General features: G+C 35.4%; 1 long non-coding RNA gene and 1 pseudogene across 1 annotated transcript; one reads left to right on the forward strand and one right to left on the reverse strand.

The window, feature by feature from the left end:
- Positions 1 to 1,002: 1,002 nt before the first annotated feature.
- On the reverse strand, positions 1,003 to 7,758 carry LOC142524589 (uncharacterized). The gene is made up of 2 exons (XR_012814914.1): positions 5,650 to 7,758; positions 1,003 to 1,092 (listed from the first exon to the last, which is right to left on the reverse strand). It is a non-coding gene; the product is annotated as an uncharacterized LOC142524589 (long non-coding RNA).
- Positions 7,759 to 7,812: 54 nt separating this feature from the next.
- LOC142524588 (dual specificity protein kinase YAK1 homolog) lies at positions 7,813 to 29,134 on the forward strand (annotated as a pseudogene).
- The last annotated feature ends 42,955 nt before the right edge of the window (positions 29,135 to 72,089 follow it).

A 72,089-nucleotide genomic window follows, 5' to 3' on the forward strand; every position in this document is an offset into this window, starting at 1 on the left:
TATAATTATTTTGTTCTTCCTTGTCACTGATAGTGTATTATTTACTGATTAATATAATAAAAATTATAGTAATTACCAAAGTCTTTTTTTACGTTTAATAATTAATTTCATGTTAAAGTTTGAAGTTGTTTGATGATTTTTTGATTATTATTTTATGTGCACTATGATTAATAAATAATAATTAATTTTTGAATTTACAAACACAAATAATAGAGAAGAATTATTAATTTCTAAACTTCTTTGGGTTATTTATGTTAATATGATTTCTAAGGGTAGCTTAGTAAAATTTTAAAATTCCAAATTCGAATCTTTTTTTTTCCAAACAAGAAATGTATTTGTAAATACTATTTTTAAATTTTAAATCAAACACCAAATGGAATTTTCAAATATTTGAATTTCTAAATCCAATTCCAAATCCCATGAAATCCTCCCAAATCTTGATTGCCAAACACACTTTAAGCACCAGTACACCGATGCACGCGTTGTGTGTTTGTATAATATTTTTTATAATTCATTTGAATTATATTTAAATGATGATAAAAATATAATTATAAGAAATAATGAGAGACTACACTGTAATTTTAATATATAAATTAAAAATAAATTAAAAAAATAAAAAAAAATCTCAATAAGAATTGATTCTATAACTTAAATCCTAAAAAACAATATCTCTATTCGCTAAACTACATATGATCTGCATTCAAATTTTAATATTTTATTAATATATATAATTATTAAAACACAAGTTAGTTAGACAAGTGTCTCAAACTATTAACAGTATAGATATCCGAAGAAATTGAATTCAATCCTCATGTTTTCAATTTCAATCGCGATTAACAATTGAGGAATCCGCTATCTGAATTTCTCCTCTTGTTGCAGCAGTGAGCTCGATCGATCGATTTTATACTCATTCGATCTGGTTATCTTTTGCATCGCCTGGTATTTTTCTTGTTTGATGGATCCTGTTTCGTGATTTTAGGCGAGGGAGACGATTGGTGAATGAGAAATGGGGTTACATTCTTCTGGGTGTTCGCCGATCGTTAAACTTTCTCACTGGTTGCAATCCAATTTCTGAGTTTTTCCAGTGCTAATCTTAAGTCAATTAAAGGGGGTGTATTCAACCTTTGAAATTTAATTACTTTTATTGATTTTTGTAGAGTTTAAAAGTCTAGAGGTATTGAACATAGATTTTTATAAACTCTATAAAAGTTTTGTGGTATCCAAATTAGATTTTTCTAAAGTTATGAAAAGTATAGTGGTATTCAAACTTGACTTTTTAAAAATCTATAAAGTCTATAAGTATCCAATATTTCCATAGATTTACAATGATTCTAATATAATTCTCTATGTACAAACCTTAAAACTCTAGGTACAACTATAAAAACTCAAAAATTGTCTTCTACTCACCCTAGAGATTTTGGTAGACTTTTAATAGAATAAAAAGACGGCATTTTCTCATTCTCACCCATATATCTCTCTTTCTCACTCAAAAGACGGTGTTTTCTCCTCTCTAAAGACAAATCGAGGGTTTCTCCAAATTTCAAAGGTATGAATCTTTTCTTGAATCGTTATTGATTTGATAAAAAAATATATTATGATTTCTATATATTCAAATCATGGTGAGTTGATGGATTTTCCACGATTCTGAGAGAAAAAAAGATGGCGCCATTTGAAAGAACACTTGAGAAGCTTTCTGGTCATTGGTATCTGTCATGGTAATTCATATGTTACAGTTCTTTTCATAAAATACTTACATACATCTAATCTAGGGGTGTTCAACTAATGTTTTGTTAGTTTTAGATACAAATTCAAACCAAATCATATCGTATCAATTATATTGCTAGATAAATTAAAATTAAGCTACCATTTTTAATTCAATAATTTTAACGATATTTCAACAATTTCATAAGGAAAAGAATAGCTTTCGTCAAAATTAGTTATAATTGAGAAAGTAGTACAATTATTTTGAATAGCATTGAAATAATATATTTATTTGCCAAACACAGTGTGCTTAGCGCAAAGCGACAGTATAAAGATTTCATATTTTCATCTTATAGGTTAGGATCACCAAAAGGCCAAATAAATAAAAATAAGTAAAATTACCTTAAGAAAAAAGAAAAGAAAAAAAAAAGAAAGCTATTTTTACTGTAAATAGACCAATTCACGAGCCTACTAATTTTTTTTGGTAAATTCTTTCATTTAGGCTTTTTGTATTTTTTTTGTTTTTGTTAAATTTTTGTTGTGAGTATATAAAAACTTGAACTTGAAAGCGTTTCTTTATTCTTTTTCTTTTATTTTTTTTATGAAATAGAATTCCATTGAACTTGTTAGTCCTTATTGTTTGATTGTTTGTATCACACTTTATCATTGTCTCTATATCTTTTTACTTATTTTGGTTAATATCTAGTAAAATGTATGTGCTTGTTTGCTTCTTATCACCGTATATTTTATATCTTATGCATACTCAAGTAATACTTACAATGGGAGATTCACAAGCAAAATATAATGTGTGGACGACTGAAGAGAGTAATGAATTGCTAAAAATAATGGTTGATGCCGCAATGCGAGGATGGCGTGATAAGAATGGAGTATTTAACAAGAAAACTGTGGAGAAAAAAATACTTCCTGCTCTAAACGAAAAACTTGGATGTGAAAAGACTATTACTCAATATCAAAGTCGTTTAAAGTGGTTCAAACAACGATACAACAATTATTGTAAGCTTATACGTCATAACTCTGGTTTTGGATGGGATTCCGTGACAAAGAAATTCACTGCTAAAGATGAAGTATGTGATGATTATTTCAAGGTAAAAGTCTTTGAGTTAAAATAATAAATTTATATTTATAATTAGAATTATAACTAGTTTTAACAATTGTTGTTTTTTGCTCTTTACCAGTCTCATCCTAAACATGAACATTATCGGACAGACACTTTTGAGGATTATGAAGATTTGAGAATTGCGGTCGGGACTGGAACTGCTACTGGAAAATACTCAATTGGACTAGGAGATGATACTGATGCAAGAACATTTGATATAGAAAAAAATAGGGAAACTAATTTATTAGATGATTATGTCTTTGATTATGATAGTGGTGAATTCGTGCAAAGTGACAAACAAGAATCTTCACACCAGCTTCCATTTTTTGATGACTCTGCTTTACCATTATCCCCTCAGCCCAGAAGTTCAGAGGTTCCACCAACTACAAAAAAACGAGATAGGACTGAGTTTGAAGCAAAATCAAGCACATTCAAGAATACAGACCCAAATTATATTTGTGAAATATCTCACACTCTTGAGAAGGTAGTTTCTAAGATAGAATTAATAGGGAATGCAGGTGATACTTGTTGGGATGCTATCAAAGAGGTCCCAAATTTGGATAATCGTACTCGATACAAAGTGCTTGATTTACTTAACACCAGATCAAAGAAGATGGATTTCTTGAAAATGACAATTGAAGAGCGTTCGGGATGGATAGACTATAAATTAAATGAATGAGTATTTTTAGGGACATGATCAATAATGAGTTATATTGTGATTTAATTTCTGGACATATTCATTTTATTTGTTTTCTGATCGTTGATTTTTGGATTATTTATATAAATTTTGAGTTTTACATGGAATGATGTTCAATAAATTCATAGACTTATTTTATTCTAATTCCTTGTCTGATTTCAGGTGGTTCATTAAAATGTCATATATCAACGTACATGATGTAGAAGATCAAATGGAAGAAGAGGAATTCGAAGAAAAATTACATGAAACTTTTAGGTATTTGTTGAGGGAAATTCTTGGGATTCTCTATGTGCTAACTAAGCATATAACTACCATGAATGACGAACGTGTCCATCGTCCCTTAAATAGACGACCAATAACTTCAAGTGGATACGATTATATCCATAAAATATTAAAAGAGGATCCAACAAACTTTCGAGAAATTTATAGAATGTACCCTGACGTATTTTTAAAATTGTGCAACATCCTTAGAGAAAAAACACCATTGCAAGATACAAGATATATTTGTATTGAAGAAATGCTTGCCATGTTTTTACTTGTTGTTGGTCAAAATACTCGATATTGCTTGATTCGTAAAATATTCGGTCGATCACAATACAATACTAGCCAAAACTTCAATAAAGTGTTGAGAGCATTGAATAGAATTGCAGCAGATATGATGGTCAAACCTGTATCTGGAGTTCCAGAAAAAATAAGAGAGAGTACAAGATTTTATCCTTATTTTAAAGTACGTGATTAAATTCTTTTTAGTTGTTATTATTATAAGTACTACAATTTTTATTATGTTTTTCTTATTGTAGGATTGCATTGGGGCTATTGATGACACTCATATTCCAACAATAGTGTTTGGGCATGATAATAATAGTTATCGTAATCGTCACGGGACAATTTCTCAAAATGTTTTAGCAGCTTGTAACTTTGATTTAGAATTTATTTATGTGTTCAGTGGGTGGGAGGGATCTACCGATGATTCAAACATATTGGCAGATGCTTTATCAAGAAATAACGGGCTTAAAGTGCCACAAGGTATGTTTTTTGTTCTATATGCTATACATCTAAAATTTTGTAATTTTTCAAGATTATATATGTTATTCATTGGTTACTTGATTCTACAAATAATGTTCGATAGGTAAATTTTTTTAGTGGATTGTGGATATGCAAATAGACGTCAATTCTTGGTTCCTTTTAGAGGTGTTCGTTATCATCTTCAAGAATTCACTGGCCAAGGTCGTCACCCTGAAGATGCAAAAGAGTTGTTCAATCTTCGTCATGTCTCTTTGAGAAACGTCATTGAAAGGATATTCGGTATATTTAAATCGCGGTTCAAAATATTCAAAACTGCTCCTCCATTTCCATATACAACACAGGCGGAGCTTGTATTGGCTTGTGCCGGATTGCACAATTTTCTTCGAAAGGAGTGTCGGTCTGATGAATTTCCAGTTGGACAAGAGAATGAAGTTCTACAACCTTCATCAGAACAAATTTACGAGGATAACAACTTTGATCAAATATTTGGCACTGAAGAACAACAACGAGCAAATGCAAATGCATGGAGAGATACTATAGCAAACAGAATGTGGAGTGACGTTGATCATATTCACAATAACGAACCTTAGATTTTTTTCATAAAAAACTGCTTATAATTTATCAAATTTCATAATGTTTTGATTAGCTATTTATCTATATTGATTAAATTTATTTATATATGCTTATAAAATAAAATTTTATTGATTAATTATTTATGTATGTTGAATAGACACGATGATTGAAATTTTAATTTTGTTAAATTGAATTGTGATTTTTTTCATATATTAAATATATTTACTTTTTAAATAAGTAAATTTATTTCAAAGTGAAGATGTTATTTATGTTAAATAATTACTAGTTCGAAGAAATAATATATATTGAAATTTTGATTTTGTTAAATTGAATTGTAATTTTTTTACAAAAAGTCTACAAAAGTCTATAAATATCTATCAAAATCTTGCAAAAAGTCTACAAAAGTCCATGAAATTCTGTTTACAAATCTGTGAGATTCTACAAAAGTCAATAAAAATCTACCAAATCCATGAAAATTTATCATTTAAAAAAAATCATTGAAAGTCATTAAATCTCTACATTGAATACACCCCACTAAATGTATTTATATTGCAATAGATAGATAAACTCGCAAACCGAGTAGAAGGGAGGGAGGGAGGGGGGGAGGGGTGAGTGTTATGGATGGGGTCTGTAATGAGACAACCGTAGGGGAATCGCAGCCCTCGGAATTGGAAGGGGATGAAAGTACTACTTCATCTTCATCCACATCCAAGCTGATATCATGGCGTCCGTTGCCGCTTTCCTTCCTTCATTATTATCCAGCTTTGGGTGTTAAGTTAAAGCACCAACCTTTGCGAGTCATTGTTAGAAAGCCTGTAAGTGATCCCTGACTGTCATTTTACTTGAATTTTGCTTGTTTTTGTGATACCATCTCGTGAGTGGACCTCCATGCAGGGAATCCTTGATTCTTAGTGTAATTATGGGATTTATATACGATCAATCCTATCCGCTCATGGGTTTAATCATTTATTCATGATCACAAGTTTATGTTGATATCACCTGATGTAGTGACCAGAAACTATTACGTATGTATGTATTGTACCATGTCGTTCATAAATAACTGCTGATTCTATCTAAGCATTCGATCTTATCATATCACGATTTATTTCCCTGTGAATTTAAATGATAGAAACGATAATGACATAAAACACAGAGGGCAGGGAAATAGAAAAGGTTGTCTGTTAAGTGTGGGTGTTTCAGAAGAACCTAACAATTGTAGAGATAATCCTGAATTAATTTAATTTTCTTTTTGAAAAAAAGTACTATTTACATAGATAAAATTATGTATGCTAGCATTTAGGCTCCACAGGCTGTGTGCAAATTGCTAATTTTAATTAATTTACCAGGAGATGGGGAAAAATCAATTTTGACTGGGATATAGATAGTTGTTTAAGACCATCAAAGCAATTGCTTGTGCAAATGACCATAGGTATGTGGAAAGAAGAGTGGTTATAGATAATTGGGAATCCTTTAGAAAAATCTGCTGTGGGTCATTAGCCAGATCGTTACCTCTCTGATGACAAAATTATGCTAATAATTTTCGTCTTCATCATAATGTAATTGGTTTCATATTATTGTGTGTAAGTGCCTATATATATATATATATATATATTGTTTGTGTAAAAGAAATTTCTTACACATTAGATAGAATGGCAATTGTCACGGCTTTGGTAAATGGATGAGAATTCAGTAATCTATTCATTGGTAGAATTCATGCTAGCATAACGGTAGTACTCTAATGCTAAATCCAAGGATCCAAAATTGATTTGGACATGTGGGGTCCATAAATTTATATAGACCCCACATAGCCAAATTAAAATTAAACTCTTAGATGTAGTGTGAAGGTACTACCGTTATGCTAGCATCTATCATCCTTGTTTATTGGGCTTTTGAGTTGAACTCCTCTCTACCTTGAAATCCTGATCCTTCTTTGGCCTCAAACTTTTGAAAATAATAAATCTTTGTTTATTTTACATTTTTTTCAGCTAAGAGTTTTGGATATTTAATTATTTTGACTTTACTTTTTTTTTTTGCCGAAGGAAATCTCATCAAACTAGCACTTTTATTTTATTTACCTTTTTATGTAACACCATTATATACAATCATTTCATTGCATGCATTTCATCGAGGTTCAAAACACATTATTTAAATCATTTCGTTGCATGTATCCCATTTAGTTTTACTATGCTTTATTGGATTACTATTATTTATTACCGTAAGATATTGTCCTAGTCGAATTGAAGGTGGCCAAAAGCTAAATCAATGCCACCTTATAATATTCTCTGTGGACGATGTATCACCAGTTCTTATCAGAAACAGAGTGGGAGAGGACATAATGGAGCTCATGTTGGAATAAGTTGAGGACAGTGATAAGCACTTTCACGAAATGACTTTGACAATGATTTTTTGGGGAAATAAAATTTTACTGAATTTTAAAGTTGTTTTAAGTCAAAAAGTAACTATAAATCAAAGGCCTAGAGATCAGGATTTATTGACTGTATATTGAGGATTGGTTTGCCAATTGAACTAGAAAGATATGGGTAAGATTTGCAATCGGGATTGAGATTGTACCCATTGTCAGCACACTTCTTATAAGAGACAGCTCAGGCAACGATGATAGAAAAATAAATAAGGAAATTCAAAGGGACTTGAATATGGTCTAGAGAACACTCTATCTCTATAAGGAAATCCATTTACCTTAATATCTATGAGAACACTCTATCTCCTTGCTCCCCTCCCATATCCGCTGTCAGATAAAAATTATCGTGAAACAGCTCACAAGTGGAAAATGGAACATGGTCTAGAGAGAGATGTTGCTCTCATTGCTTATTTATATTTCAGTTATCTGTTACAAAATTCAATGTTTAATGATACTATTATACGAGCATGAGAAAGAAAAAAAATCAGCTACAAGTTCCTAATGGTAGCTGTTTAGATCCTAATGGTAACCGTTTGCGGATTCTGAACAGATTCCGCTACTAATTAAGACTATGCACAAGAAAACAAATTAACATCTGTCCTACAAACCACTTAGTATTTTGTATTGCATCTTCTCCTTTAATTTTGGAACATTCACCATTCTTCTTCATTATCAATCAATCTGCATTCTTATACTAAGAGGTTTTCTGCATCTTCTTTCTTTAAAAACTAGAACATTCGTGATCATGCATTTGTGAAGAACTTTTAGATTCCCATTTCATTCCTTTAATATCTGCCCAGACTAAAGTGTTTTTGGTCGTATCAACTGATGCCTGAGGCCCATATGCTATTTGTAACATAGTAAATTATTTGTTATTTGTTCGGTCATCTGCTCTTATTCAAGTTCTTTATGCATTTATCATTGCAATTTGTATGATATGTTCTGCATATACTAATAGGAGTTCGGACAACACAGTCGCCTGCTGTAACCAAACGAACTTGCTCCTTGTTGCTCTTGTTTGATTTCTCTACTGTTTTTTTTATATTTTTGCTTTGCCATATATATTGATACTTCTCTGGATTTAGAGGGACTCGAAAAAGCCATCAATTGGGAAGGAGTACTTTAATCACATGAATCTTGATGCAATTGTAACAAAGTATCCTTATAGAAAGAATTTGGCAGAGGAAGACATTGTTAAAGGTCATTATTCATATTCTCTCAGGAAAATGGGCTGTGCTTGTTTCAATGTATTTTGTTTAGTGAAAGTGATTCTGTTCTAGCAGAAAATGGAATGCGGTTAGCACTAATTGATTTCCTGAAGGGGCTTGTTGAGTTTGATCCCGAAAAACGATGGTCGCCTTTGCAGGTGATTGAAACTTCTCTTCCCGTATTTCAAGCACCTCCTTTTGTGATCCACCTGTTGGTTCTTATTTCATGACCTTGTTGGGTTTGTATATTATTGTTATAGATTATGTTCTTGCTGGAATTGACTGAAAACATAAAATATTGATTGAATATAGATAGCAATATGTTGATGATTCCTTCTTTCCTTAGTATATTTCATTATAATATAGGTATTTTTTTGCATGGTATTTGTGTATAACTAGTAACAACTAGGATAAAATGAAATGATCTTGTTCTTGCCGAACTCTTGAATAGACATAGACAATGTTCTTTTGAGAAAAAAGACAGAAGAGGAAGAGAGAGGGAAAAGACTGTAAATTCCTAAGATCTTTCATATTTCCTTTTATTTCTCCTTGAATATCTGTTTATATATTGAATGAGTTATAAAATATGTAGAAAATCGACTCTCATTTTCTGTTGGATTATCTTTCAACCATACTCTCAGAAAACATGTTTTCATAGCAGTGATGATTATGTGGACTGTGGGATAAGAGAGAAAATGTTGGTTAAATTTCTGGTGAAACGTAACTTTGGCAGAACCAAGTGATGTCCTGCGAAGTAGCATGTGAACGAACTCTAACTTCATATATGTCTGAGAACCTAATAGGGAGGGGGCAGATTTATTTCGTGTCTCAATCTGAATTGGATATGCAAACTTGTCATCCGACCTTAGATCGAGTTGCATCATGAAGCTCAAGTCAACAAAGAATTTTTTGTAGTTCTAAAATCTCTTATCAGGAAATTGTCCTTGTTTATAAATTTTTGAGAAATTGTAAACCTGGCAATTTCCCTGCCATCCTGCAGGTATCTCAAAATTTTGGTAATGATTTGACATAAAAACTCAACACGAACTATTCCATAAACTTGTGTCTATGGGATTGGATTGGGAATGTGATTGAACGGTGTGTCACTCCGAAACTTGTGTTGTCCAACGTCATACTATTACTTTATTTTTACATTAAGTTTTGATGAATATTTTAAGGTCCACATGCGCACACCTATGAGTCATACCCATCCACATGGGACATAATATGTTGGGTTAAGGGTGTATAAATGAGAGTAGGACTAGGATAAATGATCACCTTGGAAACGGTGTGCCACTCCGAAACTTGTGTTGTCCAACATCATACTATTACTTTATTTTTACATTAAGTTTTGATGAATATTTTAAGGTCCACATGCGCACACCTATGAGTCATACCCATCCACATGGGACATAATATGTTGGATTAAGGGTGTATAAATGAGAGTAGGACTAGGATAAATGATCACCTTGGAAACGGTGTGCCACTCCGAAACTTGTGTTGTCCAACATCATACTATTACTTTATTTTTACATTAAGTTTTGATGAATATTTTAAGGTCCACATGCGCACACCTATGAGTCATACCCATCCACATGGGACATAATATGTTGGGTTAAGGGTGTATAAATGAGAATAGGACTAGGATAAATGATTACCTTGGAAGTTCTCGTGTATCAAGCTGCTGGCGTTGTGCTGCTTGTTCTGGTTGGTTAGGTGGGTCATAAAAGAGTGACGTCAGATCATAACGGAAAGTAGTCTTTGCTAGGGATAGGGCCGGCGGTAGAGAGAGAGTAAGACCGACTCTAAAGGATTTGAGACCACACTTGTAGATACACGCATCTCTCCGGACTCATGGGTCTAACAACCCGACCCATTAACATCTAATCTAAGTAGGTGTACTTTACGTCTTCACAAGTATAAGAAAATAAAGTTATGCCTTGACTAACAACTATAGCTTTTGGTCTAGTGGTAAACGCTTGATCTTAATATAATAATACATATCTTTTTATGACAATATCCATTTGCAAATATGGTTGTGTGTGTGTGTTGCTTCTTGCTTCTTCTTTTGTGAATGTGTTTTGGAATATTTAATCTTTATTACCTACTCACAGACATAATACCCCACTACCAATTTTTAAATAAGATTATTATTTTTATATATTATAAACAAAATTTATATTAGCAATTTTTCTTTTTATTTATTTTATTCTCATATCAGTTAGAGACATAATTGATGAAATCATATTTCATTTCCATTTATTTTTACTGGGGCACATCCAACATGGAATATATTGTGCTAGTATCCATTAATTTCACATCCTGATTACATTATTGAACACTGTACTTTAATATCTGAACTCACCTATGTTATGCTTTCTTGATGATATTGTTGTTTGAGTTTCCCACTCGCTAGAGAATTTATTCCTGAGTTTATTGTGATTGTAGCATGAGAATAAAGTTACTTGATGTGCTGAAAAGGGCTTGTCTAAATGTTTGGATCATATATCGCCGTTATTTTATTTAAGTGTATATCTCCACAAAAACATTAGCCCATCTCGTTGGCTCCTGGAAAATAATGTCCTTTATTGTTATCCATGAGTACTTGCAATTTCCTTGGAAATTTGAAATTAACATAGGATTATTCAATCTTCATCTAAGTCGAAATTATCAGTCTCTCAGTTCCCTCATCCCAAACTTTTTGATGAAGTTGTGGCAATTGAAAGAGAATATGATAGGAAATTATTGGTGCTATATAGTGATTGTTTTTTTAAAAATAGCTATTTATCCTTTTCGTTGCCCACTTCTATAGCTGGCTGGGCTAGAGTGAAAAGACCAATTGAGGAAGACACTGGACATTTTTAAAAAGACGGTGAAGCGAAGGATGCGATGGCCACGACAGAATACCAACAGATTATAAGTGACGGGGAAGCTGCCCAACAAAAAATCCATGGCAAAGAGACGGTATCGGGAGGAGAGTTCCCTTCAAAATACCAAGAACGGAAATATAGCAATACTCGGATCATTCAAGGGGTGGAAGTGTTTGTTGGTAAACAACAGGAAGGTGTTTACAAAAGGCCAATTTAAAAAATAGGAGTGAGACAGAAAGTATTTAAAAAACTAGGACTCTGACCTTTTTTTTTAAGAAACAAGGAGTTGACTCCTGATTGTTATATTAACCGTAATTAAACTTTTAACTTAATCAATTAATTGTCCTCTTCTTTTTCTTTTCGGTCGACACACGTATTCTCCAATTAAAATTCACAAAAAAATTGATCGATCAAAATTAAGGTAGTCGACCAAGAAGAAATTTCATCTGGTGTTGGTCGACCAAGAAGAAATTTCTTCTTGGTGACCAAGAAGAAATTTCTTCTTGGTCGATCCAAAATTTTATTGGTCGACCAAGAAGAATTCTTCTTGGTCGACCAATAAAATTTTGGGTCGACCAAAAGACTGGAATTTTGGGTCTACTTAAAAGACTGAAACTTTGGGTCGACCCAATTTGATACATAAATGTTACTTTGTCGACCCAAGTTAAATATGTATTTCATATGTTAAATCATGTAATATTATGTAATGAAATTGTGATTCATATGTTAAAACATGTAATATAGTTGTGAAATTATGATCCATATGTTAAAAAATATAATTGTGATTTTTATGTTAAAACATGTAATTCAATTGAAATTGTGATTCATATGTTAAAACATGTAACATAGTTGTGAAATTGTGATTTATATGTCAAAACATGTAACATAATAAGTTAAAACATATAACATTATAGAACATACTTGTGATTATGTAATTGTGATTTATATATTCAAACATGTGACATAATTGTGAAATTGTGATTCATATGTTAAAACATGTAATTCATATGTTAAAACATGTAACATACTTGTGAAATTGCGATTCATATGTTAAAACATGTAACATTATAAAACATACATGTGAAATTATGTGATTTATATGTCAAAACTATAACATAATAAGTTAAAACATATAACATTATAGAACATACTTGTGATTATGTAATTGTGATTTACATATTCAAAGATGTAACATAATTGTGAAATTGTGATTCATATGTTAAAACATGTAACATACTTGTGAAATTGTGATTCATATGTCAAAACATGTAACATGGTATGTTAAAACATGTAACATTATAAAACATACATGTGAAATTATGTGATTTATATGTCAAAACATGTAACATAATAAGTTAAAACATATAATATTATATAACATACTTGTGATTATTTAATTGTGATTTATATATTCAAACATGCAACATAATTGTGAAATTGTGATTAATATGTTAAAACAACATGTAACATAGTTGGTTGTGAAATTGTGATTCATATGTTAAAACATGTAGCATAGTTGTGAAATTGTGATTCATATATTAAAACATATAACATAATTGTGAAATTATGATTCGTATGTTAAAACATATAACATAATCGTGAAATTGTGATTCATATGTAAAAAAATGTAACATAGTTATGAAATTGTGATTCATACGTTAAAACATATAACATAATTGTGAAATTGTTGCTCATATGTCAAAACACATGTACATAGTTGTGAAATTGTGACTCATATGTCATAACATGTAACATTATAGAACATACTTGTGAAATTATGTGATTCATATGTTAAAAACATGCAACATTGGTCAAAATTATGTAATTATCCTTCAAAATTAAGTAATCATCGGTCCTATTTTTCAAATATATGGATTCATATGTTAGAAAAATGGTCGACCCAAAAGCAACCTTGATCGACCCAAAATCAACGTGGGTCGACCCAGAGATCAACATGATCGACTCAAATATCAACAAGGTCCACCCAGAAATAACCTGGTCGACCCAAAATCACCATACAAAAACAAGCACTGGATTAATCTAAGCTGCCAAACAAAAATTTTGGTCGACCAAACTTTGATCTACTTATTTTGAGTAGACCAAAGCTTGCTTTGGTCTACCCATTTTGGGTAGACCATACAGACCAAAGCTCTTGGTCGACCCAAGTTTTGGGTAGACCATAAATTAAATGAGTAGACCAAAATTTGGTCGACTAAGTCCAAAGCTTGCTTGGATCGACCAAGAGCTTTTGGTCTACTCATTTTGGGTAGACCAAAGCTTGGTCGACCAAGCCTTGTTTGGGTCGACCAAGTCCAAAGCTTGGTCAAGCAAGACCAATAGTTGGTCGACAAAGAGCCCAAGCTCTTGATCGACCAAGTCCAAAGCTTGGTCGACCAAGCTTTGGTCGACCCAACATTTTGATCGACCAAGATCAAATTTTGGTCGACTCAAGTAAAATGTTGGGTAGATCAAAATTTTGGTCTACGGTTTGTAGGTCGACTTTTCTTCTTCAAGTGAGTCGAAGAAACAGAAGTAATAAACGTTAATATTATCAGATTTTTGTCAGCCATTGGTCGACCATCAACAATAGTCGACCATTGTTTTGGTCGACCACCAAAGCTTTGGTCTTTGACCAAATCAATGGTCGACCAAATAATGGTCGACCATTGTTTGGTCTATCCAAGCTTTGGTCGATTTTGGACTTTAGATAGATCAAGTATGGGTAGACTATGTAATCAAATTTAAAAATATATTTACACTTAAAACACAAGGACATTTAAGTAAATTGACTTATGAATCTTTTTTTTTTAATACTCCATGATCCACTCCTTTTTCCCTAAATTTCCCGTTTACAAAGCAAAAAAGACAGGGATTACTGGTCTAAAGTGTCTGGGTCAGAACCAGTGCGCGGGGGCAAACAAATTAAGATTCTCAAAAGGGTTAGTCCGAAAGGAGTGGATGATTTCAACAAGGGGATAGTTCAATCGATGAGCAAAGTAGAGAATGAGCATCCACAGCGATACAGCCGTCCAGAGGATACAAGTAAACAAGAACAGAAATTTGAGGTCGTTTATACAAGAAGGAAATCAAGGACAAATAATGTTTGGTTTAATACACAAGATGAGGATGCGACAAAGACAAAGAGACAGTGGCTGGTAAAGGATCAGTGCACAGGGAACAGGCCGGCACATGGGAGGACAGGGATTTTACAAAGGATTAGGGTCTTGGTTCTGAAGAGGATAGCGATTATAGCGACATGGAGACTCATATGTCTGTCAGCTCGGACACGACGACACACACCAGCTTGGGATTGGAGGACATAGGGGATCTCTTCGCATCATCTTCGGATAAGGTACACAACAAAAATATTTATTCACATAATCATTCTTCCAATCCTTCATTTACTTCTTCGGTCGTTTCCTATAAACAAATTTCGGAGGAGGGGAGGAATTTAGAGCTTGAGGGTGAGATCTAGTGGTTGGTGATTAGTCGGGGATCAAAATCCACGAGGGTGTTATGGATAGTGGGGGGATGATGATATTGTCTGAATATGACAGCGGAAATGGATGTTTGGAGATGATGGGAGTACAAAGGGTGGAACTGGGGGTCAAATTGAATAATGATGGAATACGTGAAAGGGGAGACAAGGTGTTTCGATGAAGATTTTCTCTTGGAATATAAGAGGCGGAGGGTTGGCAACGAGGAGGGGATTCATTCGAGATATGCTACGCAAGGAGAAACCTGACTTAGTTATTCTACAAGAAACTAAAATAGAAGTGTTTGGCAGAAGTTTTATATCCAGGGTGTGGAAATCAAAGTTCGTTGAATGGGTTCATTTACCCTCAATTGGCAGATCCAGGGGTATTTTGGTTATGTGGGATCCAAGAGTGGTCTCCATCACGGAGAATATGACTGGGGAATTTACGGTTTCTGTATGTATAGAAAATGATAAAGAACTAGATAGCTGGTGGTTTACTGCAGTATATGGCCCATGCAAAGCACGATTGAGACATAAGTTCTGGGATAAATTGGCGGGTTTGCGAGTTTTGTGTGGGAATAGGTGGTGTTTGGGAGGGGATTTTAATGTTGTGAGATATTTGACCGAGAAAATAAATAGTCATTCACAAACAACAAGTATGGCTTGTTTTGATATGCTGATACAGAAATTGGAATTGTGTGACCCCCCATTATTGAATGCGAAATTTACATGGTCAAATTTGAGGGCGATACCCATTTGTAGCAGATTAGATAGATTCTTGTTTTTGGGAGGGTGTGTGGAGTTATTTCCATATCATAGTCAATCTGTTTTGCCGCGCATTACATCGGATCATTTTCCAATTGTTTTGGAGACACAGAAACTTAAATGGGGGCCTTGTCCATTCAGATTCGAGAACATGTGGCTGAAACATAAGAGTTTTATGGAGAAATTTTCGACATGGTGGAATAGCCCACAATTTCAAGACTGGGATGGATATAAATTCATGAGAAAACTTAAGTCTATTAAGGATGAGATCAAATTATGGAGCGATGAGGAGTTTGGGAAGATTGAGATGAGGGAGGCAGAACTGCGAAACAGAATTGTTAGATTGGATGAAATGGAGAGCGAGGGGAGGGAGAATGCAGAAGGGGTGGTTGAAAAAAAGAAATAAAATGGGAGTTGGAAGAATTGGTGTGTCGACGAAACAGAATGGTATATCAAAAAGCAAAGATAAAATGGTTTAAAGAAGGAGATCACAATACCAAATTCTTCCATTCTTTACTAAATCACCAAAAAAGCAAGGCAATAATTAGTAAATTGGAAACGGATGATGGAGGGGTTATAGAGGATGAAGGTCAAATAGTTAAAATCATTGTCGATTACTTCCAACAATTGTACAGTAACAGAGATGTGAGGGGATTTGGGATTGAAGGAGTGGAATGGAGGCCTATCGATGATGATATGCGAGTTGAGCTTGAACAACCATTCTTGGAAGAAGAGGTTAAGAAGACGGTATTTGAGTGTGAAAGATGTAAAGCACCGGGGCCCGATGGTTATACTTTGGCACTTTATCAGGATTGTTGGGATATAGTCAAAGGCGAGTTAATGAAGCTTTTGCAGAATTTTACGAAGGGGGGATCATAAACAAGATGACTAATGAATCGTATATATGTTTGATACCAAAGAAACATGACTCATTAAAGGTTAAAGACTTCAGACCCATTAGCCTCACAACCAGCTTATACAGGATAATAGCAAAAGTGCTGTCTACAAGGATGAAAAAAGTGTTGTCACATACATTGTCAGAATCTCAAAATGCATTTATTGAGGGAAAACAAATATTGGATTGTTGTTTGATTGCGAATGAGTTGGTGGAAGAAGGGAAGAAGAAAAATAAAAAAGGGTGGGTATTGAAAATTGATTTTGAAAACGCGTATGACAATGTTGAATGGTATTTCTTGGATTTCGTATTACGGAAAAAGGGTTTCGGGGAGAGATGGAGAGGATGGATAAGAGGATGCGTATCTAATGTCTCGTTTTCCATCATGATTAATGGGAGACAGAGGGGGAAATTTAAAGCATATAAAGGGCTTAGACAGGGAGATCCTTTCTCACCATTTTTGTTCAATATGGTAGTGGACGTTTTGGGAAGCTTGATTGAAAAAGCAAAAGAGGCGAACTTAAACCAAGGGTTTGAAGTCGGCCGAGAAAAGGTGCAAGTATCGCATATCCAGTTTGCGGATGATACATTGTTTTTTGTCAAGAGGGAGGAACACATAAGCTTTTTGGTACAAGTCGTGAAGTCATTTTGTGATATGTCAGGATTCAGGATCAATTGGGACAAGAGTGCTATATTGGGTTTAAATTAAGAAGAAGTAGAAGAGGAAGAGATAGCTCAGAGGATTGGTTGTCGTAGGAATCAATGACCAATAAAATACTTGGGAGTCCTTCTAGTAAGATAACTAGAAAATTGGCAACTTGGAAAAAGGCTTTTTTGTCCAAAGAGGGAAGGGTAACATTGATTGCTGCTGTATTGAATGCTTTGCCTATATACTTCTTGACCTTTTTCAAGGTATTAAAAGGAGTAGCAGGGGCGATGGAGAAAATAATGAGAGAGTTTCTGTGGGACGGAAATGAGGGTGAAACACATTGTCATATGGTTGGGTGGGAACAAGTTTGTAGACCGAAAAAGAGAAAGGTGGCTTAGATATCGGGAATATTTGTTTGAGAAATAAAGCTTTATTGGTGGTGGAGGTTTAACGTTGAAAATGAGCCGTTGTGGAAAAGAGTAATAAAGAGTAAGGATGGGTTACAAGAAAATGAATGGGATGCGGGGTTGACCATGAATGTGACGTTCAGATGTTCGTGGAAGTTCATCTCTATATCTACCTGACTTATCACCGACTACTGAGATTAGTGGTTCAAGGGGGTACAAAAATCAGGTTTTGGGAGAATATTTGGTGGGGGGATTTACCTTTCGGGGACTTGTTTCCTTCTTTATTTCAGATTTATTCGGTTCGTAATTTGCCAATATTTTATTTTGTTGCATTTGATACTTCGTCACATAATTTTTCTTGGGATTTGCATTTCCGAAGATCTTTCCGAGAGGAGGAGATCATTCAATTGTCTTCGTTTTTAGGCATTTTGGAGAGGGTTAGATTGGTGGAAGGGGTCGATGATATTCGAGAGTGGGAGGGGGTGATCCGTCCGGGAAGTTCACAGTCAAATATTTTTTCCAATCATTCTTTTCTGCAAATAATCATGCCCAAGATTTCAAATTTTTCCATATCATTTGGAAAACTCCTATTCCGACAAAGATTCAGATATTCTCGTGGACGGCAATCCTAGGAAAATTACCGACATCCGAGATGATGCAAAAGAGATGACCTAAATGTGCTCTTTGCCCCAAATGGTGCGTGTTGTGTCGTAAGGATTCGGAAACACAAGATCATATGCTCATTCATTGTAATTTCACTAATGAATTGTGGGCTAGGGCTTTGGAAGAAATGAGAATGGTTTGGGTCGTGCCGAAAACAACACAAGATTTGTTTAATACGGATCTTGGACAAATGCTCGGCAAAAGAGGTAAAAAATTTTGGAGAGTGGTGATTCGTGGAATTTGTTGGGTAAAGAGATAAATAGAAGAATTTTTGAAGAATTGGAAGTCAGCATAGAAGAATGTTGGGAAAAAATCAAGATCAAAATATCAAACTGGATTGGATCTAATAAAGAGTTTCAGAACTTATCGATACTTGATCTTCTACGAGATTGGACTTGTGTGTATTGTTAATTGAATGCTTTTCTCTTTCTTGATAGTGGACCACTAGTCCACTTCATGTAATGGAAACAATCACATATTAATAATAATATTATTATGTTTCTTATAAAAAAAACTATCTTTCAACTTTTACTCTTTTAGTTGTTTGCCAACTATTGGTTCTTGAACTTCATTGCTTCATAGCATTTGATTACTAAAGTTTTTTTGTAGGCTATAAAGCATCCTTTCGTGACCGGAGAACCTTTCACAGGCCCTTATAAACTTGCACCAGAAACGCCACACATGGTTAGTAATTTTTTATTGAATTTCCTTCTCAATTTTTTATATCTGTGTACCAATATTCTGTTTTTCTCTTGTTGGATTCTGATCTGACATTTGTTCACCAGAAAATTTCTAGTTTCTTCTGATTGTGAGAATCAAGCATTGGTTGTTGTTCCGCTTGTCCTTTTACAATTTTGTTTGTGAGAATAATTTGTAATTTCTGATACCACTATTACAAGTGCATTTAAGGCTTTTTACAATAAACAACCTTAAAAAAGGTTCAAAATTAATCTTGATCTTCAAATCTTCTAGCTTTAAGCAGCAAGTTGTGAACCCTGCTTCTCGTATGCCTTTAAGGTCAGTTTAGATCTTTCTAAATGTGGATGTATAAACCATTGTTTGTAAATAGGATTGATTTCTGGACCTTTTAATCGATTTTCAAGACTCTCAATTTGAGTTTTTATTAATTTAATTTTCTTTTTTAATATTAAAAGATAATTAGCAGATGACATAATATAATCAAAGGGTGGATCATAAATATAATCGTAAGACATATACTTACATAATTCTTGATGCTGTAGAGCAAATAGAGAGAAAACTTCGGAAACTTTTATTAATATGAAAGAAGTAGTATGATTTTCAGTGTGTTTCACAAAGAGAGACCACTTCTTTAAATAGACTAAAAATATAAACAGTAGTTCCACTTACTACCTCTAAAAACATGACACGTAAAAGATTAAAGATAAGATAAACACGTACACACGATAAGATTACAGACTCAATAATTCAATCTAAGGACTTTTTAGTCGTTGGATCCAGCTCATACTCCACTGAACTTATGCATTCAACAATGCGAAAATATCATCCCCATCATAAGGGTCTTGTGCATCTTGATCTTGATCATCATGTTCCTGTTCCTTCATCGGAGTGTCTTCTTCAGTCTTTTCTTTTCCTTTTGAAGAGGTTGAGGTAGATGCTTGAGTTGATAAATTTGATTTTTCACCAAATACTTCAGAAAACATAGAAGTAATGGTATTTTTATCCAAATGTTGGAAAAGTTCTTTACGTAATGTAGTCTGATTTGGGATGTCATGATTTAAATTTTTCATGGTCTCTTTGGCTGGTCCAAGAGCGATTTCCCCTTGCCGATTATAGACTTTTCCTTCTGCAAAAAAGTCCTCTTTTCCCCACCATTTTATTAAAATTTTTCTGATTAAGATTGTAGGGGCGAATTTGATTTCGAACTTTTCTTTAACCATTTCTTGGAGCCCTTATTCCCATCGTATAATCCAGGAAACATTATAATTTATGGAAAATTAGATCATGGCTGTCAGCCCGTCAAATTGTATATTTGCTTGTTGAAATTTAATTCATATGTTTTTAACATTTTTAGGAAGAATAGAGGGCATTACCCCCCATGAAAAGAAGAAAGTTTTAAACCAAGTAGGGATAAACTGATGAATATCATCTAATTGGAATTTTATCCACCAAGAATATTTACATTGAGAATTCTCGTATATAAGAGTTGTATCCCAGGCCATGATATAATCATAATAATTAAACATATTTGGCAATGCCTGAAAAGTGTTTAATTGCCTAGCTTGACCAAGAGGTAAGCCCCAATTAGCTGTTGGGATAATTTTCTTTATAATCATTTTAGAAAAGGCAAAATCTCTGTTGCGATCCATATGTTGTATTTCAACTGAACCAGTTTCTACTAGGATTGTCTCAAAATAATCTCTAGTTTTCCTTCCCAATATGGGTTGTAAATCTTTAATTAAATAGCTTTGAGCTATATAGATTGGTGATAGACCTTTTAGGTCTTTATCAACAGGACAACAACTAAGACATCCTGAAATTAAATAATGATATTTTAATTCTTCATATGCAGTAGGATCATCTGAGAATTCTTTAATAGGGTCAAATCTCTCTTCCTCTGTAGTAGCCATATTAGGCTGGGAAACTGTTGCTCCTCTTTTAAAAGGTGGTTTATTCATGGGCTTTTTTCCCGTTGCTGGCCTTTTTAGGATTGTCTTCCAAGGTGGATCCCTGCAAAAATTCTCTGGTTAGAAAATCTGGCAAAGAATTAGATTTTCCAGAGATATGTTCTATATCAAAATCAAAACATGCTAATATAGCTTGCCATCTAGCAAATATTTGTTTTGATGCTATTACTTTAACATTTTTTAAAAGAATATCTTTGGCAGATTTGCAATCAACTCTTAATAAAAATTTCTTATTTAAGAGATCACTTTCAAATTTTGTAATACATTTAACAATCGAAAGAATTTCTTTCTTTATTGTAGAATAATTCTTTTGAATATTATTCCAAGTTCCAGAAGTACATCTGATAAGAATTTCTTTAGATGTATTATCTGTTTTTTGTTTAAGTATTCCTCCATATCCAATATCAGAGGCGTCTGTCTCAACTATTTTAAATGCTTCATGATTAATTATAGATAAATAAGGGAGTTCTTTAACTTGTTCTTTTATTTTTTGTATTGCTAAAGTATGACTATTAGTTCATGATTGGAATTTTTCTTCAACCTTTGAAATAATAATTTACAATCTTGAGCGAGATCTTTATAAAAATCTCCTATACAATTAAGACTACCTAAAAATCTTTGTAATTGATTTACATCAGTGATTTTATCTGGAAATTTATCATCAAAAACAATTGCTCTTTCTATAGGAATCATTATTCCATTTTCAATATAATGTCCTAAAAATTTTATCTTAGTTTGAAAAAGTTTTACCTTTTTCTGATTTACTGCCAATCCAGCTTTTTTAGTAGCTTGAATAAACATATTTAGATGTTTAAAATGTTGATCAATATTATCATAATATATAAGAACATCATCTATATAGACTATGATATAATCTATATATGAATTTTAAATTTCATTAATTATATTTTGAAATTCCATAGGAGCATTTTTTAATCCAAATGACATTTCATTCCATTCATAATGTCCAAATGGAACAGTAAAAGTTGTTTTATATTTATCTTATTCCTTTAGAAGGATTTGATAAAATCAAGAAAATACTTTTCCTTTAAACAATCTATTTAATAGATCACTTTTATTTGGTAATGGATGCTTTATCCATTTTAATGCTTTATTAAGCGGTTTATAATTAATAACAAGTCTAAGAGCTCCTCTTTCTATTTCAGCTGCATTTTCTACATAGAAAGCTGGACAACTCCAAGGGCTATTACTTGGTCTAATTAAATCCTTTTTAAGAAGATTATTTATTTCTTCTTTGCAATAATTTAAAAGTCTAGGCCCCATAGCAATAGGTCTTGCTTTTGTGGGAATTTTATCCTCATTAAAATCATCTGTATAAGGAAGACTAACTTGATGTTTTTTCCTATTCCAAAAGGCATTAGGAACATCAGCACAAATTTCTTTTGATATAGTATCTGAAATAATTTTTATTTTTTCATGAATTTTTTCAGAATTTATTTTTTCCTTAATATTTTTGTAAAGAATTTAATCTTTTAATGAAGTAACAAAATTTTCTTTATTAGTTACTATTTTTGTAAAATATTAATAGATTTTGATATTGGTATTGTGGTAAAAGGAAAAAATAAATCATTTCCTTTAATATTGGTATATAAACCCTTTTCATTAATTTTATTAATAGGAAACAACATTTGAAAAAATGGTGTTCCTAAAATAACATGAGTAGAGATATTTTTTATAAGAATAAAAGTAGTATTAAGACAAACTCCAGAATTACATATTGCCACATTAGACAATTTGTAATTAACTATAAGTGGTTGCTTATTTGCAGCTGTTATAAATTGAGTAGTTTTTGTATAATCTTTAGAAGGAACAATTCCTTCACTGATACAATTTACATCAGCTCCTGTATCTAATAGTGCTTCAATTGTAATTTTGAATTTTTTATTAATAATTAATGTTACTTTTGAGTACAATTTTTTAGAAATAATCTGATCAATTTTATTGATCCAAACCATTTGATTTATTTCATTATCATCTTTAGAAGAAATTTCTTCTTCTTCTTCTTCTTCATCCGAAGTAGAATCATTTTCCCAAATATGATCGTTATTAATACTAAGAGTATTTACTCTTTCTTTTAAATATTTAATCTCAGATTTTATCTGATCTATTTCTCCTTTTAATTCGGAGATAGTAGGTTCTCTCTCCTTTTGTTTTGCTTTTTCTAATATTTTGTTATATGAATATAATTCATGTTCTTGTACCGTATTTTGTACAAGCTTAGTAGGCTTGTGATTTGCCATATTTAAATAATGTTCTATAACTTTTTTTTTTCTATAGGATCTTTTATTTGATCTATAAGATCTAAAATGAAAGTTTCTTCATTTGATATTACATAAATTTCTAGTCCCATAAAATTTATGAGACATGCATCGCAATTACAATTTGGATCACATATTTTATTTTCTGATATTTCAGAATCATTATCTGAACTGCTATTAGAATATTCAGATAATTCATCAATAATATTAATATAAAATTCTTTTTGTTTTAAATCTTTTTCTTTATTAAGGAGAATATTTATTAATGATTATTTTAAATCATTATTTATATTGAGATTATTAATCTTTTTCTTGACATAACACTTATTAGCCTTATGTCCTATTTTTCCACATTTCCAGCATACTGGAACTTTTTTTTGATCGTTAGTGTTTATAGTATGTTTAGACCTTTTCTTAAAATATTTTTTTGGTTTATTTTTATCTTTTATATAATGTTTTCTCTTTTTAAAAGGAAATCTTTTTCTTTTCTTATTCCTTTTAGGATATTGTATTGGTTGAAACCCAATTTGTTCACAAAAATCACCAATAATATTTCGATTTTCTTCTTTTTGCATATCAAGTTGTCTTTTTAACTTGATATCATTGCAAAGAGTAATTCCTTCGGCAGTTATTTCTGCAGATAAATCTCCATAAGTAAGACTACTCCAATCTATAGAGTTTGTTGGAAATTTAGATTTTAATCTGTTTTTAACTCTTTATGCAAAAAGAACCGGAAGTCCAGAAATAAATTTTTCTTTCCAGAAATTTGCTTGGCAATCATTTCTGTTAAAACTTTTGTCATAAACACATCTTTATACCATCTGAATTCAGGTAATGTTGGACATCTTAAGTTCATTAATTGTTCTTGAGATCTGTCTAATTGGAGTACATTATTATCATGATTATATCATGGACTGAGATACAACTCTTATATACGAGAATTCTCAACGTAAACATTCTTGGTGGATAAAATTCCAATTAGATGATATTCATCAGTTTATCTCTACTTGGTTTAAAACTTTCTTCTTTTTATGGAGGATAATGCCCTCTATTCTTCCTAAAAATGTTAAAAACATATGAATTAAATTTCAACAAGCAAATATACAATTTGACGGACTGACAGCCATGATCCACTTTGCCATAAATTATAATGTTCCCTTGATCATACGATGGGAATATGTACTCCAAGAAATGGTTAAAGAAAAGTTCGAAATCAAATTCGTCCCTACTATCTTAATCAGAAAATTTTAATAAAATGGTGGGGAAAAGAAGACTTTTTTGCAGAAGGAAAAGTCTATGATCGGCAAAGGGTAATTGCTCTTGGACCAGCCAGAGAGACCATGAAAAATTTAAATCATGACATCCCAAATCAGACTACATTATTTAAAGAACTTTTCCAATATTTGGATAAAAATACCATTACTTCTATGTTTTTTGAAGTATTTGGTGAAAAATCAAATTTATCAACTCAAGCATCTACCTCAACCTCTTCAAAAGGAAAAGAAAAGACTGAAGAAGACACTCCGATGACGGAACTGGAACATGATGATCAAGATCAAGATGCACAAGACCCTTATGATGGGGATGATATTTTCGCATTATTGAATGCATAAGTTCAGTGGAGTATGAGCTGGATCCAACAACTAAAAGGTCCTTAGATTGAATTATTGAATATTATTGAGTCTGTAATCTTATCGTGTGTACGTGTCTATCTTATCTTTTATCTTTTACGTGTCATGTTTTTAGAGGTAGTAAGTGGAACTACTGTTTATGTTTTTAGTCTATTTAAAGAAGTGGTCTCTCTTTGTGAAACACACTAAAAATCATACTACTTCTTTCATATTAATAAAAGTTTCCGAAGTTTTCTCTCTATTTGCTCTACAGCATCAAGAATTATGTAAGTATATGTCTTACGATTATATTTATGATCCACCCTTTGATTATATTATGTCATCTGCTAATTATTTTTTAATATGAAAAAAGAAAATTAAATTAATAAAAACTTAAATTGAGAGTCTTGAAAATCGATTAAAAGATCCAGAAATCAATCCTATTTACAAACAGTGGTTTATACATCCACATTTAGAAAGATCTAAACTGACCTTAAAGGCATACGAGAAGCAGGATTCACAACTCGCTGCTTAAAGCTAGAAGATTTGAAGATCAAGATTAATTTTGAACCTTTATTAAGGTTGTTTGTTGTAAAAAGCCTTAAAGGCACTTGTAATAGTGTGGTTTACCATCATCCAGCTGGGGGCCATTGGTTTGCTGCTGGCCTCTCCCCAAATGGGAGCAAGTTCAATCTTAATATGCAGTTGTTTTATTTATTAGAATGCTGTGGAAATGGAGAAACATCCAGGTAGACCTTTCTCATGCAGATTTCCGGTAGGAAGCAAGCGGCAATGCCAAACAGCCCATATCACCAAATAATGCCATTTATGCATCCTGGTAGTTATGGTAGTTTGGGAAGCCATGGTAGCTGCACGGCTGGCTTGGGGCTTGGAAGCTGCTATGGAAGTTATGGTGATGGTGGCAACTTGCATGCATTTAATTCCTTGGCAGGTCCTTCTGGATTGAATATCTATGCGCAAAGTGGTATGTCAATCCCCGGTAATTCTCCTGATACAAGGCGCATAATGCAATTATCACAGGGAAATGGGATTGGTTTTAGCCCAGCAAACTTTTTACCAATGTCTCTTGGCTCTAGTCCTTCACAATTTACACCTCCTAGTTCATATGGTCATATTTCAGCTGGCTCACCTGTACACTATGGTCCTCCGTCCCCTGTGAGAATCAATTGTCATGGTTATCCTCTTGGGAAAGTGGCACCTGGAAGCCATTATAACAGAAGAAATAACTGGGCATATCCTGGAAATGCGCCACACCAAGAAAGCATATCCTCTTCTCTCTGCCAAGGGCAAGTGAATGATCTCAACGCCGGTAGTCAGTCTGAAGAGAACTCTTCATTTGTTGGCTCTCCATCGCTTCAACAGCCTAACTTAAGTGCATCAACATTGAGACTCCCACAAGTAGTGCGAAGTATGTCCTCTGGTTATTCTTCTCATAGCAAATCATATTCATCAACTCTTAGGACTCATTTGCCACCTTTCCAAGCGGTGGAATTGATGAGTCAGAGTCTCTGAATTTGCTGCCTGAGCCTGGAGATTGGGATCCCAATTACAGGTGAGCACACAACTGCAGCAATGCTTCCATTCGATGGGATAACCAACCTAAGTGAACAAGATGTATAGTGCATAAGTATCGGCTCTGCTCGGTTGTTGCTTACTTTCCATGCATCTGTCTGTATATTATATATTTATACCTTTTACCCATCAATAATTTTTGAACGTTCTGCCAAATATTTGATGAATTAACATTGTTTTTTTGTCAACATCTTCTAAACTATAATCATGTGATTATTTTGTATTCAGTTTAAACATTTTGCCGTTTTGCGTTATACTTATAAAATGGTTGGAATCATGTAAGAGTTCCCATATACTAATAATTATTGGATTTTTTTTTTTTTCAGTGAAGAACTACTTTTGCAAGAGGATAGTTCAGATATGAGCAGAATGACAACTGAATTTATGGCGGGGATGCATTTAAATCAACCTTTTGTTTCTGCTGAACCATCGAGTGGGGTTGAAAGATTCAAACTCACATCAGATGCAAGTGTGTCTGTACAAAGGTAAGATTACATTCTTGAAATTTCTTTTGGTGTTTCAAAACAACCTTCCCTTGTCCATCATGTATACTAGTCCAATCATTACTTCACGGGGCATCTGTTGGTAAAGTAGGCTTGGAACTGTTATTGCAGTAAATGGACTATTTTTTTATGTTTGCTGTTTTTGGATTTTGTATTTGGGTTTAGAGCACAGTTCGTTTGCAGTTATTTGATTATTCATTTGTTATTCACTGTATTATGGGACCTGAGAAGATGCAAACTCAACTGTCTAGTCAACAGAATTAATTTACAAAAATTTGTGTTATGTTTATTATTTTTCTATTGTTTTGTTTATTATTTATTTATTGTTGTTGATGTTGTCGTGCAATGAGCATGGACAGTAATTTTGGTCGAATCATCACTGATTATTGTCAATCAGATTCAGTTTAGTACTGACTCTTTGAATGAAGTCTGCGGTATTTAAGTTTTACGCATATTGTTGTATGATTTCAGTCAATGGCTCAATCCCTGAATCTCTAAATGAAGTTCAGAATACTCTTGCGTAGTTCTCATTTAAAATGGTTGATTACTATAATATTAGGGAATAATATTATATAACCAATAATAGGTATAAATATGTGTGTAGTTTGCTATATTTCTAGGCAAGGGGTATCAGATTATGGTATCATGATATGTTGTTTATATGGAGTAATGGACAGAATTAATATTCTTCATAACCAAATAGTAAATATAACACTTGATTGTTGTCAATTTGATTCGGTCTAGTGCCTAATCATTGAATGAAGTCTGTTTTATTTAAGTTTTAGACAGATTGTTGTCTGATTTCAGACAATGGCTCAATCCCTAAATCTCTAAATGAAGTTTGGAATACTCTTGCGTGGTTCTCATTTAAATGGTCGATTGCTATATTATTAGGCAATAATATTATATAACCAATAATATATATAAATGTGTGTGTGGGTAGTTTGCAATATTATTAGGCAAGAGGGTGTAGATTTTGGTATCATAATATATTGTTTATGTGGACATAATTAATCTTCTTCATAAGTAATAGTAAATATAACACTAGATGTTAAAAACTTTATCACGGTACAATCACCAAGACATAAAACTCCCTCAGTCTTGTCTAAATTCGAATGCTACCTTTTCTAAATTTAATTTCAATGAAGTTTGTTCCTCCGTCTGTAACGTCCCAGATTCGACGACTGTCCTCACTGTATCAAGACGAGTCTTTCCACCGTGCTTATGTGCGTCCCAGATTCGACGACTGTCCTCACTGTATCAAGACGAGTCTTTCCACCGTGCTTATGTGCTCACTCACACGCACCCTGGGAAACTTCCCAGGAGGTCACCCATCCCAAAATTGCCCCAAGTCAAGCACGGTTAACTTTGGAGTTCTTATTTGATGAGCTACCGAAAAAAAGATGCACCTTCGTGATATGAGTAGTACAAATCAAATTTTTTAAGCCCTCTTCAACTGTACAGTACATTACATAGAACAGTCTCGGAATCCCTCTCATTCCCGTGTGGGTCGGTTCATTCATGTTCCCTCCACCTAGAAGCCTGCCAGGAGCCGCTCATTGTCCGTGCAACTGATGGCACTGACGATCACCCCCCGCCCTCTTCGGCCCTGGGCCTCACACAGTCAACTGTATAAAAACTATTTTTGAGTCTTTAACCATCGGATCCAAATTTCTTCCATTTCAGAAACCTCATAGTCCTACATCATGTCAGATTATTCACATATTTACAAGGTTTTAATTTTAATTGATGATTAATTTGCTTTATTGTTGATACACCGCATAGTGCGTGTCCCGATCATCAGGATAATACTTTTTGATATCTTATTTCTCGATATCATTTAGCTTGACGCATTTGACATTAAATTTCCGTCATGGTCTTTTGATCTCACTCTATTATTGAAGCTTGGCTTAACTTACCTTTCAGTGGTTACATGGTTCAGGAGTGATGGACCCTTTCAGCCCTTTCCTACTGGAGAAACAGGCAACAATCCCTCAATCCACCGTCATGCTCACTTACCGACGATTTCGGTTGGGAATAAATCTAGCAAGCGGACTATGTCAAGTGATAGTATTTGGAGATGAGTCCAGGTATCGTACCCACAGAGATCGACGTTTAATTACTAGAATATGAATTATTTTTCCTAATTTAGGCTAATAAAGTCAATTGAGGGGAGATAAATTAATTAAAACTAAATAACACGATTTAAATAAATTAACTAAAGCAAAACTAATCCAAACTATTAATTTAGACGAAAATTCAAATTATTTAAAAACGACTAAGGCGCACAACGGTACCGAGACAATTTATAATCTACGTGTCAAATTCATATTCATTAAATTAATTATTTAATTCACGACGGAATTCCCAAAATTATTTATTAAACGATTCCTCGAATTAATAAACCTAATTAAATCTAACAGTCCAATTATTCATAACTGAATTTAATTAGATTTAACCGCATTAGATCGCTGTGAAATTCCAGTTTTTCAACCTAAAGCCGCACACTGAAATCGAATATTATTTCTAGTCAATTTAACCATGTGTTGATTGATGTGTGAAGCAAATATTAATCTATCGCCTTTTGGTTTTAGATTAACCAACAAATATTCTATTTAATTGGCCAGATTAAAAGAACACGTGATAAACGACATCAATCAATGAATAAAATAAATAATCTAATTGAATCAAACTCAAAACATCAAAAAAATAATATGTCTCGGCCCTATCATGGCCTTAGTCTATAAAAATCTACTCCATAAACTTAAAATAAAATTGCAATTCACTGTTTAAATTCAATGCAGAAAACATGATTAAGAAGGAATGGAAAGAGATTCTCTGTAATTTGTAGCGAGTGAGGAATTCCTCGCTGGTTTTGCCTTCCTTCTTCCTCCCCTTTTTTCTTCTTCCGCGCCGTTCTCCTATTCCGTCTCCTTCTGTGCTTCTGTTCTCGGCTGCCTTTCTTCTCTTGTACGCTTCTGCCCTTTTATTCTCCTCAATGGGCCTCTCCTTTTTTTCTTTTTAAGCCCATATCAAGTAAAGAAAGTGTAGATAAGATATTTGTCAAGATTTACATAGATTTCTCCAAAAATTCAATATCATCAAGGAATAAGAATATTTTATTTCCTTTGAAATCTAGCAAATTTATTTTATCTCCTAATTTAAACATTTTTCACTTTTTATTCAAATCTACAATTATTAATTAAATTAAGCACATAATTAGGATAAAAAGTCTAGATAAGGGCAAATATTATCAAATCAAATCCCTAAAATCTTTGTAAGATTTGGCCTTATCAATCCCCCCACACTTAAGCCTTTGTTCGTCTTCGAGCAAATTAGAGAATAAAAATATAACCGAGGAATATTAAATGATTCACCACAACAAATGACACAATCAACACTTTTCAACCTACCAAACTCCGTCAAACTCAATCAAAAGATCACACTTCGAAAATCGTAAAATTCACTTTCGTTGCAACTTTAAAACTCAAGCATTCACTAGAAAAGATCAAGATAATGAGACGTGTGTAGTGTGGAAGTCAAAACTCATATTCCTCAAAAGTGTTTTAGTTCAAGGAATGCTCATATTTTCTGTATTTTTTTTTTTAAATAAAGAAACTCTCCATAAGCTTATCTTTCATATCTTTCTCCACTAAATGTTGGAAGAATATGACCCGGTCAATATGTCTTTTTAAGCTTATAACGTTAGGCCATGGCTCACGGCTACAATAAAGGTAGGGAGATTCAAAATGAGAGAAAATAAACAATTTAATCATACACCGCACTCCTTCATCTCTTATCTTCCTTTCCTTATGGAATTTCACCATTTATCCACCTAACTTTTTTATCTTCCTTGTACTTTCATTTATATTTCCCCATATTTTTTTCGATATTCAACAACATTCCCTTTTAGGTTTTTTCAATCACCACATCAATATTCCTCCTTCCTTTCTTTTTCATTATGTATCTTTTCATCAATCCCTTTCTCATTCTTCATGATTTTTTTTCAAACTCCTCCAATTTTTCTTATCAATTATCAACACATGAGAGTTATTGAAAATTTTAAAGCGCTAAAAAGTTTATTTCTCTCAAAATTAAGGTAGAGGAATAGTGTATGAGCTAAAATTGGGTAGTTGATGTGGGCTTTTGAAGGAATACGAATGGTGGCTAATTGTATGTCTTTGACACACTCCATTCGATTTATTAGGCTCAAAAGGGAATACTAGGGATTTGAATGATGGATTAGGTAGGCTCGAAAGGCTCAAACGGTCCAAAGATCGCCTAAATCATCCCTAAGTCATTCTCCTCCGTATTTTCGCCTCGAAAGATAATCAGACAAGTTCTAGATTGTTTCTTTTCTTTCTATTTTTTTTTTCATTTTTTTTTTCATGAGCTCGCCTCTTGCTAATTCACTATTAATTCATATAAGTATGACTCAAAGTGCATAGATGATGTCTCAAAACATGATACAAAACTAGTTTGTGCTCAAATCCTTCGGCTACAACTACAGCTCATCTCAATCAATTCTAGGTGTGATTCAATCTCTCGAGTGATAAAAAATCTAGGAAGTCAATTAGTGTGTCATGTAATCACAAGTGCAGTTTCTCAAAGAATAACCAAAAAAAAAATTTCTTGCTCGAGGATTAAACATTGAAGCACATGCTAAGTGTGGTGACGTGAAACAAACACAAATCAAATCCCCCCCCCCCCACACTTTAGATTTACACTGCCCTCAGTGTCATGTCATTCAAAAAGAATATAAAAGTTGGATGCAGAATAGCAAGAGAACACTTCCCTGACAGTGTTGCTTTAAATTCCATGGACTGTTACATGGGGATGGTAGAATTCCTCAGTGCTGGAAATTTTTTATTTCAACAGTTTAGCTTTTCCAGAATCTAAATCATATTCCTTCATTCCAATATTCCCTAAACACACCAAAATCACAGAAAATTAACCTAATAGAATGAAAAAGTAAAAAAATAAAAAAATAAAATGAAACAATATAAAATAAATCACTGGGTTGCCTCCCAGCAAGCGCTAAATTTCTTGTCTATAGCTAGACAACTCCCTTTATAGATTAGGTTGGATCGTGCAAAGGAGTACTCGGCTCCTCTTGCTCCACAATTCCTTCATGAAAAATTTTCAGTCGACGTCCATTCACCTTAAAGGGATTTCAAGAATCTCCACGGATTTCTACAACACCAAAGGGAAAAACTTCAGTAACAGTAAAAGGCCCGGACCATTTGGAGCGAAGTTTACCTGGCATGAGTTTCAAACGAGAGTTATAAAGAAGAACTTTTTGTCCAGACTCAAATTCCCTGTGCACGATCCTTGCATCATGCCACTTCTTTGTCTTTTCCTTGTAGATTTTCGCATTCTCATATGCATCAAGACGAAATTCCTCCAGCTCATTGAGTTGTAGAAGACGATGATAACCTGTAGCTTGCACATCAAAGTTCAAAAATTTGGTAGCCCATAATGCCCTATGCTCTAGTTCAACAGGGAGGTGACAAGCTTTTCCATAGACCAAACGAAAAGGGGAAGTTCCTATAGGGGTTTTAAATGCTGTTCTATATGCCCACAACACATCATCCAATTTACTAGCCCATTCTTTCCTCGAAGATCCAACGGTCTTCTCAAGAATTTTCTTAATCTCCCTATTTGACACTTCTACTTGACCACTAGTTTGAGGATGATAAGGTGTTTCCACCTTGTGCGTGACCCCATATTTAGCCAAAAGAGATTCAAAATTGCGATTACAAAAATGTGTTCTCCCATCGCTAATAATGGCTCTAGGTGTGCCAAATCTTGCAAAAATATTTTTCTTTAAAAATTGGATTACAACCTTAGAGTCATTGGTTCTACAACCACTTGCTTCCACCCACTTGGATACGTAATCCACAGCCACCAAAATATATTTATTTCCTAAGCAATCTGGAAATGGCCCCATAAAATCAATTCCTCACACATCAAACAATTCACAGACTAAAATATTATTCAATGGCATTTCGTGTCTCCTTGAAATATTACCAACACGTTGGCATTCATTGCAATTCAAAACATAAGTGTGTGCATCCTTGAACAGTGTAGGCCAGTAGAATCCAGCTTGAAAGATTTTTGTGGCCGTTTTACTTGCCCCAAAATGTCCTCCAGTTGGACCACTATGACAATGAGAAAGTATAGAACTTACCTCTTCCGCTGGAATACACCTACGAATAATGCCATCTGCACAAATTCTAAACAAAAGAGGATCTTCCCAAAGATAATATTTTAAATCTGAAAAGAACTTCTTTTTCTGCTGATATGTAAGATGAGAAGGAATAAATTTGCATGACAAATAATTGACAAAATCAGCATACCATGGTAAATTAGAGATGCCATAAAGTTTCTCGTCAGAGAATTCATATCTAATTACATAATTACCTTCCTTGGGCTTCTCCAATCTCGATAGATGATCAGCAACTTGGTTTTCAGTCCCCTTGCGATTCACGATCTCTATGTCAAATTCTTGCAGTAGAAGGATCCATCTTATCAATCTTGGCTTGGCATCCTTCTTGTTTAAGAGATACTTCAAAGCTGAATGATCCGTGTGGACTATCACTTTACTCCCTACAAGGTATGGCCGAAACTTGTCCAAAGAAAAAACAACAGCCAACAACTCTTTTTCTGTGGTGGAGTAGTTCAATTGAGCTCCTGAAAGTTTCATGCTTGCATAGTAGATTACATGCAAGAATTTGTCTCTCTTTTGCCCCAAAACAGCCCCTAAAGCAATATCACTTGCGTCACACATGAGTTCAAAAGGTAGATTCCAATCTGGTGCGACAATGATTGGCGTGGTGGTCAACTTTTGCTTTAATACCTGAAAAGCTTGTAAACAATCCTCAGAAAAAACAAAAGGAACATCTTTCATTAGCAAATTAGTTAAAGGCTTAGTAATACTCGATAAATCCTTGATAAATCGCCTATAAAAACCTGCATGCCCAATAAAGCTACGAATTCCTTTGACATTAGTGGGAGGAGGAAGCTTTTCTATGATCTCTACCTTAGCTCTATCCACTTCAATACCTTTTTCAGAAATTTTGTGACCAAGGACAATTCCTTCCTTTACCATGAAATGACATTTCTCCCAGTTAAGTACAAGATTCGTTTCTTCACATCTCTTTAGCACTTTTGACAAATTAATCAAACAAGAGTCGAAGGAAGAACCAAAAACAGAAAAGTCATCCATGAAGACCTCAATATACTTTTCAACCATATCATGAAAAATCGACATCATACAACGTTGAAAAGTAGCGGGAGCATTACACAAACCAAATGACATTCTTTTATAAGCAAATGTACCATAGGGACAAGTAAAAGTGGTCTTATCTTGATCTTCGGGGTCTATGGGGATTTGCATATATCAAGAATAACCATCTAAAAAACAATAGAAAGCATGACCTGCCAAACGCTCTAACATTTGATCAACAAAAGGTAAGGGGAAGTGATCTTTTCTTGTGGCATCATTCAATTTGCGATAATCAATACAAACACGCCACCCAGTCACAGTTCTAGTGGGGATTAATTCGTTATTTTCATTTTCAACAACAGTGATTCCCCCTTTCTTAGGAACAACATGCACAGGACTTACCCACTTGCTATCGGATATAGGAAAGATCATACCTGCATCAAGGAGTTTGATTACCTCCTTTTTGACGACCTCTTGCATAGCTGGATTCAATCTCCTTTGAGGTTGAGTGGTGGGAGAGTGCTTCTTCTCCATTAAAATTTTGTGCATGCACATGGATGAATTTATTCCCTTGATGTCAGCTATGCTTCATCCAATGGCATATATGTGATCCTTCAGCACTCTCAAGAGCTTACCTTCCTCATCACCTGTCAAGGAAGAAGAAACAATTACTGCTGTTTATCTTCTTCCTTCAAAAATAAATATTTTAAATGAGGAGGAAGTGGTTTGAGTTCGAGGAATGGGGCTTCTTCTATGGAAGGTTTAAGTGATTTTGGAATATGTCCAAGCTCCCCAATCTTCGAATTCACCGATCTTGGCAAATGCTTTGATCCCTCCAAGTAGTTCATACATTCCTCCACTTCTTCTCTGCTGGATTCCGTGGACTTTGAGCTAACCAAAAGCTTTTCCAGTGGGTCTTCAATCAAAGTATCCTGCACACTACACTCAACAATATCATCAATAGCATCTATTCTATAACAATCAGAAGATCCAGGATATTTCATACTATGAAAAACATTAAAAGTTACCTTCTCATCATTCAACCTCAAAACTAACTCACCTTTTTGCACATCTATGAGAGCTCTTCCAGTAGCTAAGAAAGGACGACCTAAAATTAGGGGGATCTCACGATCCTCCTCCATGTCTAGCACAACAAAGTCAACTGGAAATATAAATTTATCAACCTTAACCAAAACATCCTCTATTACCCCTCTAGGATATTTAATAGATCTATCAGCAAGTTGAAGGAAAATAGTGGTTGGTTTAACTTCTCCAATCCCCAATTTCTCAAAGCAGGAATAAGGCATAAGATTTATGCTAGCACCAAGATCACACAATGCTTTGTTAAAATTAGAATTACCTATAGTGCAAGGAATGGAGAAAATACCTGGATCCTTAAGCTTTGGAGGTAATTTATTTTGCAAAATAGCTGAACATTCCTCAGAAAGCTTAACAGTTTCAAAATCAACAAGTTTCCTCTTTTTAGTCAAAATATCTTTCAAGAATTTAGCATAAGAAGGCATTTGAGCCAAAGCCTCTACAAAAGGAATATTTATGTGCAATTTCTTAAAAACTTCAAGAAATTTTGAAAATTGTTGATCCAATTGTAGTTGCCTTGCTCTTTGAGGGAAAGGAAGTGTATTAATATCAATATTATCATTAGAATCAAACTCCTTACCTTTCTTACCTGTCTTCCGTGTAGTCTGAGTGTTCTGTTCCTTAGCATCTTCCATTTTTGGTTTCATTCCTCCATCATTCTTTGCCTCCATATCTGTAGAATTCTGCCTCTTTGGTTCCTCTTCCTCGGCCTTGATCACTGTACTCACTGCATTCACTCCTTTCGGATTTTTCTCAGTATCACTTGGTAGTGTTCCAAGGGGTCGATTTGCTAATTGATTGGCTATTTGACCCATTTGAGCATCCAACCTTCGTAAGATAGCATCATGATTCTGCAGTCTCGTCTCCATTCCCACAATATGTTTCATCATAAAATCCTCATAAATTGGTCGTTGATCTTATTGCTTGAATCCTGGAGGTGCTGCAGGTACCAATAATCCTTGTTGTCTCACTTGTTGAGGAATGGGCAGTGGAGGAATATGTGTTGGATTAAGGGAATTCTCCGTATTCTTCCAAGACAAATTAGGGTGATGCTTCCATCCTGGATTGTATGTGGAACTGTATGGATTGGATTGCTGTCTCCATTGATTCCCCACAAAGCTCACTGCTTCTTCATCAAAAATGGGTTGTTCCTCGATGACTATTCCTTGGACCTGATTTGCTTGATTTGATTTCAGCTGAGAGAATTGATGGGCCAACCCATCAATCTTAGCAGTAAGTGCATTCAACACATCCATTTCAAGAACTACAGCCTTCTTTTCTCGTTTAATATCTGTCCAACCCGCACTATTTTCAGCCATATTTGAAATTATTTCAAGTGCAACTCGTAGAGTCTTCCTGTATAAGCTACCATTGGCTGCCGCATCTAGCATGGAACGCACAGAAGGATCTACTCCATTATAGAAAATTTGAACTTGTTCAGATGAAGAGAAACCATGTTGAGGACACCTTCTCAACATCTTTCTAAATCTTCCCCAACCTGTATGTAATGTCTCCCCATCCTTCTGGCAAAAAGATGATATATCCATACGCAGTTGTGCTAGCTTGGTGGGTGAAAAATATTGATTCATGAACATTTCCACCAAACCATTCCATGTAGTAATAGAACCAGCTGGTAGATCTCTAAGCCATTCTGCAGCTTCACCATGCAAAGAGAAGGGGAATAGTCTTAATCTTATGGCATCCGTGCTCACTCCATTGAACTTGATTGTGTCACAGATAGATAGAAATCCCTCCAGATGTGCATTAGGATCCTCGGTCTGCGATCCTCCAAATCTCACTTGATATTATATCATTTGAATGATGGATGGCTTCAACTCAAAATTATTTGCTTCCACAGTAGGGCGAGTGATGCTAGAACCATAACCTCCAGTGGTTTGTCTAGTGAGATCATAGACAGTGCGATCATCTTCCTCGTTGTCCATTACTTCCATCCCTGCTATTTCAACCTCGTCCTCTGGTTTTAACTGTTCTTCCACGTCAAAGTCTGAGGATTTCTCCCTTTGTGCTCTACGTCTCCGTCGAAAAGTATTCTCAATCTCTGGATCAAATGGCTCCAATTCTGTCCTTCCTTTAGCACGGCTCATGCACAGTAAGATAATCCCTGAAAATAAATAACAAACTTCAAACGTACTAATATGCGTATAATCGACAAAATAAAATAAAAACCTAATCTCAAGAAAATAATAAATCCTAATATTAAACAATTCAATCCCCGGCAACGGCGCCAAAAACTTGACCGACGATTTCGGTTGGGAATAAATCTAGCAAGCGGACTAGGTCAAGTGATAGTATTTGGAGATGAGTCCAGGTATCGTACCCACAGAGATCAACGTTTAATTACTAGAATATGAATTATTTTTCCTAATTTAGGCTAATAAAGTCATAAATTAACTAAAGCAAAACTAATCCAAACTATTAATTTAGACGAAAATTCAAATTATTTAAAAACGACTAAGGCGCACAACGGTACCGAGACAATTTATAATCTACGTGTCAAATTCATATTCATTAAATTAATTATTTAATTCACGACGGAATTCCCAAAATTATTTATTAAACGATTTCTCGAATTAATAAACCTAATTAAATCTAACAGTCCAATTATTCCTAACTGAATTTAATTAGATTTAACCGCATTAGATCGCTGTGAAATTCCAATTTTTCAACCTAAAGTCGCACACTGAAATCGAATACTATTTCTAGTCAATTTAACCATGTGTTGATTGATGTGTGAAGCAAATATTAATCTATCGCCTTTTGGTTTTAGATTAACCAACAAATATTCTATTTAATTGGCCAGATTAAAAGAACACGTGATAAACGACATCAATCAATGAATAAAATAAATAATCTAATTGAATCAAACTCAAAACATCAAAAAAATAATATGTCTCGGCCCTATCATGGCCTTAGTCTATAAAAATCTACTCCATAAACTTAAAATAAAATTGCAATTCACTGTTTAAATTCAATGCAGAAAACATGATTAAGAAGGAATGGAAAGAGATTCTCTGTAATTTGTAGCGAGTGAGGAATTCCTCGCTGGTTTTGCCTTCCTTCTTCCTCCCCTTTTTTCTTCTTCCGCGCCATTCTCCTATTCCGTCTCCTTCTGTGCTTCTGTTCTCGGCTGCCTTTCTTCTCTTGTACGCTTCTGCCCTTTTATTCTCCTCAATGGGCCTCTCCTTTTTTTCTTTTTAAGCCCATATCAAGTAAAGAAAGTGTAGCTAAGATATTTGTCAAGATTTACATAGATTTCTCCTAAAATTCAATATCATCAAGGAATAAGAATATTTTATTTCCTTTGAAATCTAGCAAATTTATTTTATCTCCTAATTTAAACACTTTTCACTTTTTATTCAAATCTACAATTATTAATTAAATTAAGCACATAATTAGGATAAAAAGTCTAGATAAGGGCAAATATTATCAAATCAAATCCCTAAAATCTTTGTAAGATTTGGCCTTATCACTCACGCAACAAAGCAGTCATATTTTATGCCTCCTTTGGCACAAAATGCTCTTAGCCGTTTTGGGCCGCTGCCAATTCAGCGGCATAACCAACCGTGCCTTTTCGTGGCAACGAGTGGGGTCATTTAAATGTTCAAACTCCTCAATCCAGCTATCATTCTGGGGGTCCATATTCTCCTGGAAGAAGAAAGGACATAGAATGGGGTAATTGAGTGCATTGAACACTAACCCCCTCTCCAAGGGCATGTAGCTCAAGGTTTGTTCTGAGCTACATGGTAAACACTCCCAATGAGGCATACATTGTTGGATACACCAAGATATATACAGACATCTAGTCATTCAACTATGTATGCTATTTGAGGGTATTTCTTTTGCGTAGCATAGACTAGATCTGGTCTCAATTCCCTTTCTTTTTAACATCTCCCGCTGGGCCATATTGATTCTGATTAAAGTTTTCGACTTTGTAGGACATGAAGGCCATTAGTGAGTATCTCGGTGATGCTCCTGCTCCCTCGGGATGAGAGGGCTCGTAGCTTGTTATCGACTGCAAAAGAGTATTGTAATGAGGCTTGGTAACTCAAATCCAGCCATTCATTTAATTTCCCAAAAAAAAAAAATTATTTGCACGTGCTTATATTTCTTATATGCTTGCGTGCGCAGTTATGTATTCCTCCTTTCTTTTACCATGTCTTTTTTCAGGACAATATTCAGTGTAGGTCTTCATTTTAAATTTTAAATGTGGTTTTAAAGCGAATCATATTTGGTTGTTGGGTTGCTAGTTGCTGAAACATGTTATCGAATGAAGCCTCTGGGTCATGGAGAGCTCTTATATCTATTCAAATGAATATTTTTAAAAATTTTATTTTATATTTTGGAAAGACTAATGATATTTGAACTCTATTTTGTATTATTTATGCGACACTCACTGTATAAGATTTAATCACAAATTATTGTAGATTAGATTCATTGGTCCGGTTGAAATTCAATCTGCACGTGTTCAATCCACATATTTTGCAAGATGTGTAGTTTGTAAAAAATCCTGAAACATCGAAATTTTAATCTCTGCTTTTGTTGTCCGTGGAGATAATACCCAAGTTCCTCAAGTTAAATACAAATTTGCCCTTGTCTTTGTTTGCTATGAATAGATGTAATTATATTTGAGAAGGTAATATGGTTTCCAAAATGACGAGGTACTTTCAACTTAGGCGGGAGATACAACAGTATGTTTTAAATATGTTCTGAATTTATATTTAATTCATCAAGTCTAAAAGATATGGATTTTAAATTCATTACCTTATTTTTCATGGAGGAGGTGGATTTGATTTTGAACTTCAAAGTCAACTCATATGTGTATACACACACATTTATACATATATAATGATATATTTAATTTAATTGTGGTGATGATAGTCAAAACCAGTAGATCGCGTTAATAAAATCAGAAGATAGTATAAAAGCAGAAGTTCTCGTATCGTCTTAACAAAGCAGTACTTTTCAAGTACTTTCAGTTTAGAAAAACAGAAGCAGAACTTGACTTTTGTTAAATCAGAACCTATCGTTCTTATATTAAATGTTACCGTTAATTTATCAAGTGCGAGTATTTAATGCATCATTAATGCTGAACTAAGTCATTTAATACGTTTTACCAAATATGGTATGAAACAAGACTGATTGTTCTGAAGCTTTTTGCAGGAACCGTTTTAGGAAATAAAGCTGATCCTATCAGAAGTCAAAGAAGCCGTTTTGTTTACAGACGTTGGATTCAAGACTTGTATAAATACACAAGATCAACGACGTTTATAGTTTACCAAAAACAACGATTACATTCTCTAACATACGAACGTAGATTTGAGCACTCCGAACTTCTTATCATCTTCAAGCTCAATATACAGAAAAGCAGCACACGCTTCATAATAGTTATCTGATCTTTTGAGATCATATTGTGCTGACTGTTTCTTACTCTCTCTACAAACATATTCACGTTACTATATCTTTGAAAAGAGTTTGTAATCTGGAAAAGAGTATTTTCCAGAACTTTGCTGTATTCGTTTTATTGTGTTGAGAAACTAAGAGTTTCAGTAGGCAAATGATAAGTTCTGTTGATATTATAAAAACCAAAGTCTTTTAGTGATACTTTCTAGAAACAGAAGAAGGGGAGACGTAGAAGATTTCATCTTCGAACTTTCATAAACAACCATTGTTTTACTACCTACTGTTTTATTGTGTTTCACCGTACTCCATCGGATCGTTTCTGCACTTTTTATTGTGATCTGCTGGATTTACTCTTGAACAAGATTAGCTATAATCTCTAACAGGATTCTGGCACCCTTTGCAAAAACGACCGTCAAAGGAACGAGTTTATTCACCCCCTCTAAACTCTATATCGATCCCCAACAAGTGGTATCAGAGCAGATTTTTCTTGTTTTATATTTACAACAGATATGGCACACTTCAGCAAGGTTCTCATGTTTTCAAAAGAAAGACTTTGATGACTGGAAGATCCGGCTGCAAGCTCATCTTGCAGCTCAAGACGATTACATGTGGTTTGTCATAATAGATGGTCCTTTAAAGATCTTAAAATCTAACACTGTTGTTGCTGTTACTGAGGGAGCACCCCAGATGATTGAGAAGCACAGAAGTGAATGGACTGGAGAAGATAGAAAGAAAGCCAATCTTGATAATTTGCGAAGGACATTTTTTACAAAACCCTCGACAAAAATACCTTCAGCAAGATCAAAATGTGTTCTACTGCTAAAGAGATTTGGGAAAAACTCATCCAAATCTGTGAATAAAATGAGCAGACGAAGGAGAATAAACTGTCTGTAGCAATGCAGAAATTTGAGAATCTCAAAATGAAAGCTGGAGAAACTCTAAATAAGTTTGATGAACGTTTCAGTAGCCTGGTTAATGAACTAGCAGCTCTTGGGAAATAGTATGGAAACAGAAAAATAACACTCAAAGTGATGAGAGCTTTACCCAAAGAATGAGACGTTAAAATAATGGCTATGAGAGTCTCTAAAGATCTAAACAAGTTGGAGCTACATGACTTGTTTGCTGACTTAAAAGCCTATGTGTTCGAACTGGAAGTGAGAAGCGGAGAAGAGCCCTCAACAAATCTACCGACCAAGGCTCTTGTTGCTACTACTCCTACTGCTGCTGCAGCTGCTGCCGTAGTTGTTCCACAAGCATTACCTGCTACCATCATTGATAGCACTTCTGAAAAGACTGCTGAAAATATCAGCAATGATGCTACGTCCTTTTTTGTGAAGAAATTCTCCAGATTCATGAAGAAGAATCACCAAGCTTACCAAAACCCTAACCGGAACTTCAAGAAAGATTCACCACCTGGCGACATGGCGTGTTTTAACTGTGGAAAGATCGGTCACTTTATTGCTGATTGTCCAAAGCCCAAGAAGGATGACCAGAAGAAAAAAGAATACAAGAGGAATGACAAGAAATTCAGAAGAGACCACAAAGCGATGATTGCTGAGGAAAGAAAATCTAAATGGGCGGATTCTAGTTCTGAGTCTTCCGACTCAGAAAGTCATTCTAGCGAAAGTGATGCAGAAGAGATCAAATGTCTCATGGCAGATATTGAACCAACCTCGACATCTGGAGAGTTACTTGACTTTGACTCTGACGAATTTACACGAACTGATTTGATTAAAGCACTGCATGACATGGTGGAAGAGTACTCAAGACTTCTCAATCATTCGAGGAAGTTAAGCTTGAAAATCAAGACTTAAAACATCAAGTCAGTAAGTTCACTTGCTTGCAAGAGAACATCTACAATGATTTAAAAGTTGAGATGAGTAAATTAAGAACTGAGAATGAAAGAGTGAATGTAGAGTACGAAACAATGAGGTCTGAAAACCAGAAGCTATCTGTTTTGGTAAATGCATGGAACAAGTTATCTGTTTCTTTAGAGAAGATGAAAGAGTTGCAGAAGCAATCCGGTGACAGGAGTGGTCTCGGATTCAGCACTAATGAAAGAACTTCTGAAACAAGAACTAAGCCAGAACTAGATAAAGGCAAAGGGAAATTCATTCACTTTGTCAAATCCAGTGTGGTATATGAACCTGAAATACCAATTGTTCGAGTTGAAAGGACTGTAGATCAGACGAACAGAAGGAAGCATTATGGTCTGGGTTATGTTGAGCCTAAGGGAAGAGTTCACCAGAGTTCTGGATCCAGTAGAGGATTCAACTCAGGAGAACAACCCTCTGTGAATGTTAAAAACTACTAGTACTATAATTCTAGACCTGTTCAGAAGAGATACTGTTGGAAACTAAATTTCAGTGATTTGACAAACTAAGCATCGAATTTATTGGACTAACTGATCAAGTTACCAGGCTTCGCAAATCGACTATCACTTGCCTAACTAATGATTTATGTGCTTAATATTAAAGGAAACTGATACCATCGCAACTGATTTATCGCAACTGATTTACGCAACTGAATGAGCAGTCAACCAACTGATCAGTCGTAAACCTATATATTCAACCGAGAACACTCAAGCTAGTATCTTTCAGCAAATCTCTCAGTTGTACACGTCGCCAGTTGAGAACGAAAACCGACAAATAGTACAACAGACTGCAACTAGTAGTGGAACGCCGCATTCCAGAGATTACAGTGTACGAATGTCAGAGAATAATGACGTGGCAATCAACGGATATATGGATTCAAATGTTATTTAATATTACCGTTGAGAGGGAAGCCTATAAATAGGTGAAGAAAGCAGCTGAGAAGACAACACGAACTATCATTATATTCAAGCTTGCTGTTACTCTGCTAAAATCACAACTCGTATTCAAATATCAAAAAGCTCAATTTCATCAGATATATCAGTAGCAATCAAGGCTACATTTACGAGCTTGCTAGCACTTTGAAATCGTTGTTAGATTCATTCAGTCGTGTTTAAATCTCAGTCACGCACTGTAAAAGTTTTTTGCGTACTAAGAGTTTCAGTTTTGGCAGTGTTAAATTCAAACTAAAGTGGGTCAATACAACTCTTGTATTCGATCAAAGTCTTTTAGTGGAAATCCTATCTTTGTGATAGAAGGGATGACGTAGGAGTTATTCTATTCTCCGAACATCCAGAAACAAACTGTGTGCATTTTCATTTCAGTTATTACTTTCAGTTAGCTATTCTATCTCTGAGTCAGTTTACTTCCGCAACTATTTTTCTCAGTTAAACTGATTGTTATCGACTGACGAGATACCGAGAATCAGTTTGTCACTAAACTGAACTCAACATTCGAAAATAATACAAAAATACGTGATTGTTTATTCAACCCCCCCTTCTAAACACTTATCACCTCTTAACCGATCCTTTCAAGTGGTATCAGAGAGGTTGTATCTCGTCTCAGAATATTTCTACTCAAACTGATTATCATGGAATCCTTCAACAAGATCCCAATGTTTTCCAGAGAAGACTTCGATGATTGGAAAATCAGGATGCAGGCTCACTTAGCTGTACAAGACGATGATATGTGGTACGTCATCACTGACGGACCAATGAAGATTCTGAAAGCCAACACAGCAGTTGCAATCACCGATGGGGCACCTCACAGAATTGAAAAGCCAAGAGATGAATGGACTGCCGAGGACAAAAGAAAAGCAAATTTGGATAATGTGGCAAAGGATATACTGTACAAAACGCTGGATAAAATAACTTTCAGCAAGATCAAAATGTGTGAGACAGCTAAAGAGATTTGGGAAAAATTGATCCAGCTTTGTGAAGGAAATGAACAAACCAAAGAGAATAAACTTTCTGTTGCTGTTCAGAAGTTTGACAACATAAAGATGAAAGCTGGAGAATCGATGCATGAGTATGATGAAAGAGTCAGCTGTATCATCAATGAACTTAATGCACTTGGAAAAGTGTATACCAACAAAGAAGTTGCCTTAAAAGTGATCAGAGTTCTTCCCAAGGAGTGGGACGTAAAGACCATGGCAATGAGGGAATCCAAGGATCTAAACAAGGTTGAGCTTCATGATCTATTTGCTGATCTGAAGGCCTATGAGTTTGAGCTGCAAACTCGAGAAGGAGAACCATCTACTCCAGCAGCCACAACTGCCTTAGCTGCTGTAAGAACAGAACCAACTGGTTCAGTCGAGAAGGTTGCTGATCAACTTAGCAATGATGCTATGTCATTGGTCATCAAGAAATTTGGAAGGTCCATGAGGAAGAATCAAGGGAACTACCAGAAGTATTATCAGAGAAACAATTCTAAAGAGGAATCAAATGCTTGCTACAACTGTGGAAAACCTGGTCACTTCATTACTGACTGTACCAAACCCAAGAAGGACAGTCAAGGCTCGACTGAAAGAAAGAAGAAGTCATATGAGCACAAGAGGAGATCCAAGGATGATAAAAAAATTTTCAGGAAGAAGCATGAGGTACTTTTAGCTGAAGAGAGTAAATCTAAATGGGCAGAAACTGACAGCGAAGAGTCAGAGCCAGAAACCTCATGCAGTTCCGGTGATGGTGAAGAGGAAGTGAAGTGTCTAATGGCTGGTGATACAGAAGTAGAATCAAGCAGTCAACAGGTATTTGACTTCACCTCAACTGATTTCACTAGAGAAGAACTTATTTCAACTCTTCATGACATGGTTAATGAGTACCAAAAGCTTGCCTTATCTTTTGAAAAGGCCAGAGCAAAGCTAACTGATCCCATAGACAATAAAACTAAAACTGATGAATCAGTTGATGAGTTGAGTCTAAGAAGGGAGATTGCTGAGCTCAATGCTGAAAGAAGCAGGAATCAATCAATGATTCAGAAGTTGATGCTTGAAAATTCAAAGCAAACTGAGCTTATTCAGGCTTGGAACAAATCATCTGCTGCATTAACTGATATACAGAACTCTCAGAAATCAGTTACTGATAAAACTGGTTTAGGGTTCAGTAACCAAGATGAAATGCCTTCCAGTGATACTCAACCAAAACTGAATATGGTCAAAGGTAAATACATTCACTTTGTCAAATCACTTATGGTACAAGAACAACCTGAGCCAAGTAAACTGGTTGAACAGCCTACTGAAAGTACAAACAAGGCTAGAAGATATGGTATTGGTTATAGCCCAAAGGTTTTAACTGACTCACGCAGTCAGTCGTCAAAAAAATTCAGCAGGAATTATTCAAATGGCTACTCCAATTACTATTACAACAAGCCAGTTCAGAAAAGATATCGACTGAACAATCAGTTGAACAAAGCTAAATCACATGTTGTCTCATCTGCACACTACACACCTACCACACACAAATCAAGAAAGACCATCTGGAATATAGCAACTAGACAGTCAGTTAGACTGATCCAAGTCTGGATTCCTAAAGAACTAATCAATGTAGGACCAAAATAACTAAGGGTACCAAAATTATATCTTGTGTGTGATTGCAAGTAACATGTACAAGCAAGGAATCAATCTGGTATTTGGATAGTGGATGCTCACGACACATGACGGGAGATGCAAACTTGTTATCTCAACTGATCAAGTACACTGGACCAAACATCAGTTTCGGAGATAATTCCAAAGGTGAAATTGTGGGTAAGGATAAGCTTATCCATGGTAATTTTTTCATTAATGATGTTTTATTAGTTGAGAATCTCAAGTATAATCTGATTAGCATTAGTCAGTAATGCGATAATGGATTCTCAGTTCAGTTTGACAAACATTCGTGTTTAGTCAAAGACTCAACTGATGAGGTCATCTTAACTGGCAAACGGTGTGGAAACACTTACAAAGGCAGTTGGAATAATCAACCTTATGCACCAGTATGTTTTATTGCTTCAAAATCTTCTAAAAACTGATTGTGGCATAAGAGATTAAACCACCTGAGCTTTAAATCCATTGCATATCTAAGTAATCATGATCTTGTCACTGGTTTGTCCAAAATGGATTTTACCAAAGATAAAATTTGTTCAGCATGTCAGTTTGGTAAACAAGTTAAATCTTCTTTTAAAACAAGACCAGTAAATCTTCTTCCCGATGCTTAGAGCTGTTACATATGGATCTATTTGGTCCAATACCAGTCATGAGCTTAGGGTGAATGAAATACACCTTGGTGGTTGTGGATGATTTTTCAAGATTTACTTGGGTCATTTTTCTAAAATCCAAAGACCAAACTACTGCACGACTGATTAAGCTTTTCAAAAGACTATTAAATGAGAAATCAGTTGGGATTGATAGAATCAGATCCGATCGAGGAACTGAATTCATCAATAAAATTCTTTCAAATTTTTTAGAAAATGCTGGAATTAAGCATGAGCTCTCAGCAACTAGAACTCCTCAGCAAAATGGTGTAGCTGAAAGGATAAATCGGACCCTTAAAGAAACTGCTAGAACAATGCTTGCTGACTCTGGCATTTCTCAAAGGTTTTGGGCAGAGGCAGTAAACACTGCGTGCTACACTCAGAACAGATAAATGATTAATAAAAATCATTTGAAAACACCTTATGAGATCTGGCATGGACGAAAAAGTGTGGTTTCCTACTTCAAAATATTCGGCTGCAGATGTTTTATTCTTGACAATAGCAAAAATCATTTAAAAGCCTTTGATGCTAAATCTGCAGAGGGAATATTTCTGGGATATTCATCAGTCAGCAAAGCATATAGAGTGTTTAACAAGAGCACATTAAATGTTGAAAAGTCTATACATATTCTTTTTGATGAAACTGTACTAACTAACAAGCCAACTGATCCAGTTGAGCTAGTTGATAGATTTACAGATATCAGTTTGGAGGATGATCATGAAGAAGAAAATCACATCAATCGAAACATCTTTCAAACACCAGAACCTGAAATTGTGGATCAATTAGTTGAACAGGAAGCTGTTCCTGATAATCAGTTGGCAGAGCCTATTGAGGATAATCAAATACCAACTGATGCAACATCAACTGAAACTGAAGAAAACACCCAGTTGCAAACTGAAGCAGTTGCTGACATGGATACAACAAATGTTGAATACAGATGGAAGAAATCACATCCTCCAGAATTGGTAATAGGTAACCCATCTGATCCGGTGAGAACTAGAAATCAGATGCTCAACTTATTTATTCATTTAGCTTTCGTATCGCAATTGGAACCGAAGAAAACTGATGAAGCTCTTGCTGATCCAAACTGGACAAACGCAATGCAAGAGGAGCTGAATCAGTTTACCCATAACAATGTCTGGAACCCAGTTCCAAGACCAATTTCAAAAACTGTTATAGGTACAAAATGGGTGTACAGGAATAAACTGAACGAAGATGGTTCAGTTGTGCGCAACAAGGCGAGACTAGTAGCACAAGGATGTAGGCAAGAAGAAGGAATTGACTACGATGAAACATATGCACCAGTTGCAAGACTGGAAGCTATAAGAATATTCTTTACCTATGCTTCATTCAAGGATTTCAAAGTCTACCAGATGGATGTAAAGAGTGCTTTCCTGAATGGTCAGTTGCAAGAGGAAGTCTACGTTGAACAACCTCCAGGTTTCATCAATCACCTTTTTCCTGATCATGTCTACCATTTGAACAAAGCCTTATATGGTCTTAAACAAGCTCCAAGAGCTTGGTATGAAACTCTTTCAAAATTTCTAACTGATCACGATTTTTCTGTTGGATCAGTTGATAAGACAATTTTCAAATTCTCTAATAATGATCATCTTTTACTCGTTCAAATTTATGTTGATGACATTATATTTGGGTCAACTAACCCCAAATTATGCGAGAAGTTTGCTAAGTTGATGCATGATAAATTTGAAATGAGCATGATGGGTGAACTGACATTTTTCCTTGGACTGCAAGTGAAGCAACTGGAAACATGTACATTTATCAGTCAAACTAAATACACAAAGGAGTTGCTGAAGAAATTTGGCATGGAATCAGTGTTCAGCTGCTAGTACTCCCATGAGCTCATCAGTTAAACTAGACACTGATCAAGGGGAATATCAGTCGAGGCGACACTTTACAGAGGTTTAATAGGTTCATTATTGTACTTAACTGCTAGTCACCCTGATATTGTATTTGCTGTCTGTATGTGTGCCAGATTTCAAGCAAACCCTAAGCAATCACATTTTTCAGCTGCCAAACGTATTTTAAAATATTTGAAAGGCACTCAAAATGTTGGGTTATGGTATTCTAAAGACTCCTCTGTCAATCTAGTTGGCTATTCAGATGCAGATTATACAGGATGTAAGCTTGATCGAAAAAGTACATGTGGATCATGTCAGTTTCTAGGAGACAGACTAATCTCTTGGTTCAGCAAGAAGCAGACATCCATTGCTACTTGCACAACTGAAGCAGAATATCTTGCTGCTGGAAGTTGCTGTGCTCAACTGCTCTGGATTTAGCAACAACTGAGAGACTATGGAGTCATCGCCAAAGAATCGCCCATATTTTGTGACAACACAAGCACGATTGCTATCACCTACAATCCAGTTCTTTACTCTAGGACCAAACACATTTATGTCAGACATCACTTTATCAGAGATCATGCCTTGAAGAAGGACATAAGACTGGAATATGTCTCAACCGAACAAAAAGCAGCTGACATCTTCACCAAATCGTTGCATGAGACTAAGTTTTCTCACTTTCGCAATATACTTGGATTAATTGATTTATCTTAATCAATTTTATTGCTAATATGTCAGTTGTGATTAATTTATGTTATATATCAGGTTCTTACTTTCTAACTGATGTCAGTTTGTTATTTGTCATTTATTATGTTCAGTTCGTAATTTATTCATCAACTGCTGAGACTAATCTTTGCAGGAAAATAAAAGTCAAAGATAAACTGATAAACATGTTATTCATCTAAAGAAATTATTACGGATTACATCAAAGTATTCTTCTTCAACAAAACACCTCCACTTGGTCAACAAACGGGTTAACTCTGCGGTGGAAGTCTTCAGGAAGCTATCTGAGTCAGCTATACGCTCTAGGATCCTCCGTTCCTTCTGGAGCATTACCTAGTAGACATATACATCTTCGAAGAGGTCCACCGTATCAGCAAAGTGCAAGCTTTCTCGATATTTACTTATTTTCGCCAACACTCTGGGAGTGGTAGCCTCTCTGCACTCATAGAGAAACTGGAGTCCTTGTAGCTCCTCCCAGTATCGAAGGATTTTATGCAAGACTTCATCCTCCATAGCAGCCTTTCGTTTCTCCAAAACTGCGTCCATAAACTCCTTGGCCATATCAGGCGTATTCGAACTACTTGCACCTGCCATTTTAGCTTTTGATTGTTATTTGCTGATATGAGTAAAACTAACCAAGTTATTCTTATTTATAGCCCAGGGACAAGGAAACTGAAAGGACAAAGTCATTACGGCAGACAATTAACCTTCTAAGCATAAGATTTTATTTGATTCGTCGTGCTTAAATTCTCGTAATCTTTATATGCATTTATTTAGGGGGAATATTTGTTTAAAAGGTTAACTGAGAAGACAATAGTTAGTAAATCTTCAACTGAAAAGAAACAGTTTTACAACTGATCGTTCACCTGATTATTTCACTAATCTTCTCACATAAGTTAACAAATTAACCATTTTTTTATTCCAAATTTAGTGACGTGACTGATTATCAAAGCATTAAATGCTATCTTTCAACAAATGACAGGTTAAGACGTGGATCTTTTTAATCCATGTATTTTCAACACACGATTTTACCACACGTACACACGTCCTTTTAAATCAACATTTTCTGGACTAACACATGTCCAAGAATTTAAACAGTCACGTACATAAGTACTTTGCCCGCTCCATTTCAGTTCTTCTTCCTTACGCTTACCTAAAATTTTCAGAGCAAAAGCAAATTCAAGCTTTCTTTTTCACAGGAAAATTATTTAGTTCTAATGGAAAATCAAATTCCCGCTCACATGTTGAATGCTATGGCTATCAATTTTGAATTAGTTCTATCAGTCGGAGAAGCCGATGTCAAGAACGTCTTTCTGAAGCTAGAATCAGCTGGGCTGAGGACATTTTTGGGGCAATCTTCACAGGAGATCTACCCGAAGGAACTTCAGGATTTCTATTCTAATGGAAATATCTATTCTGATGGAAGCATCATCACTACTGTCAATGGTCAGTCATTGATCATTTCTGAAGAATCATTTGGAGAAATGTTCTTATTGCCTTCTGATGGGCTGGCCAACCTTGCTGAAGTTAAGGCATCTGATATTGAAGAGATGCAAACTCTTCTCTCTGCTGATGGACAGAAAATCAAAGTTTCCAATCCCAAGAAGGAACTGAAGCACGAAGTTCAGTTGGTGGCTGATATTGTAGCCAAGGGGCTATTAGCAAAGGCTGGATCATTTGCTGCCCTAACCTTGGAGAAATTTCAAGCCATCACTGTCATTATGGTTGGTAGAAGATTGAACTGGAAGCACCTTATTTTGAATATCTTGAAAAATATTTTTCAATCCAACAAGCAATCCAAAGGATTCGCAGTACAACTAAGTTATTTGATGAAAGTCAAAGGACTGGTGGCTGATGATTTAGAAAGATCATCAAAATTCAGTGTCTTCCACGCCAAGAACGTTCAGCCGCCAAAAACTAAACTGGTCATCTCTCCTGATCAGTTTGTGAAGATCAAAAAGGAGATTGGGACGCAGCAGGATGCTCCCAAATCAGTAAAGAAGGGACAAACTTCGGCTCAACTGAAACCAATCAAGAGAAAACTGATTGTCAGTGGATCAGATTCTGAGGAAACGCCTGTTCAGTTGATTACAAAGAAACAAAGGAATCAAAAAACCAAGCCAGTAGAAACGTTGGTTTCTTTCCCAGCTGATAGATTGAAGCAATCAGACGCTCAACAGCCTATTCAGGCTATTCCTTTAAAAGCCGTTCCAGCTGATGTTTCAGCTAAAGATCAGTTACCCCCACCAACTGATTCATCCAAGAAGAAGGAATCAGCAAAAGTCTCATCTCCTTCAATCAAAATCAATCGACCAACAATCCTTGCTCCTGCTTGACCGAAAGGAATCAAAATTCAGGATCTAGGTGATACTACTCACTCTAGACTGAGCATTCCACACATCCTTTCTGATGAGAAAGGCAAGGGCAAGTTGATCGAAAAGCCCAGGCCATCAAATGCCATTCAGACTCACATTGACCTTATATGGGAACAGGTCAACGCCTTTGCTGAATCCAAACTGAAAATTTATAATGCTTGGACGAGCTTCAGAACACATACTTTTGTCAAACAGTTGAAAAAAAAGTCTAAACTGGAGACATTCATCAAATTGGAAGCAACAGTTCTCAAAATGGTCAAAGCTGCTACAATAGTTCAGGCATTGGAGAGAAAGAATTATTTCTTTGATCAAATAAGGGCCAAAAAGTTTGGCCAACTGATTAACAAGCTCAAAAGCAACTACATTCCCACAAGTCCAACGGCTTATAATGATCGAGATGTGCTCACTAAATTGGACACAGATCTTATTTCTCTGCAATCACAGATAAAATTTTGGGAAATAGATCAGGAATTGGTCATTTATAAAGGCTTTTCCGAAGATGAAGAAGATGAATCAACCTCTCAGCACAAAGAGCCATCCCCAAAACAAGCTGCTGCTACAACAGTAGAGCCAATTCAGGATGTGCCACCATCTTCTTCTGTTGCTGATCCTCAACCTTACTCGGACGTTGACTTGACCCTCGCTGATATTGATGAATTCATTCAGTCAGTAGCCCAAGAATTTCAAACAAATGTGCCTTCAGCTGAAGCAGTTGATCTTCCAATAGATCAAGCAGTTACAGATACTGACATCACTGTCTCTACTGAACACGTTGTTCAAACTGAAGTACACATTCCCTCAATCGTTGAACCAAATATAGAGACTGTTGTCACTGAAGAGGCTCAGTTGCATGTTGACGAACCGCAACAAGTTTCAGTTGATCCACCATCAGAACCACCTGTCACTGATCCACCAACTAAAACTTCCTCAGATCATCAAATTAATCAGCAAGATAGTCCATCTGCTGACCCAAATCAATCTTCTTCGAGGAGTCAGTATGCAAGACGTTACAGAACTGACACATGCTGAAACAGAGGTTTCTGGCCAGACTTTGGTGATATTTGATCAATCTACCAAGGACCAAGAACCAGGGCCGTCTGGACATGTATCTCCTCATCCCTCATCAGACATGGATTTAGTCCTTGAAGAGAATCAGGACATTCAGCTCAACATGTCGAAGATAATGCAAGAACTAAAGGAGATTCAATGCACTCAGCTTGCTCACTCTCTGAAGCTGAACTCATTAAGTGAATTCAACTCAGAAAAACTGAAATCTATTCAAACGGCTGTGACCTCCATCTCTTTTGTGATCGACGAGCTTAAAAAGAACACAGGCTTAGCTGAAAGTTTCTCACTCACTCAAGACTTAATCAGCAAGTGAGTAGAATCTATGGAGACATCTGTTTCAAAGAAAATTGACTTGCTGCAAACCACTGTGTTGACTGCCGTCAAAGACATTGCAGCTGATGTTCGAATTTTATCTCTCAAAGTCGACATGCTTGACAAAAAGGGGGAAACAGCTAGATTGATGAAAGAATAAGAGAGGATACAACTGGATAGACAACCAGTTATTAGTTGAAGATTATTTGTTTTCTTTGTATGAATCTATACACTAGAAAAATTATTTTATCTACAAGGATTTTACTTCAGCTGATCAGTTTATTAAATTCCAAGTTTTGTCAATCACCAAAAAGGGAGAAATTGTTAAAAACTAAATTTCAGTGATTTGACAAACTAAGCATCGAATTTATTGGACTAACTGATCAAGTTACCAGGCTTCGCAAATCGACTATCACTTGCATAACTGATGATTTATGTGCTTAATATTAAAGGCAAACGATACCATCGCAACTGATTTACGCAACCGAATGAGCAGTCAACCAACTGATCAGTCGTAAACCTATATATTCAGCCGAGAACACTCAAGCTAGTGTCTTTCAGCAAATCTCTCAGTTGTACACGTCGCCAGTTGAGAACGACAACCGACAAATAGTACAACAGACTGCAACTAGTAGTGGAACGCCGCATTCCAGAGATTGCAGTGTACGAATGTCAGAGAATAATGACGTGGCAATCAACGGATATATGGATTCAAACGTTATTTAATATTACCGTTGAGAGGGAAGCCTATAAATAGGTGAAGAAAGCAGCTGAGAAGACAACACGAACTATCATTCTATTCAAGCTTGCTGTTACTCTGCTAAAATCACAACTCATATTCAAATATCAAAAAGCTCACTTTCATCAGATATATCTGTAACGACCCATTACAGGCCCAATGGACCGCCCATACGGCCCACTGCCCCAATCGACCCAAGGCTATCCTGATCTTGGGCTCCCTCAAAGGGGCCTTTTTCCTCACGGGCTTTCCATAGGCGTCGTACGGGTTACTCATAGGATCTCCCCATCCCTACCAAGGGATTTTTTTCGCCTCCCCAGGACTCGATCCCATGACCTATAGGATAAGTACATTGATATCAAGAGTCCTGGTAGGCTTATATCCCAACAGAGTATGGATTTATATCAATGGGCTATAGGTACAGAGATAGAGAAAATATTTAGATATCAATCCATCAGAGAAAAGAGAAATACCATCGTTATTGTTATTCATGCTATGATATTTATGTTTCGGAGTTGATGGTATTTAATGTTTTCAAAGCCATGTTTTACAGAGTATGATATGTATCCATTGTTATGTAAGAATTCCACTTGCTGAGTTTTATAATCATTTCAGTTATTCATGTGATGCAGATAAGAGTGACGAGCCAGGACGTTGATTGGAGCCGAGGTCATATGCATAAAGATGGAAGGAAGAAGGCTATTTTGCTAGCATTTTGACATGATCAAAAATGATATTTTGTATTTTGGTGTAACACTTGATTGATCATGTATATACTTTTGATTGTAAATGTTTTATGGAGAAGAATTTTAAATCCTTCTTCCCTCTAAGTAAATTTTTAATTTTCCGCTGTGTTATTTTATAAAATCGGTCAGAGGTGTTACTAGCCCAACTGGTACCAAGTCTCTTTGAACTATGTACTTATGCCAGGAGGTCATGGGTTCGAGACTTGGGGAGGTATCACTCCACCAACCTGGTGTGCAGAGTCCTATAAGTGATGACGCATGTGGAAATCCCATGAGGGAAAAGACCCTAGTGGGAACCCAAGACGGGACAAGGCCCCCGAGGGAGCCCAAGATCGGGATAGCCCATGGTCGTTCAGTCGTGTTTAAATCTCAGTCACGCACTGTAAAAGTTTTTTGTGTACTAAGAGTTTCAGTTTTGGCAGTGTTAAGTCCAAACTGAAGTGGGTCAATACAACTCTTGTATTTGATCAAAATCTTTTAGTGGAAATCCTATCTTCGTGATAGAAGGGGTGACATAGGAGTTATTCTATTCTCCGAACATCCAGAAACAAACCGTGTGCATTTTCATTTCAGTTATTACTTTTAGTTATCTATTCTATCTCTCAGTCAGTTTACTTCCGCAACTGTTTTTCTCAGTTAAACTGATTGTTATCGACTGACGAGATACCGAGAATCAGTTTGTCACTAAACTGAACTCAACATTCGGAAAGAATACAAAAATACATGAGTGTTTATTCAACCTCCCTTCTAAACACTTATCACCTCTTAACCGATCCTTTCTGATACAGACCAGACAACAAAAACAGAAGGGAAGAACAACATTCTAAGATGCATTTTGTTAGAAATAGCAAACTTTCTGTTGCACACACCTCTTTGGATACCTGAAGTACAAGGTCACCTAGAATTGTACAAATGTGGGTTCTTAAAAGACTGATAAGGATTGGACCCAAATAGATTGGGTACCAGATACTAAAATTTGTGTTTGTAGGAACAGGAGAGGAAAGCCAAAATCAGCAGCTCCACATGGTATCTGGACAGTGGATGTTCCAAACACAAGACTGGACAGAAAAATCTACTATTAGAAGTAATGAGTTGTACTGGACCAAAGATAACATTTGGGGATAATTCAAAAGGTAAAACCGTGGGTAAGGTTAATATTATCCATGATAACATTACTATTAATGATGTACTATTAGTTGAAAATCTTTGTTACAACTAGATTAGCATTAGCCAACTGTGTGATAATGGTTACTCTTTGAAAGGGGATCGATTAAGGTGTTCAAATACGCAACGGAAGTTTGAAAATTTAATTTTAGGGCAAAAACCGATCACCACATGTACTAGTGTGTAGCAAATACAAAAACACAAACTATGACATTCATAGGGTGTTATGAAATTTTACCTATCAATCACAAGGATTGATGTAATGGCTCCAACCAAGTTGTAAACAACTTGGCTCTTCAAGGCAAGACAAATCTACAAACTCTCCTTGTCTTTCCTTCAAAATCAAGCCCACCACCAACTAGGTAGATCCCCTCATATTTTACACTAGAAAAATAGGAGTATTTTTCTTTGAGAAGTTTGCTATCAATTCATCAAAAATGAAGAAGCAAAATTTTTAAGAAAATAAGAGAGAAATTTCGGCCATAGCATTGTGGGAGGAGAGAAGGAGAGTTTTTCTTGGTGGTTGAAAAAATGAAGTCTAGCATGTGCATGCCATGCCTTGTTTGTTGCAAAAGTTGTCTCCAACCTTTCACCTTTCCATGCATGCTTTTTGAGTGGGCTTGTAACAATTACAAAGGGCCCATGGACTTTTATTTAAGTTGTCTCAAACATATTTGAGCCCAATCAAATCTTACTTGAATTACTCAAGTTCACTAGTTTAAATAATTATTCCAATTGTGCTCTACAAGCCCAATTTAAATAATTCAATACTTGAATTAATTTAATTATTTGAACTCTACTAGGTCCACTAGTGTTTAAATAATTCAACACTTGAATTAATTTAATTTAGTCCATAATAATGTTTATGAAAATCACAATTTTCAAATACATTATTTGTTTGGTCAACTTTTAATTTAGGAACACTTCCTCAAATTAAAAGTTACATTCTCCTTATAGAAGTCATACTTCTATTTTATTTATGGTTATAAACTCCTTTATAAGCCGTTCAACACATTGAACAATTTTAACTTCTCAACGGGATCTAGAAAGCTAGTACTTGTGTGGCCCTCAATGGTTCATTGTTACAACTAGCCGTTGGTTCACATCTCCATGTGATTCGGACTAAACATGTCCTTATATGAGCATACCCCAATTGCTCCATTCTTACTTATCAACTCCTTGATAACAAGAACGTCAGAACTTAAGCCTGATATTACCCAACCAATCATGTTAAACGCCTAGCAGCATCGCTTACATGATTCCCTAGGTATCAAATGATATTGCCTGCAAGAACCATTCAATTATGGTTAGCGTACAGTACGGTCCCTTCAACTCATATATCCCGACCGATTCGACAACCATTGGTATATCAAGAGTTGTCAATGAATCGATACTATGTGTCATGTTGTAGTTGCATCGATGGTGTAATCTATGAAACCCTTTCATAATTACCACCATACTCTGATCAGAGATTTCATACTACATACACATAGGATATCCATACCCGAAGGTAAGCGGTGAATCCCCGACTACAAAGCATCGACTCCTATATGTTTCGACAAAACACCCAACCTTGCCACCTGATGACCCCTTGAGAGTCGGTAAACAAGTCAAAGTGTAATTCTAGTACATAGAGTCTCAATGTTGTCCCGGGTCATAAGGACTAATGGTGTACAACCAAAAACTAGGACTTTTCCACTCGATAAGTGAGAACCACTTGGAAAGTCCTTTATGGAGGGTTGTTCAGTGCACTCTACCAGGAGCACCTATCTGCATGCTCGGACATCACAATGTCCCCTACCAATGAAACATGGTACTCACATCGCAGATACTAGTCTCGAACTCGAGCGGACTATATCCTTCTTAACGGCGGCTGAATCGACTAGGAACTGTTTAGAATATACAGTATTCCAAATATGAGTTTCATGATACTCATCATATGAGCATCTCATATTCTTTCTACTATTTGTATATTCAAGGGATTTATCTATGCAACTAGCATGGGTATACAGATAAAGATGTGCCAAAATAATAATTTCAAATATTATTAAAATAAATATTGTTTATACATAGAGTTTCATTGTGAAAACTCGGCCAACACTTGGCTCGACGGGCACCTACTCTAATACTCTTTGTCTTTTCAGAAGCACACATGCACAGTTAAAAATGTCGATGAGTCTACTGTATTAACTGGAAAAAGAGAAGGTAACACATACAAGGTTTCATGGAATAAAGATAATATTAATGTTCCTATCTGTTTAGTTAACTCTCTTAGTGATAAACATTGGCTATGGCATAAGAGATTGAATCATCTGAACTTCAAGTCAATCAATAATCTCAAGAAGCAGAACATAGTTGATGGTTTGCTTGATATAAACTTCGTTAAGAATCATGTCTGTTCTGCATGTCCACTTGGTAAGCAAGTCAGATCTAGCTTCAAGAATAAAGGTAGTAAATCAACTTCAAGGCGTTTGGAATTATTGCATATGGACTTATTTGGTCCAATCCCTATCATGAGCTTAGGGGGAATGAAATATACACTTGTTGTTGTTGATGACTTCTCTAGATTTAATTGGATAATATTTCTTGCTGGAAAAGATCAAACCAGTAGTCTCCTGATCAAGCTTCTAAAAAAGATTCAAAATGAAAAATCTATTTCTGTCATTAAAATCAAAAATGATCGGAGAACTGAGTTTACGAACAAGATTCTTGAGTTATACTTGGATGAAAATGGCATTCATCATGAATATTCAGCTGCCAGAACGCCTCAACAAAATGGAGTAGCTGAGAGGAGAAACTGAACTCTTAAAGAAAATGATAGGAGATGCAGACATCTCTCAGCGCTTCTGGACATAAGCAATCAACACAGCATGCTACACACAAAATAGAACAATGATCAATAAAATGCACAATCAAACTTCGTATGAGATATGGAAAGGGATTAAGCCTAAAATATCTTATTTTCATGTATTTGGTTGCAGATGTTTTGTTCATAATAACGGTAAAAATTATTTTTTTGCATTTGACTCAAAATCAGATGCTGGACTATTTCTTGGATATTCAGCAGTAAGCAAAGATTTTAGAATTTTCAATAATATAACTCTTAATGTTAAAGAATCTATTCATGTTGTCTTTGATGAAGATAGTAGTGCTCCTGGAATTTCTAACGTGTCAAATCTAAGTAACAGGTTAGACATGATTCATCTGGAACTGGATAGTGAAGATGATGCAGAACCCAGTGTTAAAGATGCTCAAAATCCAGAACCAGAAATTCCTCTGGTAGAACCAATTGCTCAGACACAGGATTTACCAGAACCAGAAGTGAACATTTCAGAACCTTCTACTGCTTTAGCTGATCCTGATTCGAATCTATGAAACCAGGAAGAAATTTCCTTAAACCATTTTGCCTGGAGGAAATCCCATCCTCCATCTTAGGTTATTGGTAATCCCGCAGCTCCATTAAGAACCAGAAGGCAAATGATTAATGAATATATGCATGCTGCTTTTATCTCTCAGGATGAACCAAAGAAAATTTAAGAAGCTCTTCTGGATCTCAGTTGGATCAAAGCTATGCACGAAGAGCTGAATCAATTTAAAAGAAATGAAGTTTGGTTTCTTGTACCTAGACCAACTCATCAAGCTGTTATTGGAACACGGTGGGTGTTTAGAAACAAACTAAATGAAGAAGGCACTATGGTCAGAAATAAAGCAAGACTGGTGGCTCAAGGTTTCAGATAAGAAGAAGAAATAGACTATGATGAAACCTATGCACCAGTAGCAAGGCTTAAAGCGATCATAATATTTTTAACCTTTGCTGCTTTCAAAAATATCAAAGTTTATCAGATGGACGTGAAAAGCGTCTTCCAAAATGGTCTACTGCAAGAAGAAGTCTAAGTTGAACAACCTCCAGGTTTTATCGATCATTTCTTACCAAATCATGTATTTAAATTACACAAAACCCTGTATGGCTTAAAACAGACACCTCGAGCTTGGTATGACACAATCTCACAATTTCTTGTTAATCATGATTTTACTATCGGCACAGTAGACAAAACCTTGTTCACTTTAGTTAAGAATAAGCACATTTTGTTAGTATAGATTTATGTTGATGACATTATCTTTGGGTCAACTAACCCAAATTGTGTGTAAAGTTTTCCAAAATAATGCAGGAACAATTTGAAATGAGCATGATGGGAGAATTAACATTCTTCCTAGGAGTACAGATCAAGCAACTTGATACTGAAATCTTCTTAAATCAAGCTAAGTATACTAAGGAACTACTGAAAAAGTTTGGCATGAAAACATGCTCTGCTGCTTCTACTCATATGAGCTCATCTACTAAACTTGACAAGGATGAAAATGGAATTTCAGTAGAGGTAACTCAGTATCGTGGTCTTATTGGTTCACTGTTATATCTTACTGCCAGTAGATCTGATATTATGTTTGCTATCTGTATTTGTGCAAGATTTCAATCTAACCATAAGCAGTAACATTACATTGCTGCTAAGCGCATACTGAAATATTTGAATGGCACTCAAAATGTTGGCTTATGGTATCCTAATGATTAATCTTTCAATCTTATTGGATATTTTTAGATGCTGATTATGCAGATTGCAAGTTGGACAGGAAAAACACAAGTGGTTGTTATCAATTTTTTAGTGATAGTCTAATCTCCTGGTTTAATAAAAAGCAGACATTCATAGCTACGTATACTGCAGAAGCAGAATACCTTGCTGCTGGAAGTTACTACTCTCAAATATTATGGATACAACAACTTAAAGACTACGGAGTTCAAGCTTCTGAATCACCTATCTTCTATGACAATACCAGTGCTATAGCAATCACGCAAAATCAAGTGTTTCATTTCAGAACAAAGCACATAGATATCAGACATCATTGCATTAGAGATCATGTGCAGAAGAAGGACATTCGTCTGGAATACGTTTCTACTGATCAACAAGCAGCATATATCTTTACAAAGCCTCTGCCTGAGAATAAATTTTCTTATTTTTGAAATGTTCTTGGTTTAATTGATTTAACTTGAGTATATTGTTTCTATCAATCTGTTTATTATTATCAGATATTTGTTACTCAACTAATATCAGTGTGTTTATAAGGATAAGAGACAAATTGTGGCAACTACTGATATTTTATTAAGAATAAAATCGACGCCTTACAACTTGATTCAAACTTCTTTCTACAACATCTTGCCACAATCTAAACCAGTTGTTCAAATCATGACTCCTAATATTCCGAAAGTTTTCGGAATTGGCAACTAGATCAAGAAATTCCCACTCCTTTGACAGCAGCATGTGGTTCAGCACATCATCCTTGACTAGCTCGGATATGTGATCGACTCGAGCAAGCATCTTGAACCTTCTTGCAAGTGACCTCTGTCTAGCAGAAGCAGGAAATTCTCCGGTATTGATTAATTGGAGGTCATGAGCAGTAGTCCAAATGGATATAACCTCCGCAAAGATGAAGTCTTTTGCACCTCGTTTTAATTCTTGCAAACGTTGATGTGTCCATGAAGGATGAGGAACATGAGTGCTGCTTTCACAATCCATTGGAATTCAAATGTCATTACGAACACAAGTTATCTTCATTTATAGTCAAGACTTGAGGAAGACGAAGAGTCATCGAGCATTAAATTATTCATACTAAGTTTTTCTCATCCTTTCTTATGCTTATTTCTTGTTATTTATTTATTTATTTGCATTAAGTAAAAAACAGTAGATAAACAGAGATATGACAAAATGGAATATTTCATTCACAAAACCAGATGCATTACATTGTCATATCTATTACATTTTGTTGATATCAGCAGTTTGAAGTACTGCAAAGTACTTCAGCAGGAACCTAACTAAGCTCTGCTGGAATCCCCTCGCTTCGCATGGTCATGGTTTGTGAAAGGGGTTATTCTGCAGCTTAGTCCTTCTAAGAACGAACAATCTAACTGATTGTTCATATTACAGGCCAAGGAATTTCTTTCAAGTCTTCATATCTTGAAAAATGATGTCTTCAGACATCATCTTACGAGAAGCTGGAAATTGTCCTTGCTATTCCTCTGTTGAATCAGTCTCTGGAGAAGACTTTGAGAAAATTTTTGCATCATCCATTTGTGATTTGTTATTTGTGTACATAACCTAGTTTGTGGGATTGCAGGTACTTATATAGAGTATTGGGAAGCTTAAGAGACGTCCAACCGGTCACATCTTGCATGAATTTCAAGAGTCATCTATCTTTCCCTCAGATATCGTATCTATTGCATTTATTAGTTGCATTAATTGAGGGGGAATATTATTTTATTCTATTTTTTCCTTTTCCGTGCTTTATCAAGAGCAGAAGAAGGTTTGTTTTTTCGATAAAACAGTGTGTCTACTGTTTATTATCAAGATGCTAAAAAATATTTCAGTACTTCATAACTACCAGTAGATATTATCATAAGACGACAAACCCTCTTCTGATATTTTTAGTAACCACTTTGGACAGCCCGCCTATTTTTAGTTATTTTAAAATTTTGGCGCATCTGACACTCTCTGCTCAACTTTTCAAATTCAACCGTAAACATATTGACACGTGTCCTTATGTTTCATTTACGACTGTACATTTAACCTTTACGCTTTCAGATCTTTCGCATACTAGCTACTGTTTTATCTTGTATTCACATTCTACTGCAGAATCTACTTCGAACTCATTTCTACTTGCAGAAAAATGGCTGGAGCTTACACACTCAATGCTTATCAAGTTAATTTTGCTTCAGTTCTGAAAATCGAGGACGAAAATCTGGTCAACATGTTCAAAGCCATCGAGAAATCTGGTCTCAGAAGGTTTCTGTACGCACCAGCTGTTATTTACAAGACTGCTCTCTTCGAATTTTATGCCAAAGCTAAAGTTGACGAAGGGAAAATCATCTATTCCCAGGGAGATATATCTATTTCAATTGATACTGCCCTATTGGGATCGACCTTCTTCCTGCCATGCTCAGGTATCTCTGACTTTTTTGATACTTCTAAGGAGGAGATGTTGGCTGTCCTCGTTACTTTCTCAGCTTCTGGAGAGGAACTCTCTCCTTCTTGCTTCAAGAAACTACTGAAGATGGAATATCAAGTGCTTGCTGATAATGTTGCAAAAGCACTGTTGGTCAAAGCTGGAACGTTTGATAAATTGACTAAGGAGAAAGTACTAGTGATGTTGGCCATCACTTCTGGATTTAAGGTGGATTGGAGTGGATTCTTGTTAGAATCTTGAAGGATATGGTTCTGAGGAAGAGTTCTGGTTTCGCTGTTCAGATCAGCAAAATGCTTAAGGATGCTGGTTTTTCTTTCACTACTGAACATGACACTTCTTACGTGACAATGGCCGAAGGTGATAACGTGCTTGCCTTGAGACCAAAGCCAACTGTGGCGGAATTTGTTGCTCTAAAAAGGAAAATTGGAGATGCTCAGACTGAGGTTCAAGGACCTTAGAAAAAGATCAAGAGAAAAAGAGTGGTTATCTTCACTGATTCTGATAAAACAGTTTCTGAGGAGTTTGCTGCTCCTACCCAAACATCTGTCCCTGTCACCCCTAGCAAGAAGAAGGCTCGCACGTTGCTTCGCATCAAGAAAACATCAGCCATTGCTGATTTAGACACTGTCCTGTTGTGACAAGTGTTTCCAGAAGCTACGTCTTCTTTGCAAGTATCTGTTCCTGTCACTAAGTCAGCAGCCACTTCTGCTACCACAACTTCTACTGCTCCGACTTTCAAACCCTCGTCTGGAATTGTTATTCGTGAATCTACTGCAGGGTCTTCTGCTTTTCGACCCGTGATGCCTGCCTCATCTTTAGATAAAGGCAAAGGGAAACTCGTTTCAGAACCACAATTTCACAGCGCCAAATCATCTGTTTTAACTGGTATTGATCTTCATTTGGAAGAGATTGAGAGATCTGCCAATGAAGGAATGACTTTCTTTGATGATTGGCATAAGGTTCGAGTTTTCCATCCTCTCACATTCTTCAGAACACAAGGTGCATTTCGTAAAATGGTAAAGAATGAAGAGAAGATATTTGCTTTTGCCAAAACTGAAAATGTGATTGAAGCTATGAGACGTCGAAGTTTCATTCTTGAGCAGCTGAAACGACAGAAGCTGGAATCAGTTTTAAAGACTCTCCGGTCTAATTTTAATGCTATGATTCCAACTGTTGCTCAGGATCAGAATGTAATCCATTTTTTGACCTAGAAACTAAGATCAATGAATGCGAAACTTCTTGCTCACGAACAAGCGTTTGGAGAACCTTTTCAATATCATGAAAGCTTCATTCCCGATTTTTCTTAGATTAAGCCAGTTGAGATAAGAACTAAGGCTGATGACATGGTCCAACCAGAAGCTCATCCAGCAGAACAACACTTAGCAAAATCGGATGCTACTCCATCTCAATCACTGCCAAATTTGGAGATTTTCTTTGCTGAACATCAAGCAGAAATGGTAGCCATATTGAATGATCAAATTCCAGCAGCTGAACAACTGTAGGCCATGGAAGCTGAGCAACCAGAAGAAAGAGCACTTCCTGAACCCTCTGCTGCTGCTGAAGGATCTTCTGCTGGACAGACTTCTGCTGTGAGGCCCGGGGCCGAAGAGGGCGGGGGGTGATCGCCGGTGCCATCAGTTGCACGGACAATGAGTGGCTCCTGGCAGACGTCTAGGTGGAGGGAACATGAATGAACCGACCCACACGGGAATGAGAGGGATTCCGAGATTGTTCAATGTAATGGACTGTATAGTTCAAGAGGGCTTAAAAGATTTGATTTGTACTACTCATATCACGAAGGTGCATCTTCTTTTCGGTAGCTCATCACATAAGAACTCCAAAGTTAAGCGTGCTTGACTTGGGGCAATTTTGAGATGGGTGACCTCCTGGGATGTTTCCCAAGGTGCGTGTGAGTAAGGACATAAGCACGCTGGAATGAATCATCTTGATACAGTGAGGACAGTCGTCGAATCTGGGCGTTACAGTTGGTATCAGAGCCGACCTCTCTTAGTACGGTGTGGTTCGGGGACAAACCAAGCGGAAGCTGGTAGGGCATGTGAGGCCCGGGGCCGAAGAGGGCGGGGGGTGATCGCCGGTGCCATCAGTTGCACGGACAATGAGCGGCTCCTGGTAGGCTTCTAGATGGAGGGAACATGAATGAACCGACCCACACGGGAATGAGAGGGATTCCGAGACTGTTCAATGTAATGGACTGTACAGTTAAAGATGGCTTAAAAGATTTGATTTGTACTACTCATATCACGAAGATGCATCTTTTTTTCGGTATCTCATCACATAAGAACTCCAAAGTTAAGCGTGCTTGACTTGGGGCAATTTCGGGATGGGTGACCTCCTGGGAAGTTTCCCAGGGTGCGTGTGAGTGAGGACATAAGCACGCTGGAAAGACTCGTCTTGATACAGTGTGGACAGTCGTCAAATCTGGGGCGTTACAACTGCTGTTACTACTGCTCCAACAGATCTTGTTTCTTCTACTGCCTTAGTTGTCCTTCCTACTGATTCACCATCTCGCATTGCTCATATTGTGCATCTTGCTGAAATCTCAGAACGTATGCTCGCAAAAAGTCCATCCTCAGACGAAGAGCGCTTTAATCTTGAATTTGAGATTGACATACTAAAACGAAATAATGACAGACTTTCAGATATCGTCAAACAGATATCCTTTGAACATGCTGGTGAAGTCGACGCCACAAAATTCTTCCGAGAACGCATAACGAAACATGTCGTTAAAACGGCAGAATCGTTGGCTAAGCTTGAAGTTGAATCTGAACTTTTCAGGAAGAATGTTTTGTCTAGTCACGCCAACATCGTTCTTGGTCAAACTGATGTTATTCGAACTGTCTCTGATCATGAGTCGTCTCTTCACTCATTCTCAACTAAAGTTGAAGCTACAGATTTGAAACTTGAATCCATCGATGCCAAGATTGAGTCCCAATCTCAATCTTTTCAGGCCCTTAATGATCGCGTTTCGAATCAAGTCTTATTTTTGGAGATGATGAATGATAGAATTATCAGTCTTACTTGGCGAATGGATGAATTGCTTACTCGCATTGATGCCAAAAAGGGGGAAGCAGTAGAACATAGGACAGAAGAAAGGAGAGAGGAAGGTAGATCCGGAGGAAATCATCATCAAGCAGAATCATCTTTCACAAGCCAAGATCCTCGGGATGATGATGCGCTATTCAAGGATATTGGGACTGATGATTAACCTTTCTGATTAATACTCTTTTGAACTCTGCTCTGCTAATTATTCACTTGTCAATTATTTCGTTATTATTGATATCTGTTTTTGATATAACTATTTTCTTCTTCATACTAACTTCTAGGTTTTGGCATCACCGCAAAGGGGAAAATTGGTAGACTTAATTTAATTGTGATAATGATAGTCAAAACCAGTAGATCGCGTTAGTAAAACCAGAAGATAGTATAAAAGCAGAAGTTCTCGTATCGTCTTAACAAAGCAGTACTCTTCGAGTACTTCTCAGCTTAGAAAAACAGAAGCATAACCTGACTTTCGCTAAATCAGAACCTATCGATCTTATATTAAATGTTACCGTTACTTTACCAAGTACAAGTATTTAATGCATCATTAATGCTGAACTAAGTCATTTAATACGTTTTACCAAATGTGGTATGAAATAAGACTGATTGTTCTGAAGCTTTTTGTAGGAACTGTTTTAGGAAATAAAGCTGATCCTATCAGAAGTCAAAAAAGCCGTTTTGTTTATAGAAGTTGGATTCACAATTCTATAAATATATAAGATCAACGACGCTTCTAGTTTACCAAAAACAACGATTACATTTTCTAACATATGAACGTTGATTTGAGCACTCCGAACTTCTTATCATCTACAAGCTCAATATACAAAAAAGCAGCACACGCTTCATAATAGTTATCTGATCTTTTGAGATCATATTGTTCTGACTGTTTCTAACTCTCTCTACAAACATATTCACGTTACTATATCTTTGAGAAGAGTTTGTAATCTGGAAAAGAGTCTTTTCCAGAACTTTTTTGTATTCGTTTTATTGTGTTGAGAAACTAAGAGTTTCAGTAGGCAAATGATAAGTTCTATTGAAGTGGGTGTGTACAAGTGTTGTACTATAAAAACCAAAATATTTTAGTGATACCTTCTTGAAACAGAAGAAGGAGAGACGTAGAAGATTTCATCTTTGAACCTCCATAAACAATCACTGTTTTACTGCCTACTGTTTTATTGTGTTTCACCGTACTCTATCGGATCGTTTCCGCACTTTTTATTGTGATATGCTGGACTTACTCTTGAACAAGATTAGCTATAATCTCTAACAGGATTCTAGCATCCTTTGCAAAAACGACCGTCAAAGGAACGAGTTTATTCACCCCCCTCCAAACTCTATACCGATCCCCAACATATAACATACATATACTCATGTACATGTATGTGTTTGTGTATATATATATAAATTAAATAATTATTATTTAATTTCTTAATTAATTGTTAATGAATTAATCAATCAATTTTAGACTCATCTTGAATATTTTAACGAGAATAATGTAAACATAGTATTCACAATTACTAATATTATTATTTAATTAGTGGATTTTAAATTTACTAAATAAATTGATTTAAATTCATTACGACCCTGATTGACAACGTTGAAGTGCCGAGGGTACAAATCTTGTTCATATAACAAAAATTGAAAATTTGGAAATTAAAATATCCACTTACCCATTTTTGCCGTTAGTTTTGTAAACTCTTCACCAAAACAGGTAGTTCCACTCTAATCAATTAATTAGCAGTTAAGCTAACTTTCACAATTTTCAATAAATTAATTAATCAGTTTTTTACCTTCTAGAATATTTCATTAGAATCATATACATATTGTAGTCACCAGTACTAAAATTATTATTAAATTAGTAGATTCTAAATTTACTAAATAAATAAATGTAAACTCGTTACGATTTTGATCGACGATCAGAAAACACATTACATTACGACTTCGATCGACGGTCAGAAAACGCCGATGTGCCGAGGATATAAATCTTGTTTAATATAACAAAAATTGAAATTTCAAAAATCAAAATTTCCACTAACCCATTTTTTGCAGCTGTCAATTTTGTGAACTCTTCACCAAAACAGCTTGTTCCATTTCCTTAGTTAAGTAGCAGCTAACCTAACTTCCACAACTTCCAATATACGAAATCAACTTATAAACTCCTTTATAAGCAATTTGTTTGATCTCAATCAAACTACAGTTGAGACGCTTGCTACTCGTTTTCTTAAAACGTGCAAGAATTTTTTTCCTCCTTAATCTCCATAATTCAAAATATACATATATATACTTTAAAATACATTGACACCATTTTTAAAATAACACAACCAACTACCATTTAAAAATCCAAATAAAATAATTTAAAGCATAAATCATCAAACGTTTCACAAATCAAAAAACATTATTTGAAAAGTATAGCACATACTATAACTTCTCAAAAACCTCTCATATCATAAATAAAAAGTCGTAAAAATATCTTTAACATAACTTAAAATCATAAATCATAACTAGTGCGGAAAACTAATGTCGGTCCTCGAGTTATGTGCACCTTCAGTCCAACAAAGTCAACCATCATGACCTCCCTTAACATTATTATCATAATCACCTGCATCAATCACACCTAGTGAGTCTAAAGACTCAACACACCATAATCTTGGTAACAAGTAATACATATACAGATCCCATGCAACAGTGAAAAATACTTGTACTTAAAATAACTTTTTCATGAGATGCCTAAATCTTAAAACAATAACATTTTCGTAAACCTTTTCATGATGCATAAACTTTAAACAAAACATTTTCAAAATGATGCATCAACTTTAAACATAAACATTTTCATTAACATTTTCGTAAACCTTTTCATATCATCATAAACATATTCATTTGAACATGCATAACTTAAACCTCAACCTTTTCCTTTTAATCATATATCCTTTTATCATGAGCATATACATTTTTCTTTTTCCTCATTTCATAACATTTATCTTTTCATAATGATCATAGATATTTTTCCTCTTTATTGAATTCAGATCGTTAATTGAGACTTTCCTCATCCTCAAAGGTCGATGGATCCATCTACATGAAACCACAGTACTGGGCGGCGGGAAAATCTGCGACAATCTTTCGTCAACTGAGCTTCGGGAAATCAGCGACAATCTTTCGTCAACTGAGCCTTGGCCTATCCTCATCGGATGAAAATACGATCGTCGGGTTCCCTCTGGGGCCTTCTCTCATAAATGAGCTCCCTCTGGGGCCTTTTTCCTCACGACATCCCCATTATTATCCTCATATCCTCAATAGTCACAATTACTTCACTTCCTTCAACGTTTTACATTTTCGTCACTTTATAAAAATCATGCATTTAATATCTTTTTTCTTTTAAAAACAAGCATGCAACATAACTTTTAACATTATTGTTTTATCATAAAAATCCATAAACGTTTAAAATAAACAAATGTACATATTAAAAAAATCCATAACATTTTAAAAGAAACCTTTTAAAATATAAAAATCCAAAAAACTTTTAAATAAACATTTCTACATCATAAATGTTTAAAATAACATTTTGACATATTAAATCATAAATATTTAAAATAAACCTTTTGACATATTAAATCGTAAACATTTAAAATCAACACTTTAACTTCATAAAAATTCATAAACATTTAAAATAATCATATTAGCATGTAAAGCAACATTCAGGACACTGCCATGATGTTTATTAATTTCTAGGTGTAAAATGACCGTTTTACCCCTAGACGTAAAATTCCAAGTTTGGACTTTTTCTTCATTTCATTGACTCTAATATGTCCCAAATAATTATTTAAGCTTACATGAATTTTCTCATATTTTTATTTGGCTTAATCGATGACTTTTAATTTATTCTTTAAATATAACATATTAATGCGTTTTAATCTCGAATTAAACCAAACCTTAATATAAAATTTCCAAATTAAAAAATTAGACTTTTAATAATTATTATTTGAGCTTAAATATAATTTTCCATAATTTTACTAAACTTAAATCTAGGCGTTTCCATTAATTCTTTAATAAACGTTTCGTGCGGCGATAAAATCTCGGATAAATCCAAAACTCGTTATTTTGATCCCAAACTTTAAATATATCATTTTATTATTTATTCTACACTTCCAAGTCATGAGCCACACCCGTGGACCCATGGATTCAATTTTAGCTTTGGTTTTTTCAAATTTGACACCTTATCGAACCACCAGAGTCATCTCCCAATTTACTAGAGCCACGCCCGAGCCACCTCGAGCTAAAACCTAGACAACCCATCTAGGAACCCTCCTGACCATGCCCAACTCAAATAACCAGCTCTGGCCCGCTCAAAAACTTGCTGGACAGAAGACCCGTTTGCATGTGTATGTGCGTGTAGGGTGTCCTAGTTGTATTAGGTTTCCTAGCTGCCTTAGGACTCTACCAGCCCTTAACCACCGGACCCCTCATGACCCTAACCTTTCCTGGACCACGCCCAGACCCAGCCCAGGCCAGCCCATTGTAAGGCCCGAGATTTTATTATTGTAATCCGAGATTAATCTGAAATGATTTATTGATTAATTGATATGATTATAGACAGAAAAGATCAGACCGGGAGAGCCGAAAGAAGATTTGACATGAGGTGCAAGAAGAGTCCCCGCGCACATGCGCGACCTCAATACGCGCACATGCGCCGAACCCTCTGTGCGGAACGTCCAGAGAGTTCGGCGCACATGCGCGGCAAAAGGCTGCGCATATGCGCGAATGGTGAAGGCACGAGACAGTAGGTCTCGCGCATATGCGCGAATGGTGAAGGCACGAGACAGTAGGTCTCGCGCATATGCGCGACTTATGTGCGCGCATATGCGCGAGCAGTCCGGTAGTTCGGATAAGGCTTCCGGCGCATATGCGCGGCCTTGTACGCGCATATGCGCGCGACGTGCAGAACATGCAACAAGCCACTTGCCATCACCGTGCCACGTGTATATTTATATATATATATATATATATATATATATATAAACATACAAACGTAATTCAGGAGGCAAAAAAGAAGAAAGAAACGAGAAAAGGGTCGAGGAAGTTTGCCAAAAATCCTTACGCCTTTTGTGAAAGATCGCCCGTCTAAATTATAATCCGACTTCAGTACTGTGTTCCTATTAACGCAGGCTACAACTGGACGTAAGTTTTGTTACGTTTAGATACGAGTTGAAATTATGATGTTGTTAGAATTGAATAGGAATCATATATGGTGTTTCTGATACAGTGGACATCGTATAATCGAAGTCAGATTAAAGAACAGACTGGTTATGTAATTGTTATGATTTTTGGAATTGACTAATTGAGATTCGATATCAGATTTGTATTGTTATTGAAATTATGAGTTGCACTGATATTGAATATGAGTTCTGGCATTATATCTGTGGTGTTGAAATTGACGGGGTTATCGAGACTGTATTGTTATGCCGTCGAAACATCCGTAAATTGATATTGATCAGACTCGGTATTGGTTGAGATGGTATTGTGGTATCATATGTCGATTGGCATTAATCAGATTATGTTTTGATTTGAGTATTAATCAGGACAGGTTTTGAACTGAGTTATATACTGATATTGTATCTATTCGATTGTCATTATCAGATTGGGTATGGATAGAGTTGACTTCGATACTTTGTCTTCGTCGGACTGAGAAGATAAAGGTATAAATTAATGTTGAGTTGGGATTGCACAACTCGAGTGAGGTTTGGCTCGAGTTTCCCTAAATCACATACTTTACCTTATCGTATTGATTTGATTGATGTACTTGTTCTCTTGATTTATAGACAGCAGGTACTAGACGAGTAATCTTGTGACAGAAGTGCCTGATAGTGGTGGGATCGCCACGGACACATTGCACGATGTCACAAGATAGTGTATTGGCGATAGTGCCAAAGTCTGTCACCGGATGATTGGCATCGATGTGGATAGAAATGTGGCTTCTTCTATTACTGGTGATCGGTACTGTATTGATGTGGATAGAATGTAACTCTTCTATTACTGATGATCGATATCATATCGATGTGGATAGAATT

Source organism: Primulina tabacum, chromosome 14 (assembly GCF_025594145.1).
Source record: "Primulina tabacum isolate GXHZ01 chromosome 14, ASM2559414v2, whole genome shotgun sequence".
NCBI classification, from domain to species: Eukaryota; Viridiplantae; Streptophyta; class Magnoliopsida; order Lamiales; family Gesneriaceae; genus Primulina; species Primulina tabacum.